This window comes from Phragmites australis, chromosome 1, assembly GCF_958298935.1.
Source record: "Phragmites australis chromosome 1, lpPhrAust1.1, whole genome shotgun sequence".
Lineage (NCBI taxonomy): Eukaryota > Viridiplantae > Streptophyta > Magnoliopsida > Poales > Poaceae > Phragmites > Phragmites australis.
The window spans coordinates 48,762,613-48,823,560 of NC_084921.1; the positions used below are offsets into that span (position 1 = coordinate 48,762,613).

Here is a 60,948-nt window from a genome sequence, read left to right on the forward strand (position 1 = left end):
AATTATTACATCACATTAGAGGAATATTAGTAAATTTTCTCAGATTTTTTGTAAATTTTTATGAGGCTTAAAAATTGCAAGAAGTTACAAAAGTAGTACATTTTGAAGAATTTTAGTTTGAATTCTATACAATATTTTTAGGTGAATACAGTTAAAACGGGTTGATTATGAATTATAGAGCGTGCACAAAAATTGATATATTTTTTGTGACTTTTTTTATTCACGGGTACTGTTCATACTGTTCATGAACAGTGCAGCGGAGGGTAGTATCGGAAGCCGATGGCATATAAGGAACTGAAACATTTATTCGATGGTATAGAAGTAAACAGAATTTATTCGATGGCGAATTGTAGAATCAGTAGTTATTCGATGGCAAATTATAGATTTTCTCTAGCTTCAAAGATTCACAAAATAAAGGTAGTGCATGCAGAAGGGGTAAACAGCGAAAGTTGAACAAAGAAAAGGAATGTGTCATATGGAGTTGTTTGCAAGCGGACAGAAAAGATCACTTAAAAGCTAGTGTTCCATGTTCCAATTAGGAATTGATATTTCACCTTAGCATAATGTCTTGTCCGAAATGATTAATTAACCCCTCCATCCGGAGCCATGAAACTATGCTTCATTGTTGAAAAGTGAGTCAGAAATAATAGTTCTAAACCTTGACTCGCTATTAGAGAAATCATTTGTATAGACGGTTTGGAAATTTCGTGCGAGACGTTTTTTTAACCGTTTGTGGAAAAAAGTCTGTATACATCAGATTTGTACAGATGGCTCCAATAATGAACCGTTTGTGGAAAAGAGTCTGTGAAACATTACTGATGGCTCCAATAATGAGCCATCTGTATTATGGGACTGTATAGATGGCTCCAGTTGTGAGCCATCTGTGAACTAGGAACATAAGCCATCTGTTATGCATTTGTACAGATGATTATAGATCTAGAATCATCTATATATTCATATATACAGTACTGAATTTATATATTACTAAATGTAAACTGACATAATCATATACACAACAGTAAAATGTCATACACAACATACCATTTGCATTCAAACAACAACATATTTATCATTTGCATTCAAAATCCATACACACAGTAGATCATACACACAGTAGATCGAACATCTTCATTCAATATCACAAAGTCACACATATCATATAAAGTCATACACATAAACAAAAGTAAAATGTCAATATTACAAAGCCTCACAACATTTGCAAAGCATTCTTCATTCTTCATTCTCGAGTCAACCCCGTGCCTGACAATATATAAACCAACAAATTAGCACACTGATTAGAGGGAAGTAATGAGTTTATTTGCTTTATTTTCTATATCATTAACCATAAAGTTATAATACATCAAAAGATTGTAAGATACAAGCATTTTCAATATATTGAATTGACCAGCTTCTGTTGAGATTACAAACATTGGCTCCTAAAGTTGTCGCGATCATGAAATTCACTGCTCTCCTTTATGATCTCCGCATATATAACATAGATGAGTCATTTTTAATATACATGAGATTGTCCTTCTTGAGAGTATTTGTAGGAAATTTATATATCTGTAGAAGAAAATTAAAATAGTTAGGCACAATGATGAAAACTGCATTTTAATATACTATAATTATACTAACCGATGGATATACTGGTGGACTAGAGATAACGATTTGCATCATATATTGGGCAACATAGTACCCACAGAAGTTGGTGCTTGTGGCTGCTTGTGACACTGCAGAAATTTGTGCACTGTAAATTTAGTTATGTGGAATGCATATTATATTGGTGAATTGATGTGCGATGAAGGAATTATTACTGGGAACTTATGTTGGTGGCTCGCCGAGGGTTTATCTCTCCTTACAAGCCCGTACATCAAAACATACTTCATGGACACCCTTGTCAGCAAGTCTGTCAGATCTGAATACCTCTCTGCGTTGTAGTTCCTGGGGTCCAAGTATATATAGTGTTGATTATGTGTATAGATACAAACTAGCACCCAATTGTCTTTGTAGTTGTACGGTAGAAGAATAAGGTCATTCGTTCCACAGAGAACGAGCATGGCCTCCGTGACGTATGTCTCGACCTCCACTGGACACCAAGTGATCGTTGACCCACATATGACTTATGGGTCAAGGAATCCAACTCTCGAACTCTCTCTCATGGCTTCTTGAATCATATGTCTACACATAAGAGTAATGTAGATGAATGAGCATATCAATAAGTTATGCGGTTCATTAAGCATAGACCACAATTAATAACACTTATAGTGTCCAACATCTTATTAGGCCGATGTCCAGCATGTCACGACGGTAGAGGAGGAAGAATACATCCTTGAAGGTCACGCGGAAGGTTTCAACTGGTTTCAGGAAATGTTGCCGCTAGTACTTGGTGCTGAAACCATGAGAAGAAAGATGTTTCTCCTCATGGATCCTCTTCATGTATAGCTCGTGTAGAATCATACTTGCCCAGCCCAATTGCTCTAACGCTTTCTGGCTCAGTAACGGTTGGTCTGCCACATAGGTGTTTGACAGAGGTTTTTCTTCTACCTTCTTGCTCTTGATCACTTGTTTGCTGGCTCTACGCTTTCCGAGAGGTGCCATTTTGGTGGACTATTGGCTAGATTTGCTAGATAATTGTTGTTGCTCATGTAGTGCAGAAGGAGATCTGACCTTTGATGGAGCACGACAAAAAGAGAAGTCGCTGCCATCACGTACTGGAGACAGCGACCGTTGAGGTTGTGGAGGTGGTGGAGGACAACCAGTGTTATGAATTTCTTGGCCATTGGATGAAGGAGTGGATGGCCTCCCCAAGTGTCCTGACATCATCCTCTGGGGGAATAGAAAGTGGGAGGGATGTGCAATTCCCGTATACCATGTCCACTGACACCCTAGCGTAATTAGGCTGTAGCGGGACTTCATAAATAGTTTGTTCTCCGCCGCATGGGAACGCGAAGCCCGTGCCAACCTCAATAATGTTGTTGGAGCCAACAGTGGTGGGCACTATGAGCTTGCACTTGGTGGCAGCCTCTATATCATCGACATGGTATCTCTCGCTAGGGACCTCTTTTGGAATGACATCGACCGGGGGTGGGGGAGGGTACCCCTACGAAGAATCTAAGTAATTCCCATGACGGGTCAGGGTGATACTGTGGTGGAGGACTGACGATGGACAATGCTGGGTGGAGGAAGACAAAGCTTTGATGGGTTAGCGTGGTGAGGACGGGTCGCTTCATTTCAGGGTCATCAGGGAATCCCAACTTTCATAGAATAGAAACACCTACACCACGCGTATGACTCGGGTGCTCTTTGTTTCCTAGAGTCGATGTTAGTATATCTTTTTTCTGATATGGTTGGAATGATCATTGAGTAGATTCTTCTGAAAGTAGCAGGATCCTTTGAGCCACTTGCTTAGTTTATGGCTTTCAAAAGTCGACAGAACCATCGGACGAGCATACATCACTTCCTCGGAACCAGTTCGAGGCCCGTCTATCTAGGATATAGGAAAATAGCGTGGAGCGGTTCGCCTGAGCTGCCTGCTCATCCTCGTTGTCCCAGTCTAACTCTTTGCACGCGTACCTGTAACACCCGGTTTTAAAAGGACAAAATTCAGCACAACACATGTATGCCAGGATCAAATTTCATACATGTGCTTACATCATAAGTGTTATCATCACGGTGCCATTATTACAACGTTATTTAGCTTATTACAAAAGGACCCGAGGGTCAAAAAGAAAACACAGCGGAAACTAAAGGGGTCTTCAGCGCCAGCGGGGATCCATCTTCCATAGGCGTCGACCGGGGGCACCACAGCCTAGAACAACAGCTCCGGGTCGAAGTCGTCGTCTTCGAAGGCTCCAGCTTCATCGGCGGCTTCTGAACGGCGGTAGAAAGGGGACAACAAGTGTGAGTACAAAGATTGTACTCTGCAAGAGTAGAGAAAAACAAAATATGCGGCTTAAGTCAAGGAAAGGCTTGACACTGGCTAACAGCACTAAGCACTATGACCTGTCTATGACTCCAACAACAGGCATCCTAATTACTAAGTATGAAGACACTACTGTGACCAACGGGATATGACACACCGGATTCCATCCGACTACCAAGACTCACCAGGTAATTCCATTACCTAGCTACCCCAACTAATCCTGAAGAAGTCCAAGCTTGCTCTTGTCCGTGAGCACGGCTGATCGACCAGATTGATACTGTGCAGAGTTTGCACTGCTTTCCCCACGAGTCGTGATTCCCGTGTTGCTCCACACTTCTGGGGTGTGGAGTCGGGGTCTCACTACAAGACCTTTACAGAGCTCCCTCTAACCTGCAGGCACCCACTGAGTTTTCACCGCTAACAGACAATTACATTGCTGCAGAAGCCCCCTCTTATGCCTCTTATACCGACCTATGGTGCCCACAAAGCTATAAGGCGACTAATTAGTTGGCCAAATCATACCCATATAGGCCTCGTGGTTGTGCGGATATAACTTGGTTACATGTCCAAAAACCGGTCCTTAGGACTCCACACAGATACAAACACAAACATGCCATAGGCTCCGCCTCAAACCATCCATTATTTTGGGGATTCCTATACTATGTTGCTACAAAAAGAATTACCATCTCCCATCATTATTGCATAGTTCATTAGTCAATATTAAGATTTCCCAACCAAGACTGCGCTAGCATAAACTACTAAACTACTCATTTTCATAACATAATGAACAACGGCGACAAGGAGAAATTCATTCAAAACTAGTAAACCCTAATCATGGGACATCATATTTGACAGCATGCATATTGAAGGATAAAAACTACACCTGCAAATCCTAAAACAAGATAAATATGCTCAAGGACACTTGCCTTCGACAAGGTGCTGCTCAACGCCCTCGAAAGCTTGGTCTTGGAGGTTACCGAACTGCTTAGCTCCTAATCGACAAACCGGAAAAGGACACACAAAATAAACTTCTAAGAACAGTACACCAGACAGTACAGAATCTAAGCAAAAACCCTATAAAAAGATTCTAAACGTCACTATGAACATTTGGACGCGAAAATCGCCCAAAACAAAGCTACGAGCAAAAAGTAATAAGCATTTGAAGTTATAGGGGCTATTCTGCAAATTTTACTTTATTTTCCAGAGAAAATCCGAATTGTTTTTATACTAGAAATTTGGAAATATGACGCAATAAAACAATTCCCGATTTGTTTTTCTACTGAAAAAGCAATGGAAATGGTCTACGGGCCGTGTGGACCACGGCCATTTGGCCGGTCCATGGGTCCACGGTGGACCGGGGCCGAAAGGGTATGGCCGGTCTAATCCGGGCCGTCAGATTAGATCGGGCGGCCGGGATTGAAACAACGCGGCGGCGGGCGGCGCTGGACGAGCGGACGGCGGCGGAGCTCACCGGAGTAGCGCGAAAACGCACTACCGGCCTCGGTTGTCGACGGCGAGTGGCGCCAAAGATAGAGGGGGAGAAGGGGAGTCTCACCGCGGGCTCGACGGCGGCAGAGGAGTTCCGGAGACAGCCGACGACGGAGAAGAAGGGGCGGCGGGGACGGCGTTCAGCGACGCGAAGAGCTCCAAAAAGCGATGGGGGACATTGACCGAGACCCTGCGACACCGATTGAGCGAAGAACAAGATCAATTGAGGCTCGGCCATGGAGAAAAAGGGCGGCAGCTGAGCTTCTTACCGGCGACGAAGGCGGAGAGCTCAAATCCATGCGCAGTTCAAGGGGAAAATGGGTGGTTCGGGTGGGGAACGAAGCAAGGAAGCTGAAGGAGGGCTTAAATAGCCGAGGGAGGGAGGGAGATCACTGGATTCAAGAACATTGGCTGGCGGCATGCAAGGGGATAAAAGTGACGGTTTCATGCAAATAAGAGCGGATTCAAGGGGGAAACAGTCGAATTGGGGGTAAAGGAAAGAGGGGAACACGGCCATGCACTTTGATTGCCGAATCAATGCGCGGGGAGGCGGTGATTTGAAGCGGATACGGGATTTGGGAGCTCGGGGGTCCTGCGGCGGGAGGAGGGAGAAGGGGAGCCGACCGGGCTGCGGCTCAGCTCACGGCTCAGGCGGAGGCCGGCTCGGCTGGCGGGCCCACCTGACGGTGAGAGAGAGGGGGAAAAAGGCCGGCTCAGCGGGCTGGGTAGGCTGGCTGGCCTCGGGTCGGTGCAGGGAAGGCAGGGCACGGCCCAATCGGGAGAAGGGAGGGGAGTGGAGATGAGCCGAGGGAGAGGGAAATCTGCCCGAGAGCGATTTTCTTTTTAGGAATTCCTTTTCCAATTTGATTTTTAACAATTTTCAAAAGGGGTTTGAACGAGCGATTTCTAACGAGTTTTAGCAAACTTTTTCCACACAATAAAATCTTAATGCATCTACAACGGTATGAATGCAACAAACATTTAACCTAGGCGAAATTAAATTTATAAATTAATTTTTCTATTGAACAAAATTGCAACCACCTAATTAATTTGTAGCAAAATTTTAAATTATTGCAAAATTGAAATTTAGGGTGTTACAGTACCCACCGGTGCCGAGCCTGTGGGGGTGTGTGTTGCATGACTAGCGTGCCTTGTTAGCCTAACTCTGCTGCTAATTTTTCTCATACTGACACCTCCCCACAAACTCTGTCTATTGATCTGCTAAGTACCCATAAATAATATTATTGAGGACAAGATCCTGCTTCACATATGTATTATGCAGCTTGCTCTTGAAGGTCTTCCACGCCTTGCCCATCTTAGCTATTGCCTATCTTTCCACGGCCTCCAAGGAGCATCCTTCAGGGAAGTCAAATTGGGCTTTAATTGATTCCTATAAGAAGTTTTTGTCGCTCTGTGGCACAACCTTCCAGTTTAGGTAGGTTATCCTGACCATTTCCTTCCAAGTGAAGTGCATGCTCTACGGAATGCCATCTGAGCTTGCTGAGACTGTGTTGGCACACCTTCCTCATTGACGTGAGTTATGGTGTAGTGACCCATGGGTATTTGGTTTTTGCCTCGGTCACCTCGCTTTCGCTTCTATGCCTGAGTTTATTTTGTTTGCTCCTGAGAAGTGGCCTCCTCATCTGATTGAGCAGTGACCTCTTAATGTTGAGGAGAAGAGGTACGAGGCGGTTCACATTCATTTCCAGACGCCATCTTCAAAATAGTAAAAGTCATATGCTTATTAGGAGAAGAGATATGAATACTATATATGTAAACTTACAATTTTAAATTTTGCGCTAGACATTGCAGTTTTCCTTATGTCATTGTAGTTTATTTGATTATTAAGTGACATGAATTGCATGATCCCTATTTCAATACTATATTGATCCATATTTTGGGCATAAATTCTGGTCAAAACCAGAGTTGAAACATGGGGACCGCAAGGCATTCTACTTTTTTTGGGTTTTCAGACAGTTCAGATTTCATATTTCAGGGAAGAGGACTAAGAAGCATATTTTAGATTTGGTTCAGATTTTAGACATTTCAGATTTTTGACTATATGCAGGAAACAATGCAAGTATTGTACCCAAAAAAAAACTATAAACATCCATAGCGATGCATCGATACAAGTCCTTCCCAAGAAATGGTGAGAAGAAGGCATAGATCGCTATACAAAGCAAGAAGAACACTATTATAGCTACCACCTGAAAAAAATATAGTAATGAGGCAGTATAGTTAAGAACCAAGAGGTAAGGATGGATCATTAGTAATGAGGCAGTATGAAAGGAAGTATGAATGCAATGAAGATGGCAAAAATTCAGCAGAAATAGATGGTCATCTTGAAATGTAAGCTTCTGAACAGAAACAAAAGATTACTAAGATATTTTTCTAAAACATGAGCTTATGAGCATGTCAAGTGCTTACACTGTCAAATTTACAAGTACAAACTTAATTTTTTTTATAATCATTTCCAAGAGAACTTAAACACTTATACAAGGCAATCAAAGTAGCACAAACTTTCAAACTTCTAAAATATATTCATGAAGTCATAGTGTAGCTCAGAGTTCATAGCCTTTCCCTCTTTGCTTGATCTTCATAACCGAATCTGAACTTTAATGGAGAAGGGCGGATAAAGGTAAGCATTAAAAATTGGTCTACACACGAACCTGAGCTATACGCACTACAGGCCTACTTATATATAATTACGAACAATACCATCCATTGTGCAAAATACATCTCTAGGCCCCACATGTGAATTTTCCTTAAGACAATATCACTTATGACAAGTAGTCCATGAACCATTCTTATATTTAAAAAGCATATGGAGTATTAACTAACTTCCAAATGTACCCAAATTAATTTGGCTGAACATATAATACTACAAAAGTATTTTAATTAAAAAGAACGCGAAACCTAGTTACTATATCCCCAATTACGCATTGATGCATACATCATACTAGCTTCCAAGATTTGTGCATTTGCTAGACTTTTCGAATCTAGGGGCTCCTCTATCACGCAAATGAATACAATATTATTTATTCTTCTTTCAAAAGTATATATGATTACGCTATTATTACTTCCCCCAATATCATTAGCATTCTATGTTCCGTCTGCAACTAATGTTATGTTTTTCTTCCCCCAATATCATTAGCATTCTATGTTCCGTCTGCAACTAATGTTATGTTTTTCTTTTCAAGTGGTGAACAATGGTGCATGGTTACACCAAATCATAGCTACACAACTAGAATGACAAGCACAACATCAATGCATAAACACGACATCATTGACTTTGTTACTCGAAAGCCAAGTCCACAATATATTTAGTAAGTAGCAAAGCTAGAAACAATTTATCTGCACACAATAACAATTTACATTTGTGTTTTCTATTTTCGTGATAAAATTTGTTTCCACATAAAAATATACAAAGATTGAGAACGACAGCACGATGGTCAGGCATCACACAGAGAGGAGAGGACCACGGCTCAGCCAGAGCACCGGCTACGATGGCTCGGCTGGGATGGGGATGGCTACTCACCACGGGATCTGAGGTTGGGGCAACGGTGGACAGCGTCAGGGCGGCAGGATCCGAGGTCGGGGCGGCAGTGGATGGCATCGGGGCGACGGTGGACGGTGTTGGGGCGGCGCAATCCGAGGTCAGGGCGACGGTGGACGGGGTCGGGGCGACGGTGGGCGGCATCAGGTCGGTAGGATCCGAGGTTGGGGCGCCGGTGGACGGCGTCGGGGTGGCGGGATCCGAGGTCGAGGAGGAGCGTTGTCACCCGGGAGGTCATTACGGAGAGAGGAGGTGACTAAGGTTTATGAAAGAACTTGGTGGTGGTACGGGTTGGACGAAACAGTATTTATACTCGCCTTACTACAGACGGGTCATAATTTCGAGCTGGCTGTAATAATATTAGTACAAACAATTATATTTAACGAGCCGTTTGTACTAATATTAGTATAAACAATTATATGTAACAAGCCATCTGTACTAATGTTATTTGTACAGACGGCTTGTTATACATATCTGTCGGTACAAATATTCTTACAGACGATCGAAAATAATAACCCATATGTACTATTGAATTTTCAGATAAATCATTAAAACTTGCAAAATTCATAAATAATTCATACAAACTCCAAATGAAATGAATTTTTTATGAAAATTTATGGTTTAATGTGTACTATCAAATAGTGTAGATCGTATTTATGTAATTAATGTAACCCTAAATTAATTCATACAAACTCTAAATTAATGAGATCAAATATTTAAGTAAATTCATAACTAATTCATTTTAACATATTACATTGTAATACATAAATACATAACAATCGAGTAACATCATACAGCTTTCATAATCAGCCCTTCTTGATGATCGACGCGCAGATAGCAAGCAGCCCCAGTCGGAAGTTGTTCTTCGCTAAGGGCGATGCCATCTCTAATGGGGTACTCATCAAATTAATTGTACTATTCTTCGTCCACGACATTCTCAACTCCGACAATCCTTCTTTTTCCCTAAAGGACTACATGAAGCTTTGGACTTGTCGGGTCTTGCACATAAAAGACCTGGACACCTTACTTGGCGAGTACAAATGGTTCGTCTTTGTATGCGGCACGTTCGAGATCGACAATAGTCATTCTATACTTGTCAACCTTAACACGTGAGAGTGCGACCCAATGACACCGAAAGAGGGGGATCTTGAAATGTACATAGTCAAGTTCCTGAATCTCCTCTCTGTACCCATAGTATGCACAGATCCTTCGTTTGTCCTAGAAGGCATCTATCTACACACCGTTGTTCTGTACTGTGCTATTACTATCTCGTGCTCTAATATAAAAGGTGTATTCATTTATGTCGTGTGCTTCAAATGTCACGACTATGTAACTTAGCCATCTTGTCAACTAGCCATATTGTCCTTTGTTGAACTATTATTATTGAATCGTGCTGCCAACCAGTTGTTGAAGTTGCGGTTATGCTATTTTGTGATCCAAGCCTCCGTACGGCCTGGATTCTCTCTACATAGCACATCCTTATGCATGTCGATATACGAGGATACCTCAGTCATATGTTACAAGACCGTGAAATGTGCTTTAGATAACTTTGCAAAGTTAGTAATGATTGATGTCCTACCTATGGTCCTCTTCCCATCCAGTCTCCCCTCGTGGCGAGACATGGGCACTCCTATTGGTTTGAGCTACTCCATGTAATTGATGTAGAACTCGACTACCTCTTCGGTCATGTAACCTCAGACGATGCTGCCCTCCGAAAGAGATCGATTCCATATATACTTCTTGAGAATTCCTATGTACCTCTCAAACAGGTACATATGATATAGGAATACTAGGCCATATATATTTATCTCTCTCACGAGGTGAACGATAACATGTACCATGATATCAAAAAATGACAGAGGAAAGTACATCTCATGATGATATAGTGTCTTCACCACATCAGCCTGTAAAACATCAAGTATTTTAGGATCGATGACCTTCTGAGAAATTGTGTTGAAGAAGTCATAGCTTGGTGATTGTGTCTCGGAGATAGGTCGGCTGGATATTTCGGATTGCAACAGAAAGCATCTGTGTCATTAACACATGGAAATCATGGGACTTCGTGCCAACTAATTTTAAATCTTACATCCAAACAAGTTTGAGATGTTGGCAGAGTAAGCAGACGAAACTTTCACGCCATGCAAGCACCGGCATAGTTCGGTTCTCTCGGTCTTTTTCAGATTATAGTAGGCAGGAAGAAGCCTCGTTCTACCTTTCTCGGAGGGCTCAGGTGCCAACCTGGGCCTGATCTTCATATCAGCCAAGTCAAGCCTTGTGTTGAGGCCATTCTTCGTCTTGCCTAGAATATTAAGTAAAAGACCAATCGAGCTTTCACACAGGTTCTTCTCTACATGCATGTTGTTGATGCATTGATGAACTTCAAGGTGCTTAAAATACGGTAGCTCTCACAATATCGATCTCTTCTTCCAGATGCCACCGATACCCTTAGATTTTTTACTCCCCTTTCCAAACACAACATTGAGATCTTTAACCATATTGTGCACCTCTTGACCACTGTAATGCCTTAGACATAAATCTCTCTTCCTCGTTCTGTCTAATTGTTCCTTCATATTACGGTACGGGTGATACCTGTTAAGGAACCTACGGTGGTGCATGAACACCATTTTACGCGAGTGGGGTAGCCACATACTCGTGGTACCATCTAAGAAATGTAGGCATTCCATGTGTACTTGTTTACTCTGACCTGAAAGGTTACGTAGTGCAGAAAATCATTGATCATACAGAACAACAAGGCACGTAACGTGCAATTCTCTCTTTTGTACACATCCCATATTTGCATCCCTTCGTTCCACAATGTTTTTAGATTTTCCACCAATTATCTTAGATATACATCAATATCGTTCTCAGGTTGTTCAGGCCTTGGATAAGCAGCGACATCATCAAGTACTTCCGCTTCATAGACAACCAAGGAGGTAGGTTATAAATAGTAAGAACAACTGGTCAAGTGTTGTGCCTGCTGCTCATATTCTCAAAAAGATTCATCTTGTCCGTGCTCAAAGTAAACCTTATATTCCTCGATTCTGCACCAAAGTCATCAAAGATCGTGTCAATGTTTCTCCACTGGGGAGAATTGACAGGGTGTCTTAGCTTTCCATCTTGCTTGCGTCCCTCCGAGTGCCAGCACAATAATTTGGCCTATTTTCGATTCTCAAACAAACGCTTAAGACGCATAATTATAGGCAGATACCACATCGCCTTAGCAGGAATTCCTTTCTTGACCTCACCATTGTCTGATTGACTCTTATGCTTGTATCAAAATGCTTCGCATATTTGACATGAATGCAAGTCTAATAGATCTTTACGGTACATGATAAAGTCGTTCGGACATGCATGTATCATTTCTACATCCATCCCCAATGGAAAAAAAACATGTCGTTCGTACATGCATGTATCCTTTCTACATCCATCCCCAATGGACAAAAAACCTGCTTTGCTTCGTATGTGTTTTTGGGTGGCCCGTTTCCATCTAGAAGCATGTCCGATAAGAGTTCTAATAGCGCCGTAAAACTCTTATTCAATCAACCATCGCTTGCTTTCAATTTAAGCAGTTCAAGCACAAATGACAACTTTGTGTATTCCAGTTTGCATCCAGGGAACAACGGTTTCTCCGAGTCCTCAATCAAGCACATGAATTTGTTAAAGTTTCTCTGAGTACTCAAGTTCACGTTTGCATCGTACAACATCTAATCCAACCTATCATCATCGTCTACACCACCACAATCATCATCATCTGCACCAAATTTCTAGTCATCTTCTCTTCTTACGTCGACTCCGGGTTCTTCAACGATGCCAATGTCTTCATATAACACATTATACTCTTCACCATGTTTGGTCCAACACGTGTAGTTAGGTTTGAATCCCTTGATAATCAAGTGCGCTTGGATCTGTATGGTTGTGTTCTGTCTAAGAAAGGATCTTTCTTTTCTACAATCACAACAAGAACAATATATAAATTCAACACCATTCTCCAAACGATCCTCCTCAGCAGCTGCCAGAAAAGCAGTCACACCATCAAGGTACCCTTGGTTCGTACGATAACCTTACATCCAACCATGATCCGTCTACAATGTAATGAAGTAAATTAATGCCAAATCAACCTAATAAAAAGAGAGCAACCAAGCTTTTCGTCGAAAAAATAGAGCTACTATGCATGCATGCATGAATGAACCATACAAATGACAATTAATTCAAAAATAATTATATATATGAATACCTAAAAATAAGGGTAAATATTAATTCAAAACTTATCGCTAAATACTATATGATTATTGATAATTTTATATTTGTATACCAAAAATTCAAAATTTACCTAGAACACTAGAGTAAAGCTAGCCATTTATAGTAACACATAATTAAACTTTTATCTATAATTTGAGCTTCATATATACCTAGAATAACTAATATATTGTAGATCATCATGAAAAAAATCTAAGTCTAGATATAGATATAGTTGACCTCTCAAGACTAAATTAGAACATAAATCTATATCATCTAATGAATAGAACAAAACTATGTCATCATGAAAAAAATCTAGATCTAAATATGGATATAGCTAGCTCTTCAAACCAAATCTAAACCAAATTAGAACATAATGGTTACCTTGGAGTAACAAATGCCAATAAATCTTCAACTATCCACTGAAATCTAACAATTTTTTTGTGAAAATAGTCAGTCTCTTCCTCCAAAAGCTGCGCACTATTCTTCACTGTTTGACAGATACTGTTCTGCTTTGATATGGATGTAGGAGATGATGTATAGTTCTAATATTTCAGACGGCTTCATGTTTGGAGCTGTCTGTACTAAAGTGTCACACCTTCCTCTGGCCATTTTCTCAGATGGCTCGTGTTTGGAGTCGTCTACACTAATTTTACGGATGGGTCCTGTTTGGTACCGTCTAAGAAATTCGTTTTTTTATCATAGATGGTTCCAAATATGAGCTGTATGTATTAATGTTACGGACGGTTCCTGTTTGGAGCCGTCTGTGATATCCGTTTTATTACAGACGGCTCCAAATATGAGTCATATGTATTAATATTATAAATGATTTCAAATGAGAACCATCTGTACTAAAAATGTTCTATCACTTCCAGTCGCGTCTCGTCATTATCACAAACAGTTCTTGTTTAGAGCTATCTATGATAATCTTTGCACAGACGACTCTACAGTAACCATCTGTATAGAGATGTCCTACTAAATCATTTCTGTTGTAGTGACTCTACATATCTGTAGAAAGTTCATTTTACCTGTTGCTGATTAAATGCCATAATATAATCACCAAAACCGATCTTTAGTTGCATGGATATAGAATTTGAGAAATGAAGCGGCTTCATTCTAACAAAGCCACGCCTGCCATACAGGGCCTGAGGCGGAGCTAAAGGAGCAACGAGTGGCACCAGGGGCAGAGCCACATATGGCTTGGGCGGTGTACAGTAGGAGTGGCAACAGAGTCAAGTCGGGTGGAGTAAGAACGTATTTGATCTAAAACTCGAAACATAAGACCTAATCTGGACCCGAATATCAAAACGGGTGCAAATCCACCTGACCCTGGCCCCAGTGGGAACCTGAGACTTGATAGGGAGACCCAAAACCTGGCAACAGAGATCTTAGATTTGAGAGATAGAGACATAGAGAGAGCTGTGCCAGTGCCCTCGCCGCACCCTCCCGTGCCAACGCCTACTCCGCCTTGCCGCACGTCGCCGCGCGCCACATGACCGCAATCGCATACTATGCACAGGGGAGGCTGAGAGCCCAAGAGAGGGGGGGGGGGAGTCGCCTTCAGCCGCGAGCCACCCGTCGAGGAACTGCTGGGAACCACAATGCAACCACCACACACTCGCATGAGTTGCACAAAAGTAGCCACCTGTGAGAATAGGATCGCGATCCGTGGACTACTGCCTATTGGGCTAGGCTTTCCTTAATTCGGGGCCCGTGGGGTACTCGTGAGAGGAAATGAAGACCCGACTCCGAACCTGATTCGGGTTGGAGCACTAACCTGATGGCCCTATGGGGCGAATTCTGGACCCGAAACCGTCTCCATCGGGTCTGAAACCTGCGGGGCCTCTACTTGACTTGATTTGTTGCCACCCCTAGTGCACAAGCAGACCCATAAAGCAAAATTATAGTGGAAGCTGGTCCGTTTTGAATATATGTGCACCACCTCTTAAACTTAAAATTATGGCGTGAAAAAGTTATTTGTATATGTTGTTATATGTATAGTAAATAGTGCACCCACCATTTTGCTATAGCTCCACCCCTAAGTGGCCCAATGTCAAGTTTTTCTATTTGCTTCCACCAACTCGGCCAACCACTACCGCGCTGTGACCTCCTACCATGCAGGCCACGAACCCGGTCATCATAGCGCCTATATAGACCCAGCACTCGTTCGCTAGCTAGCAAAGTGCACCACTTCACTTGCTTCAAAGCGCAAACACACAAAGGAAAGTTGCAGCGGCCGGCCGTGTCAGAAATGGTTGCTCTTCACTATCTCCGGCGACATGCCGCCTCCTCTGCATGTCCCTTCCTCTCCGTCGTCGTCATCCTCGCCTTGCCAGGACTCACCGCCGGCGCGACCCGCCACTACACCTTCAATGTACAACTAACTCACACGCGAGCACTTGAGCTGACACTTTGAAACTAAGATACATATGCATGGTCGTCCTTATCGGCGTGCCGCTGATGTCTGACGGTCTCTGCAGGTGCAAATGACGAACGTGACACGGCTGTGCGTGACCAAGAGCATCCCGACGGTGAACGGGCAGTTCCCGGGGCCGAAGCTGGTCGTGAGGGAAGGCGACCGCCTCGTCGTCAAGGTCCACAACCGCATGAACTACAATGTCTCCTTCCACTGGTAAGATCTGTGCAGGCATGTACGCACATTGTATTAATATAATTCCCTGGCATTGTCACGCACGTCAGTGCATGTGTGTATGCAGTATGCACATGCACGCGGCCGCGGCTCACCTGCGTCGAACACATGCAGGCACGGCGTCCGGCAGCTGCGAAACGGGTGGGCGGACGGGCCGTCGTACATCACGCAATGCCCGATCCAGGGCGGGCAGAGCTATGTGTACGACTTCACCATCACCGGGCAGCGCGGCACGCTGTGGTGGCACGCCCACTTCTCCTGGCTGCGCGTGCACCTCTACGGCCCGCTCGTCATCCTCCCCAAGCGCGGCGAGGGATACCCGTTCCCGCGCCCGTACAAGGAGGTGCCCATCATGTTCGGTACGTAGTGTCCGCTGATCTGCGTCGATTTGGGCCGTTAGGCAATGTAATCACTCGTGCATGGACTGACTGGCAGGTGAGTGGTTCAATGCGGACACGGAGACCGTGATCAACCAGGCCCTGCAGACTGGCGCTGGCCCAAATGTCTCCGATGCCTACACCTTCAATGGGCTTCCGGGTCCAACATATAACTGCTCGTCAAAAGGTACATCTTCTCATGGATAAATAAGCGCGGTACTTTACTCTAAAAAAGGGAATTAATCCTGGATTTGTGCTGGATGAAAATGATTGCAACTAATTACTTCACGTGGCAGACACGTACAAGTTGAAGGTGGAGCCCGGGAGAACATACATGCTCCGGCTGATCAACTCGGCGCTCAACGACGATCTCTTCTTCGGCATCGCCAACCACAAGCTCACCGTCGTGGAGGCAGACGCCAACTATGTCAAGCCCTTCACCGTAAAGACACTCGTCATCTCGCCGGGACAGACCATGAACGTGCTCCTCACGACACCCCCCAACCCTGCCGCCCCGGCGTACGCCATGGCCATCGCGCCCTACACCAACACCCAGGGCACGTTCGACAACACCACCGCCGCGGCCGTCCTCGAGTACGCTCCGACGCGGCCCATCGCCACTAGGAACCTCCCCTTGCCGGCGCTGCCGCTGTACAACGACACAGGCGCGGTGACCAACTTCTCGAAGAACTTCCGCAGCCTTGCGAGCGTGCAGTACCCCGCACGCGTGCCGCTGGCGGTCGACCGCCACCTGCTCTTCACGGTCGGCCTCGGTACGGACCCGTGCCCGTCCAACCAGACGTGCCAGGGCCCGAACGGCACCAAGTTCGCCGCGTCCATCAACAACAACTCCTTCTTCCGCCCCAGGACCGCGCTCCTCGAGGCGCACTACCAGCGTCGCTACGCGGGCGTGCTGCTGGCGAACTTCCCCACGACCCCGCCGCACCCGTTCAACTACACCGGCACGCCGCCGAACAACACGTTCGTGGCCCACGGCACGAGGGTGGTGCCGCTCAAGTTCAACACCTCGGTGGAGCTGGTGATGCAGGGAACGAGCATCCAGGGCGCCGAGAGCCACCCCCTGCACCTGCACGGCTACAACTTCTTCGTGGTCGGGCAGGGGTTCGGCAACTTCGACCCGGTGAACGACCCGGCCAGGTACAACCTCGTCGACCCCGTCGAGCGGAACACCATCGGCGTGCCCACCGCCGGCTGGGTCGCTGTCCGGTTCTTCGGCGACAACCCGGGTAATTAACTAATCTTTACGCCCATCGACGATCCGACATGCATGCATGCTCGATTTGGCTTGACTTTTGTTGACTACGCTGTGACTAACGTCGACTCCTGTGCATGTGGCAGGTGTGTGGCTCATGCATTGCCACTTCGACGTGCACTTGAGCTGGGGCCTGTCCATGGCGTGGCTTGTCAACGACGGGCCGCTGCCGAATCAGAAGATGTTGCCCCCGCCGTCCGATCTCCCAAAATGCTGATGACTGATCACCCGAAATGTTTTTTTCTGCATGTCTGCATATTTTGTTGTGTTTGAAACTATTTGGTTTGGAGTTTGGACTATTTACTCGGTTTGCCGATTTTGTGGCAAGTGCTTGGGATTCTACTATCCGCTTAATCCCTCTTTTGAAACAGAATAAGATGTAACAAGGTTGCTTCTGTTGTTAATCTTTCTTTCCCCTTTCTGAACATTCGATGTTGGTGTGTGTACATGGTCCAATGGAACGGTGCCAGTATGTAACACGCAATGAATGTTTATGTTATTACCTTCTGGTGTCATTGTTTCTTCCTGTCCGTGTTTACTGTACAGTACTGAATCCTTTGGCACACAATCGTTTCATGCATGTATTATAGTATTAGTCACCTACCACAATGGAACTAACCGAGCAATTGGAGTACACGTGCATCATGATCCATGCAACGGAAATAGTAGTAAATTGCCAATGCTAGTCTGGTAGTAGTTGTATAATAGCGCGACAAACTGTAGCATGGGACCTAGAGTTTAGAATTATTCTACACGAATTACTGTAATTGGCTCATAGTGGTCATCGTAAGTAGTTATTATTGAAATTTTATTCAAAAATTTATTGTGGTGTTGCTGCACCTAGGGTGTTAAAAAAACTGTTTGCATATAGAGCCCCTATGCCATATTCATATTTCGGCAAACAGCTAACATGTTAGTTTTGAACTTAATGAAGTTTATCATCAGTCCCACTCCTTCACTGAATAAGAAAACCTAGCCTAATTTGTAGGGTAATTGATGGACAAACATAACACCGTGCTAGTGAAAGCCTACTACTAGTAGGAGCACAAATTATTCAGCAGAGGGATCAGATGCTTTCCAATGGAAATCAGGAGCAAATTAACAAGCGGCGGTCTGCCTCCTCTTGACATTGTCCTGCCCTGTTTCTGAGCTGGAACATTGAGTTTGAAGGAATTTTACATCAAATGGTTTAATTTCCGTAGAATCGGGAAATTTTCCTATGTTCCAAGCGGCACTGTTGCAGAGAGGTATATCAGTATCGGTTAAAAACACCATCAGTACCGGTTTTTGAACAACACTAATTACTCGGCACTGATAATATTGGACTTCAGTGCTGGGTCTGGAACCGACACAAAAAATACTTTTCACTGTCAGTTCCAACCGGCAGTGAAAAGGTTCCGGGAGCCAAAAAAATAAATGAGCTAGCTCGCGGTTGCCGCTACTGTCGTCACAGTGCTCCCGCCGCCACCACCGCCGCATGCTCAAATCGAACACATCCCATCCATACAATACAATCTTACAATCAAATTCAATACAACAACACAAGAATCGAATAGCCATACTTTGCAGATCCTCATGCAAACAAGACATGCAGATTAACATCCTCAAATCACTCTCACAGTTCCTTCCTGAATACCAAGAATAGCTCGCTATCTGATACAATACTAGCTAGCTAGCAATGATCTCCATTAAAATGAAAGACCTAAAAGAGAAGACATGAACGTTGCACCACGCACGTGCACTGGAGAGAGCTCCTAGATGGACAGGTCCGGTCACCCTATGCTCCAGATCAGGCCCTCTAGCAACAGCTGGGAGATTGGCGGCTGCGACGGCGGCGGACCACCAGCACGAGCCCGTACACCAGGAACCCGTCGAAGAAGTGGTCGTCTGGCGCGAAAGAGACAGATTCGGTTCCTGCACAGAAGCAAATCACAACATAATCATAAGATTTCTCGCGGAGCATCGGCAGCACTCGGGCTGGAGCCCTCGGCAGCACGCCTCCCCATCTCCGGTGGATCCCTCGATAGCACTCGGGCCGGAAAAGAGATAGTAGCGGTTATGGATAGCACTCGGGCATAACTCAGCAGCACTCGGCAGCAACCGGCGATGGGGAGGAGGGAGGTGGGGGAAAGAGATAAGGTTGGACTTTTGACACCCGACGGTGGGGGGCCCAAAATATCTGACCGAGCTGGACTTGACGTTGAGCCGAAATCATATCACACAAAAAATTCGGGTTCACTCATACCTTCAATGCCGGTTGGTTTTAGAATCGGCACTAAAAACCGACTATCAATGCCGGTTCTAGCCACGAACCAACATTGATACATCTTCAGTCATAATTTTTTAACAGCCGACACTGATAAGACGTTACTTATTACCTGTTCTGTAGTAGTGCGGATACGACCATTACACAATTTCATAGTGAAAACAGCCAAGATGCATGTGTGCCGACTGTGGCAAGAACTTGTGTTCGAGCAAAGATATCAATGAACACAAGACGGCCAGACGTTTACTTTTCGTGAGTCCGCTACGGTTCGGTTAATATATAGCGCATGCAATATTTTCTCCTAGAAATGATGATGATACATACAGTAGAGCGCCAAGATAATAACAACGGGGCTACTGCTTTGCAGGCGTGATCGAATAAAGCTACGATTCGATCGAATGGTTTTACCTAAGTACTTGTAATACAGGTCAAAGCAGGAATATAAACCAACCAAACTAAAGTTAGCGAATTTAATCTTGACTTGTATTCTACGGGATCTTTGGCGCGTATGAGCGTATCTTTCAGACTTCACTCACGCATGGAAGCAACATGGCGGACAGACTTCACTCACGCATGGAAGCAACATGGCGGACAGAGAATTTGTTTCCCGTCACTTTCGCCAATATTCTAAGGCACGAGTACGGCTCGTTTGGCAAAGCTGCTCGCTTTCGAAGTGCGGGTGCTTAACTCGCAGCTGTTCTAGACATGAGTCCCGGGATAGGGTCTATACAAACGTACATTACTTCGCATGATCGCATACGTGTAACTGTTTGTTGCACACATTACTTTTTGTTATAAATAGATAGTTTTAGATATAACTATATGATCAATTATTAAGAGTTGTATTTATTGAAAAGATAAGTCTTTTTAATAGATATGTCTTCTTACCATGTCTTTTCACCGTATATAAAAATATAAATACTATGATCAATAAATATAAGAGTTTCACTCTACTCGACTTTCTATTATCTACAATTACTTACAATATGTTATCAGTACGATCTCGCTCTACCGAGACTAATAGGCCATGTTGAACACCACTCTTGGTTTTCCACCGGGTAGAAGCCACAACACAAAAAAGAAGCACAGAAGCCTTCAGCCTCGATCATCCAGGAAAAATAGAAGAGAGGCAAATTGATCTTGACACCACAAAGATGTTGTTCTAGTTGCAATAGTAACGCTCTCAACCACTCCATAGCATCTCACATTGGTGACATTCTCACAACTTTGATGGCACTCGAATATGTCATCCTTCGTTTCTCTTCCTCGATCGAAACAACCACTGCATCATCGTCTTCAAGTCGGTGGCCCTTGGCGGCGTATCTGGCTCGTATCACATATGGACATTGGCTCATTGGAATCACAACCGCCCTAAGTGGCAACTAACGACGTTTTCAACCGCCATGAGGAGGTGTCACCGACAGCGTTCGACCGCGCGACGCACTGCGATTGCGTCCCTCTGATGATGTGCACACACAGATCGATTCGGCGATGCCCGCTCTTTGGTGGCACCTGGTGACCACCCAACCACCCGTCGCCTGACTACAAACGGTCGGCAGCGGGCTACCTCCAAATGCGACGGATCCAGGTTAGCTTTACAGTGGTTGTCGGCGACTGCTCCATCTTCACCATGCGACGGTCAGCGGGGCTCCCGTATGGCTCAGACGAGGCAAACAACGGCTCCTATTCCTCCAATGGAGACCGGCCGCTCCATCAACGTCCTCATGCGGTGCCCAGTCTTGCCACCACATCGGCCCGCATCTCTTCCAGTGTCTCCCCTCGCCTTTTGGTGGCGGACCGCTGGCTGCGCCCAGATGGCGGTGCATCAGCGCCATAGCGGCGGAGCCCTATCTAGCGACAACCCTCGTAAGGTCGGACGCTCTCAGTCGGTAGCACACCCGCAGATCCGACCCACCCTCATGTGCGGTTCACAGCTAATCGACGATGACCATCGGGCAACGCCTATGCCTCATCGCGCGGCAGTCGTGACCATCATGGCTGGCCCAAGTCACGCTTCGTCTTCTTAGGCGAAGGCGGGCTCGAGCGGATCAACCGACGTTGGCCCTCCATGGCCACACCAAACCTGCTCGCACCATCACCTTGCACCGGCTAGCCCAGGGACGCCGGTGACTCCCTTCGTTCGACGCCCAGCAGCGGTGGTGGCGGCCCGACTGAAGTAGCGTTTTGGTGGCGCCGCCGCAAGATGGGTGCGAGAGAGAAGGGGTGGGGTTAGAAATCCTAGTCACTGCCCCCTTTCCTTTTTATACGGCGTGGGGAGGGGTGCGCCTAGCTGGGCCTTAGGCCCAAAGGCCTCTAAGGCTGTGGCCAAGTTAGCTTAGCCACAACGTGGGTGGGTATTTATAGTCTTAAACCCGTCAAGTAGTCGTTAACCTAACGACTTAGAAAAGCTGTTAATATCGGATTATCCGGTGACAACAGTAGTACAATCACTGGATAATCCGGTGCGTACACCAAGAAACTAGCCGTTGGATTCCACTCAAAGTCATCCTGAATACCGGACACTCCGGTGTATACATTATTTTTATCACCGGACTATACGATGAGTACATTTGAGCTATCTGAGACTCTACAGTCTCTCTGTGTAAATTACTTCGGTGTAAACATTCGGTGTATACAGCACCTATCACCGGACCATTCAATGAGGTATTCTTCAATCTTCAACTTTTAGAAACGTTTCTGCAGGAAATACTCCGATATGAAGTATCCGGTGTGCACAACATATGTACCGGACCTTCTAGTGAGTTGATCTTCATTCTTCTGTGTTTGAATTCTCCTCTGCAAGAATTAGTCTGGTGTGATCACCGGACCATCCCGTGAATCCATCTGCATTCTCTCCTTTATCAACAATGCTCCGCTGCTTCTTATTTGACACTGGACCATCCGATGAGGTAAAACTGCCTCTGGACACAAAGCTCTGATGCGTGTAATTTTTCTAACACCGGACTATCCGGTGAGTATATTTTTTCTACTACTTCTCTAATTCAACCAAACTTTATCCTGGCTACGTGACTTCTTGATGTATTTCATTCATAAAACCTACTAATATATATTCTTGATAAATATGTTAGTCATAATAATTATATTATCATTAATCACTAAAATCATAATCATAGTCTAATAGAATTATTTTCGCTATAGCAACATGACTTAATTATGTGATTAAGGTTGTCACTAGGGTTAATTGATAATTGCATAATTGGTAGGGGCAGCCCTAAACTCATGATTAACCACGTCATTAACTTACAGTTTGCAACTTCCCCCTAATAAACCTTCTCCAAATCCAATCCGAATGCACTAAGCTGGTCTGAAGGCTGCTCCACATCGTCTGGGATCTCTGCGGATTGTGACGAACATCTTTATCGACCGGAAGGGGATAGCTTCGCCATCGGGAAATAATTTTCCAGCATAACCAATGTCTGTTCGCATTTCAATCTCTAATTCCGCATTAATTAGCGTTGTTTTTCATGAGACCAGTGAATATCCCGCACCTAAGATCAGTTTGAATCTAACATACCTATGCTGATGCACAGTGGCATTGTAAGCATCAAGTGTAGCACAGCACGCCACTGCTGCATGTTCGAACAGATGCATACTACGTGCCAGCACTCTTCACCTCTCACTATTCTGGCGCAGGCAACATGCAGACATGGCGGTACTGGTGGCACAAGACGCACTGCGCCCATGCCCCGGTCTTTTCGCGTGCACGTACGCGCGCGTAGCCTCCTGGTATTTTTTCCATATCGGAGGTCTGATCAATCGATCATCCATGTATGCATCGTCATGGATGTGAACTTGCGAAGCGAGATAGGGCAGGCGAAGGACAGGGATGATGCATCGCACAGTGTGTCCGTACGGGAGCAGTTGGTCAGAGAGCCACCTCCACAAATGGCGCTGCGACTCTGATCAGAGACAAACACGTCAGAGAGGCCATCTCTAGCCAAAAAAAAAAAAAAACTCAAAAGCGTGCATGCGAATCGCTACAGAGAAAAAAACTAATCAACCCATAGTCCCGTGCTACTGTATCAGCTATTCAGCTTGCTTCCCTCTGAAAAAAAGATGTCGACGGGGCACGGGTCATGTTCCATCTTTGACCGTTCCACTCAGCAAATCATCATATCCATTTGGCCCAATCTGGCTTCAATCATTGATCATTTGGCAAATGCCTCCGAACCTCGTCGGCCATCACATGGCAGACAATAGCTGTGTCATGCGGCTCTCGATCTCTTCCTCTTGGACCGAGGGGCAAAAGGCTGATGGGACTAGTAGCGTGCGTACCCCGTGGAGCTGCCATTTTGGACAAACCGAAGGCAGGACGAGTCCACAACTTGGCGCGCATGCACGGCGCTGGGCGCGGCGCAAGCGATCCGGGAGCGCGCGCGGGGGCCGGCGGGCGGTCGGTGCATCAGCCAGTGCGGTACGCTGTTGTTTTTTACCCGGACGACGGCACCATATGGCGCGAGGGCCCATCCCGTCTGGGCCGCGGGCTGCGCTGTGGCCAGGGTGGCCGACCGCCCGTCCATCGCCACCTTCCCAAGGCGGAGGACGACGACTGCGCCTGCGCCCGCTGCGCGCCTCTGTCGCTGCTGCCTCCGCCTGTAGCCGCGCGAGCGCGGCAGCTGGGAGCCCCCCCCCGCCCCGCTCCCGGTCCACCACCGCGGCAGTCTGCCTCGCTGCCGTGCCAGCTCGGTTCGCGCGCTACAGTGTAAAGCCGACGCTGCTGCTGACCACACCATCTGTATATCTCTTTTTTTTTATCCCTGCCCCTGCGCTACTGTGATAAAAAAAAGAGATATACAGAGCGGACAAGACATTCAAGCTCTCGCTGACGCTGACTTCCTGCCTCTCGCGCTTCGCCGCTGTTTGCCAACCGAAACCGAGCTTAGCGCAGCCACGAATTCGAAGGGTAGCATTTATTTCAGAGCAGCGAAATTAGAGGATCAGCGTCCAACTCATCGCCAGTACTTGGCCGATCTACGGAACGGGAGGGGAAGCTTGATCCTGATCGTATCATTTTTGGACACCAGTGCATTACATCACACACACAGCACACCCCACCCCATGCATCACACACACAGAGCACACCCCACCCCACTGCGTCATCTCTCTGCCCCCGCTGCATGCAAACCCCACCAATCTTTCGCGCCCCCGCTGCACGTACGGCCGCGAGTTCTAGCCTCCGTCACAGAGAGCTGTGAGTTACGGCCGTAACGGCGAAGGGAGGAGAGAATTCGCTACGATGCTGTGCACGGGCACTGGGAACTGGTGGATCCGTGCGTGCGTGCGCGCTGCGCTACATGGCTTTAACTAGTTCGAGCTAAAGTTTTCGGGCTACTCAAGCTCTTTTGACCTCACGCACGGGCCACGGCGGCCCACGGGGGAGGGGCACCAGCATTCTCTGCAGTTCTGCACTGCCCGTGCGTCTCCGTGTGCATGTGGGGATGGCTGTCTGAAAATTTTAATACTAAATATGCATGCATGAGCAAGAGCAAGGCATGTGTTTGTGGCTTCAGTAGTCAAATCTTCTGTTCGTCTTCTGCTACGGCTGAAAAAAATCTTGATTGGATGGTTCTTGGTTAGAAAATGTTGGTTGTGAGAGTTACCTAATTCTGCAGCCGGCTCAAGTCTTGTTTATTTCTCGAACACAGTTTGCTCCCACACAAGCCTCAGGTCCAAATATTTGGGGGGGGGGGGGGGGGGCACGTACGAAATGAGAAAAAAAATGTCCCTACCGCTGACACGCCCTTGTTCTTGCACGGGGGCTAGAACAAAATAAAGCGCAGAGCGATCGATGTTAGGTTCACAAGGCAGCAGATAAAAAATTAAAAACGAGTGTGAACTTCGAACAGCAATAACCCTGCATACACATAGAAAAACTTCAAGTGGGTCCGTTTTTTTGGACGTTATGGCCCTACAAGCTACAAGCACACACCCAGCTCCACTATATAACGAGCTATGTGCTTCTTCCCCAAGAGCTTCTCAAATCTCAGCTCAGTCACTAGTCTCACTCCGCTAAATATTTTCTTCCTCCCATCATCCTCTTCGCCTGACAAGAAGAAAAGCGCACGGAGGCAACCGGCCAGTGTCCATGGAGCTCTTTGCAGCAGAGAAGTCGTGCAGGCTGTCGTTCAAGAAGAGGAGCGGCAAGGGGGCGATGGGCGTGCGCGCCGACGGCAACGGCAAGAGCAGGTCGTTCTCCGGCCGGTGCGCGCGGCTCGTCAAGGAGCAGCGCGCGCGGTTCTACATTATGCGCCGATGCGTCACGATGCTGGTGTGCTGGCGCGAGTACGCCTGATGAGGCGCCGCATGCAGCTGGAGGCGGAGCAGGTCAAGAAGCTCGATCGATCACCTCCGTTAGGAACTAGGGACCTTGTGTAAAGAGAAGATATTTTTTTCCTGCTTTCCTCTTGTGTTTTTTATTCGCTTTTTTTTTCTTTGGAGCAGAGAGCTATGTAGGGTTGATGATCGCTGCGCTGCGCATTTTTGTTGAGTTTTCGGTGTAATGTGAGCGTCTAATATAGAGGAACTTAACTATCAAATGCAGGAGCACTTGGCTTGTTGCTGGTGCTCTGCGTCTGCTCCCAAGTGTCAACCCTTGTTTGGCTCCTCGATGCGGTCATTCCTCGTCGGAGTGCGGAGAGATAGTACAACTGGGCTATTGCCCTGCCCTTTCTTTACATTTTTCTGTAATCCACCATCCTGAAAAGGAGCCAGAACATTACTCCTCACCGGCAAATGTGTCTGATCACCATTTCACAGCTGAATCTGCAAAATGGTTGGGACTGCCGGAGTCTTTAACCCGCAGGATGCATATGCATACTTGATCGGGGTGACCTGTAGGGTTTTCCCGGTAACTTTTGAGTTACCATAGTGTAGAGTAATTTGCAGCGGCAACGGAACTGAAGATTGCAGTAGCAGCCAAAGGAAGAGGGGAACCGTTACTACTACGACCATTCGGACCCGGGAAGCGGATGCTGCTGGCGGACTGCCGAGGCCGAGTGTGCTGACGCAGTGCATTATTTACTCCCAAAACGACGCCTCCGTATCTGAGCGCCCCCGTGCCCGCTGTGGATTGCACGCCACCACTAGGAAAAATCCCCTCCCCACACTTGGACCGATTGGGAGCGCAGTGTACTTGCCAGCCTCTCAGTCCTCAGTCGCGTATCCATCTACTGCGCCTAGTTACGAGAAGGCTACTACCACCTCTACTCTACAGTGTCCACTACAAGCATCCCAAGGGATCCAGTGTTCATCCAGGCGCAGTATTAACTGAAGTAAACATCATCCTGTTTATGATTGCTATATATGAGCTATGTCAGTTGAAACGGGGAATGCATTTTTTCCTACTTGTGCTTGTGATCTATACATATACTTCCTCCGTATACATATACTTCCTCTGTTCAGAAACATGTATACTCCTACCGTTTAAAAATATTAAACGTATTTCTTCTGACTCGGTCTTTAAAGTTAAACTTTGATTAAGATTTTCTCATAAAATATATCATTTATAGCTACAAAATATATATATTGTGAAATCATTTTGAATTGTAAATCTAATTATATAATTTTTATACACTAAAAATTCGTATGTTTTATTAAACGTTAGTTAAAGTATAAGAAATTTTATTTTTTTTAAAAAAAAATACGTCTACCATTTCTAAATGAAATGAGTAATTTACATTCCTGTCATATTCCCTGCCCATGCTTCCTCTTAGTTTACATTCCTATCATATTTCCTGCCCATGCTTCCTCTTGTTCTTTTGCTCTTCCTTAACATGCTGCTCCTCTTACGTAGGAGTGGTTTCATTTCACGCCCAGCATCGATGCTGAAGATGCCAGGGACCCATGCTTGCTTACTGCTGCCATGCCATGCTACGAACGTTTGCAGGATCAGCACTGGCGCGGCAGTGGTCCTACGATCGATCCTATTGAGTTAGTCCTCGCTCCCGAGTCCTTTTGCAGGTAACCGGGTGCAAAGCCAACAGAGCATGCACTACGCAGGACCCCCCACACACGCACCTCGCGCACTGCCTCGATCCAAGTCCGCAGAGCTCAGCGCGGCCGGCCGCATACCGGCATACGGCTTCTGGACGCCTCTGTAGTCTGTACCACAAAGCCGAGCCTTTAGGGGTTCATCCCTATCCGACATGTACTATTCGGGTGCAAGTGTGTTTAAAACTCTCAAGGAGGACATCTATTGCGGATCATCATCTTATGCATGTATGTAAATATTTTGGTTTAGGTCATCACTACTGTTTTGGTTTACGTATGCCAAAAATCTTACTCCCTCCGTTTGAAATATAAGGCATATTTCATTTCGAAAAAATCAAACTTCATATATTTCGAAATGAAATATAGTCGAAGTGTATGGGTAGCTCCTTTAATTTTCATTCCCCTTGTCAACGCAAAGCTAGCTTCTGATAAAAACTCTGAAATGTTAGTAAATCAGCCTTGAATATATCATCACAAGACACTGTTGTCGCTTGATGGAATACTGAAATGCTACTAAGTCAGCAGTTCATGAACCTAACAATTTATTCTGCTAAATTTTGTGCAGTTCATTACAAAGGTACCCTTGCTGAGAATGGTGAGGTTTTCGACACTACTCATGAAGATAACTCTGTTTTCTCATTTGAAATTGGAGAGGGAACTGTCATTAAGGCATGGGATATAGCTGTCAGAACTATGAAGGTCAATGGATGTTCTGGTCACTTGTTCCTAATGAAGCATTGATCGTTTCTTGAGTATTTTTATGATAATAGTATCGTTGCAATGGACTGTTCAAGGTTTTTTTTTGGGTGGGGGGGGGGGGGTGTTGCAAAAATCACATGTAAGCCAGAATATGCATTTGGAGCTGAGGGTTCACCTCCAGAGATACCACCCGAGTAGGCTTGTCATTAAACTTGTCTGCACTAAAATTAGGTCGATAGTCCGAACCGAAGATAGCCTAATGCCATCTCCAATGGAAGCTGCAAAATCTAGAAATCCAGCGTTACAGTGATTTGCGGACTGCTGTAGCACATGTTTTCATCTCAAACAGAAACGGCATCTGCAAAATCTAGAAATCCAACGCTACATAGCGCTATAGTGATTTGCGGATAACTGTAGCACATGTTTTTATCTCCAACAGAAACGGCATCAGTCCCAACAGGGATACGGCCAGACCAGCACAGGGAAACGGGAGAAGCAAATTTGCAGAATACTGTAGCGATCCTCAACACTGTTTACTGAGTATGCGGTCTGAGGGGAGAAGGAGAGTAAGATAAGGTAGAAAATAGGGTAACTGTTAGAGATATAAAAAATTAAAGAATGTTGTAATAGTGTTAGAGGATACTATAGTAATATTATAGATGATAAATTTTTAAAATATCTGTTCGAGATGGCCAATCATCTTTGCCCTTGCAGTGCAACTCTCATTTTTTAGGTGGAGTTAGTGGCATGTAAGCCGAGGAAAGGTTTGAGTAGTGTATCTGAAGAGAAAGCTAGGCTAGAGTAAGACATCTGAATAACTTTGTCATGCTTTCACAACAAGTTTGGATTGCATTTTGTGAAACTGCAGAACATATGTAACATTGTGCGTATATTCACGTTTGCAAGTGCTAATATTGTACGGATACTAGGAGTTAGTGATGACACTTGCTAGAGTAGAAATAATAGAATTTACACTGAAGGACTTACTTGAGCAGGGAGTTGAAGAAGCAGAGGGCGGTAGCTGCAGCAGCCAAAGATGAAGAGCAGAGGAAAAGGGAGGAAACAAAAGCAGCGGCAGCCGCCCGTGTGCAAGCAAAGCTAGAGGCCAGAAGGCCAAGGGGAAGAAGACCAAATAGACAGACTGCTGTTTATCACTTACAACCGTAGCCTAAAGAATACTGAGTATGGAGTAGAAGTCTTGGAATGTAATACGAAGAACAATAAAAACATGCAGAGATACTACATTGCATTTTAGACGAATCTTTCGAAATATCTTCCCTGCTGCTTTATAAATTCTCTAACCATTGTTTGCATCTTTCGCATCATTTACGGACGAGTTTACCATAATATTTTAACTGTTGAAATTTCTGAACGGTCTAAGTGCAAATTTATGCGTGTCTACTGTAAAAGCCATACACTGCGGTAAACTGAAGCACTGCTTTATGGTCTGCGCCAAGTACTTCTGCAGACTACTCTGGCTCTGCCGTAGGATTCAGCCAATGCAAGAGTGATATGCCAGTTCACTCCATTGACCAAATGCTTTGCCAAGACAGCGGCAGACTTAGAACAAAAATGACGGGATATCTACTTATTAGACTAGAAGTTTAAATGTCTCACTTGTTAGACTAAAAGATGTTCTATGAGTTTGATACATATAATTGATCACTGAAAAATGAAAAATTACCTGGTGTTCTGTGCACTCCTAGCCTTGAACATGGGTCCACCCCTAGTGCCAGACGATTACTCTGCAGGGTCATTCCCAAAGTTTTTAGTTAGATGAGTTATGGAACTAAGTAATAAAAAACATGCAATAATCCAGGCCAGCCAGCATAGCTACGGGTTTATTTGGTTGGACCAAGGCTTTTTGGTTTTTAGCTGAAAAACTACTTTTCTAACTTCTACCTGTTGGCTTTTTACTATTAGCTTTTGCAGCAAATTTTTAACTTCTCATCACATCAAAAGCTAGAAAAGCTTCTCTTAACTAACTTTTCAGCTTTTAATTTATTTCCTTATAAACCAGCTTTTTAGCTTTTTAAAAATCAACACAACAGTTATGTTGTTTGGTTCGACTTCTGACTTCAGAGAAGCAGAAGCTAAAATAAGCCGAACCAAACAGTCCCTAAGAAGTTAAAGACTAGTGCAGTGTGCTTGTACAGTTAACATAGTAGCTTCAAGCGAAAACAGAAAATCCGAAGTTACGAATGATGTACAGCGCCCAAAGCAGACTGAGTCTATAAGCAATTGGGTGCACAACATATAGTATGCACGTATAAGCAAACAGAAATATCGACATATATTGCTGAACAACTTAATACAAATGATCTTAGTTGATTGGTCAGTATGATCTGACAAAGCAATACATGAACTTCAGAAAACAACAGTTTGGGCATAAACTTTACAACAGAACAGCCTTGAGTTCAGACTCTTTTTTTTGGGTATTAGTACAGCTCACTCTAGATTTCTACTCAGGCAATGGTGACTTCTCTGATCAAGTATGTCCAAGAAAAAGAGAGGAAACGTTAAGTAAATCAGCATTCCTAAATCCTAGTTAATGATAGATCCCAGGAGGCTTTGGGAAATGATCCTGAAGCTCTTTTTTCCGTATCCTGCAGTATCCTAAACACATTGGATTCCATGTAGCACACTCTTATGCAAAAGTTTCAAGCATTGGCAAATGCTCTCTTTTTCAATGATAACAAATGCTCCTGTTAATGCTAAAACCAAAACTGTCAAGAATAACACATTTGGCAATTGTGTGGGCACCTGAGTTTCTTTTACAGATTAGCAGATATCAAACATGGTTGTAGTGCTATCTAGTGTGCATCACATTGGTGGTGTCAGATAGCGGAATATCATATGATGTGCGGAAACGAACACCGTTTCCTATGTTCCTTGATATTGGGCAGAGCCAGCACAATATGTTAGGACCTAGTACCTGTTTAAGAAAAATAACAAAATGTCGGAAGGTGAGTGATAAATGACATTGCCTATCTCCAGTAATTAAGCAATGAACCGACAATTCAAGAGAATATATTTGTAACATGATCTTTATACGAAAATCCCACTGATGAAAAGGTTAATATGAAAAAAAAACATAAACCACATCAAAGATATATGCATTGATAGCGATTATCGGGAAAATGGTCTGGACTTTTGATAGCCCTTTGAATAGGCAAATAGAAAAACCCAGGCCATGGGCACGGAGAAGACAACACTAACGTTATTTCTGTGTACCATCTTCAAACCAAAAGGATATTTTATGCCATTATATTTCTTAAAGTTTAAAATAGAAGTAGTGATAATGGTTCTTACCGAAACAAGGTTCTCATAGACTCCAAGATCATAAGGATGATGATAGAGATTTCCAGCCTTTTCAGCCAACCACATTGCCCTAACTCCTTCGTGGTACTGCAATAACTACCATTACACAACATCTACAAACAATAATATTTCCAAAGACAACGCGATCCTATTTTTCAAACCTCGATAGTAGTTTTATTTTGTATGATGAGGTAAACATGCCAACCCAAGAGGACCATCAATGCCAAAGCTAATGGAGACAGAAGAATGCCACAAATAATCTGTACAATTTAAAACATATATGTGTTACTTATTTAAATGGAACTCCAGATGAAGATTTCAGATAGTATTTGATATGCTGGTAGCTGAAACACCCTTCTGGAGGTACTTACAATAGATGTTCTAGAAGAATCACTGCCGGGCTGTTCATCCTTAGGCAAACTATGCACGGCACCCCCTATAATCAGAACCTGATGTAGACATAAATAATTTTATGCTGAATCATTGAGAAGACTCGGTTGCTCAAGTAGATCAGGGATAATAGAGTACCATAGAATAGAGGCTTGCAATTACAGCATACAGAACGAAGACTAGGAAAATTTTGTAGTTCTCATGCCCAACACAGTTATTAATCCATATACAGTGGTGGTCCTGCAAAGGAAAAAAATTATTAAATTCAAATTGGAATCAAGAATAGAAAAGGCATGGAGTTGTACCATTAGTAGTAGTCACTACCATTCTTAGAACGCATCTTTTGCAGACACGGCAATGGTGCGCACGAGGAGGCTTATAATGGGAACATTTCTGGCAGTATCTCAAATCACCACCCTGCAATGATAACATTAAAATTATAAGGGGATATAGCAGACAAAGAAATGTATGTTACAGTGTAAATTAGCACACAGCCAATGGCTTTCCCTGTATTGTTTGAAGATAACCCAGCGTTCCAACTGATCTATTTAAATCACAAAGATTCTTCCCTTTTTCACATTCCTGACAAAAAAGTTACACCACGAAAATGCATGTGATTCTGATACGAATGCACTGTTGATTATCTTTTGTATTTCGGATATATTGCAACGCAAAAAAACAAACAAAGCAAGATATTGCGCCAAAATCTGGTGTTTAATCAAACTCAAGGGCAATCACAGTCCACAAATTCCCTGACCAGACTACACCTTGTCCGTTCATTAAAGTTAAGTAGCACAATATTTATAGCCACTGAAACCATCATAGAAAGCACAAGAAAATGACAAACAGTGCACTCTATTATCTTCTCATGAGCATCCAATTCAAAATGTGACAGTGATTATTCAACGGATAAGCTCTTGTGCCAGGCCTAATAGGCACTCATGGTATGAATTCCTAAAAGTCCAGGAACAATTTAGTGTTTCCAGATTCTGAACTGACCATTATTTTAGGTTTTTCTGGTCAGTATGATAATTTTTTTTTAAAATCAATTGCAAAATATGCCATTTTTCCTTGTGAAATACATAACAGTTGGAACAATGCATTAATAACGTCAATTTAAATCTTCCGATTCTTCCTACATTCTGTATACAGGATTGTATCTAGCGTTCATGCTTAGATCTAGACTTTGTAATTTATAGCACCAAAGATATGCAGCTGATCAAGGGAAGGTCCACACTTTTGTACGCTCTCCATAGACGATGGCACTCTATTTGCTCGAACCAAATACTGATGATGGGCCGAGAGTGCAAGGATCCAGAGCAAAAACTTGAACGCACATCTATGCACAGTTCCTCACTCCCTCACCCAAATATCCAAACAATGAAGAGCTCCAAGTGGCGAAGAAGGACCGTTCCGCTCCAAGAATCTAAATCCCACGCACGGGACCACCAACTCGCCGGATCTTGCTTGCAGGCAATGTTCGAAATCTAAGCACAAGATCTCAACTTTGACACTGAAATCTCTGATTCTGCAGCATGCAACTACCATTCCACTCAAAGATCTAAACTTTACAGCGCGCCACGGCGGCGGCCACGAGATCTGGAGTGTTCCATGGTCCAGACGGAGGAGGGAGGCAGGGGGCAAGTACCTTGCGCTTGATCTCGTAGATGGGGCTCTCGACGTCCTCGAAGTCGGGCACGAACGCCGCCGGCACGCGGCCCGGGTCGCGCGAGACGGCGACGGCGTAGGTGGCAACGCAGGCGGCGGCCAGCAAGGTGAAGGCCGCGGTGTTGGTGATCCCGGCCGCCGTGGCTAGCCCCAGCCAGGCGGGGATCGCCAGGAACACCGTGGTGTAGTAGACGTACCCGATCGCAGCGAGCACGGAGAGTATCGGCACCGTCACGTACCCCGGCCGCCCCATCCGAGCCGCCGCCGCGGCCTAGTGCCCCTCCTCCGTCCGGCTGCGGGGGGAGGGCATTCCAGGGAAAGGAAGCCCGCGCGGCGTCGGGAGAAGAGGTCGCCCGTCTCGCGGGAAGCGGACGGCGGGAGGGAGGGGAGGAAGCCGCGCAGCGAGCGAATGTGTTTACTTCGGAGCTAGCTCGCAGGTGTTTGACGGGGGGAAAGAGCGCGTGGGTAGTGATCGCCGTGGCAGCGACGGGTTGAGTTGGGGTTGGTAGCGCGTGGACGTCCGGAGCGTGGTGCCGTGCGTCGTCACTGCGGTTGCGGCAGGGACGTCTGAACTTGCGTAGAGGGCTGCGACCTTGCAGGCTGCAGCTGCAGGTCTGCCGGAGGAGGTTGAGTTGATTTCTTCATGTTAGTACTTGTCTCACGCTTAAGCGCTTTTCTGACGGTCAGGAGGAGTACCAATTGTTGGATTCGAAAGATGTAGGATGTGTCCTCATCTCTGACCAAACATGCGGTCTGTTTTTTCCCCCCTTTGATCTCTGTCTAACACCAGTATTTTCTTGCGTCCACCTCTCCCTCCCCTTCTAATAAAAACCGACAAATTTATACACTCAAATAATTGTGAACTGTCCATCTTACTGGATCGTAACAGCCAGAATTAAAGATGATGACCTATTAACCTTCTAGATCGCAATGACTAAAATTAAAGAAGGTCACATATTATCTCAGGAGATAATAGATTACACACAATTATTATATTTATTTTTATGTTTTGGACAAATTTATTATCCTCGATAGGCTGCCAGGGATCAGGTCCAGGCCCATTTGATAGGCAGGCGGACCTGCTCGGACTGCATGGGGGCTTCCTCCACAACGAAGAACAAGACGAGGATGACATCATCAAAGGATTGATGAAAAGATATTTTACAAATAATAAGATTATTAAAAATGCATTATTAAATAGACTATTTAAAAGGAACAAGTAGCACATGGTCAAGTTAATCACCAAAATTCACAACTATTGAAGTGACAATATCATGATATACTCCTATGCAATTATTATCACCTAAGAACTCGCCGATGATAACACCGCCATCAGCTGAAAGGGAATTACTGGTGCCACTAAATAAAGTGCTACTAGTAAATATAAATTCTCTATTTATCTAAGACCACACGAGACAGTCTGAACTTTCGAGACAGTAAAAAATTTGAAAGAAAACATCTTAAAAAAATTGAAAGAAAAGAGGAAGGGGGATGAGGATGAGATGAATGAGGAGATCGAAGGAGGGGGGTCAAGGGAAACCAACAAGAAATTACTTTCAGTTCGATGGATGCATGCCAAAATTAATCAACAGAAGCTTTACGAGCAAAAACACATGACAAGAACTCAGGAAAGGGTTAATTGAATCCTTATTTGTTTCTGCGACAGAACCCCCAGGACGGTGAGCAGCAGGAGCAGCCAATCACAGCTTCAGGGAGAGGTCGATCTCGTCGGTGAGGTCCCGACCGGCCTCTGCTGGCGACACCCTGATCTGGTGCGAGGATCTTGCCGCCGAGACCCAGGCAGCCATGCCCAGTTCTTCCTTCCCCCTTCTCGCCTCCTCGTCGGCAAGCGAGCGGGCGCGCTTGGCGATGCTGCGCTCGCGGGATGAAGGAGAAGGGACGCGAGGAAGAAGGCCACAGCGGGAAAAAGCGGCGGCGGGAGGGGAAGGCGGCAGCGGCCGCGCCCGTATTGTGCGGGAGAAGAGGGAGGGCGCAGTGGAGGCGGCGGCGTCGAGAGGCCGGCGGAGTCGAGCGCCGCAGAGCCGTGGGTCTTCCAGAACGCACGGGAGAGGATGACGCCACGACGAGCGCCCGACCCCGATTGGACGGCCCTCGATTTCTGCCGACGTGGCCCAACCAGCGATGGCCTTTGTGACGCGCTTTAGGTCTGCGTACTGGTCTAAGCGCAGTCGACGGGTCGACAAACATGCGGGCATGTGGCGTACACCTGGCTGCGCCCGCCCGCGACGCGCGTGTTTCTTCCGTGCGCTCCTGAGCCCTGCCTGATTCATCTACCGACAGTGGACACCCTAGACCCTACAGCTTCGGCCTTTCGATAGACAGAGGCGAAGGAGGCGACGCGAGGAAGAAGACTGCTGCCCCAGCGGGGGATACTGGGATGTGGTGTGGTGGGCAGCACGGGGATGGAAGAGACAGAGGGCAAGCGGGCCGCGTGAGACGCTGCAGGCAGCAGGCGCGCGAAGAAACGAGGCGGGACGGCTAGCAAGAGGACACTGGACGCTCGACGTTCCTCACCTCAGCCGCTGGCCGCGCGCTCACCGCCACCTCCTCCGCACTAACCTCCTGGAGGCCGACGCCGTCGTCACGAACTCCCTCTTGATGCTGTCCAGATATGGCGCCATGGCTGCTGCTCGCAACGTGTTCGACAAAATGACCACTGTCTGTTTAGCAAGATGTTGCACACAGAGGTCCAGCCCAGTTCATGGTAAACACATCTTCATTCTTATTTTCATTTGTGACATGGTATTCTAAAGGACGATTGCAGCGACCCTGGACAACAGTGAGACACGCTCGATATGCGCGTGCAGCGCTCCTTGCAACATTGCGTGCCGTCGAGCGCCGTCTCTTGCTGATCATGGACACTTTCGCAGGGCGTTGCTGGTGCTCCAGGATCCACAGTGGCCATCCTCTCCCAGAAGCAGGTTACTCCTTCTCTTGCTCCTAACCTTTACCTCTTGATTGATTCTTGAATTTAAATACAAGTTCAACGTACTATATATGTACCAAGACAAATCATAAATGGGTTCGATTCTTCCCATCAATCTTGGTCAGATATGGTCCAACCATTCTTTACTGCCAGGAAGGCCATTCAAATAGCGTTGTCATTCTTTTGATAATAACAGAGTTTTGTCAGTGTTATAGATAAGGGTGCCCCTTAGGGTGTGCCTCACATCGCTAGATGGCAACCGGTTGTAGAAATTTTTAAGATCTCACAGCGCAATCAGGGTTAGACTCATGCGACCAGCCCCTGATCACAATAGGAGACCCTACGACCAGTTTTTGCTGGTCGTCGGGCAGGTACTCACCTAGCTGGCCAAGTCTTATTTAATGTTGATCACTCAAGTATTTTCTTTTGCACTCCCTTTCGGTGAGCATGGTCGTGGAATGACGTGGTGTAGCAGTGACACATCCCGCAACATTTAATGTTGTGGGATGGCCTGACGAGTGGCATGATGGCGTTCGGTGATGGTACAGGTCGTGCAGGAACACAAGAGCAGGGTGGCGCGCATACCCACCGTCATGATGAGCTAGGAATAGCTAGGTTGTATTGGGTATAGGTCTATCACCTGTTTTGGCACGATCCGTTTGTATATAAAGGGAGGGAGACCGGGATAGTAGAGGGAGGACTGTAACCATTTTCATACTCGATAGGAAAATACACAGAACGTAGAGCTATTATCGAACGGGAGATCTGAACCTGGATAAATCATTGTGTTCTTGAGTCCCTTTGGCACACACACATCTCAGCCAGAAACGTAGATCAACTCGTCCATTGTCCGGTATACCCCGGATACATTGTCAGGAATCAACCATCGACAAGTTTATTGAAGCACCATCACAAAAAACGATTGGTGCAGCAACACTTCATTTAGATCTTGTAGAGATGCATTTCATAGTTGTGGAAGAACTGAAGCAGCTGTAAATGAAATAGCACTCGCTACCTATTTTTGTAGATCTCCAAGCATGTAGCTTCCTAGGCAATTTAGTGATATAGCTTGGTCAGAGTTCAGATTCATAATAAAAGACAGTGAGCACTCAGTGCCCTCATTTTGTAACCTGTGCAGGCTTAAAACTTGTAAATGTACATTTTTTAACCACCATTTCTGTCAAATTTGGGCAGATCTTGAAATGCATTATAAGTGTAGCATGTAAATCCTGTAAGAAGCCAAAGCATGACTTCTAAATGACAGATCTGATCTGACATTTTACTTTATGTGGCACATGGTCAAAGTCTATTTACTACTCTAGAGCAGCTATTGAGTCATAGTGATTACCTATGCTTCAAGTTCTGAATGTTATTTCAGTTATTATTCTTTGCTCTCGTGTTCCAAGTGGTATATAGATATGCACTGAATTGAATTGAACGTGACTGAGCTTCTAGGTCTATTTAATTCGATGCCATTCCAGATTTGTTCGATGAAGGATGAGGATGTTAAATTATGCATATCTTTAGATGATTGAAAAGCTTCAAAGTTACAACCATTGAAATAGCTCTCAGGTAAATTGACAATTTTTATTTATTTGTTTGCTATGTTGATGTAGTATGGGATAAGATACTTAGATGGATGATATTGGAAGAGGGTAGTAACGAATCAATTAATTGGTAATACTTTACTGGAGGGAAGAAAGCATGTGATAGGGGATGATTATGTTCTGCCACCCTCTTTGCAGACACCGCATCATGGTGGTTGATCCATGGGCTCACTCCAATCTCCATGCTATTCTCATATATAAAAAAAAAAACTCACTTCCTTTTCTATTTCAGAATTCACACTCCTTTTGTTTTCTTTGCAGTGTTGCACACAACTATGTGACCACTAAGACTAGAAAACTGATCGAGATATAAAAAATTGCTCCTTTCAAAGCTCAAGAGTCTAGGACCAGTCCAGTGTTCATGGAAAAGCTATCAGGCAGAGACAGATCAAACTGGTTAATTACTCTTAGCATCACACACGTTGTCTGCTGATTTTGAGCTGGTCAAGTTGAACAGTGGGTGACTACTGGGTGTTTGATCAAATGCCTGCTTGAGTTTAGTTGCGTGTAGGTAAGAGAGAGTTGTTTGGGTTGAATTGCTCATCGACAAATGAAAATTTTATTTAAGCACTTATTTTGCTACTACTGGTACCATTCTCTTAACTCTTAGTTGTGCTATCTGACTCCAAGAAACTTTTGCTACAACTTGCAGGGGACTGTGAACAATGAGTATGAGACCCTTGGCTACTTTATTAAAGGGTCTACCTTCTCTTGACACAGCTTGGGATTGACAAAGATCGCCTACGCTTCCGACAGCATCTGCCAAATGAAATGGCTCACTATGCTGCTGATTGTTAAGATGCAGAAATTAAATGCTCTTACGGGTGGATCGGGTGGATTGAGTGTTTTGGAATTGCTGATAGGTCTGCATATGACTTGCGTGCTCACTCAGTATCTATCATCATAGAATGCTTACAGTCTTGGTATTGCTGGGATAACAAAATAAGTAGTTCAGTATATAATAAAGAATTCCAAATCAGTTTTTCTTTGGTTGAAGCAAATGATCAAGGTTGACAATCAAGCGTTCACATATAATGCCACTCAGATAACATTGTTGAGTTTCAGGTTATATTATTTAAGGTGTTAGCAGGTATTGAATCTCCTATGTGTGTTTTTGTTGCTGCTAGGGCTGTCAACAAGCCGAGCTCGAGCGACCCTGACATGGCAAGCTTGAGCTCGGTAGAAACTCAAGCTTAGCTCAAGCAAGTTTGGGTTGCCGACTGAGTTTAGAGACAAAATTGAGTTTTGCTCAACCGAAGCTCGACTTAAGTAAGCTTGTTAACATAAAAAAAATTACAAATTTTCTTCTTTATTCCTTAATCAAACGTATAAATTGTGGAAGTTCTTGAATAAAAAAAAGGAAATTGGGACACGCGTATGACCTCACAGCTGACATAAACAAACGAGCTTACTCGATATGGATGGCAACGGGACCAATCCCCGTCGGGGGATGCTTCCCTATTTTCGCTCCCATTTAGCTATTAGGGGGAAGATTTCTCCCATCTCTATCTCCGTAGGAAATTTTGCGGGGATCGGGTCTACAATAGGGATATAAAATTGAATGATATTTGATTATTTTTATATATTAACAATGTGTACGTTGTATAAATAAGTAATTTATTGATGCATACAGGGTATTTAATACAAGATTGGTTAAATATTGTAGGTTAGACAAAAAAAGAATAAAAGTAATTTATTATTTACTCTACGTAATGTAATGTTTGTATATTTATATACTAAGAAAAACGTGAATATACGTGATATCAGGGATATAGCGAGGAGCGGGGACGGAGAGCGCTTTCCCGTCCCCGTTCTCATATGAGTTCGCGGGGAACTAAATCTCCCCATCCCCTCCCACTAATAAGGGAATTCCTCGCAGGGAATCGGGGATCGAGTCTCCATTGACATCCCTATTACTCGAGTAGTACACAGTACCATAAAATTATATGTATACTAGGATGCAATGCAGCATATGGGTCCACCACTCCATCATCATCCAATCCCCGCCATCTCCGTGTCTTCTTGTACTCTCTCCTATCTCTCCGCCCTGCCTCACCCCCCAGACGGCTCCGCTGGAACGGCGTTGTCAAGGAGGTCTGTGGCATTGCTGTGGATGCGGTTAGGAATCGAATGGGATTGCAAAGGAATTCCTCCGCCGCTCCGGCCTAGAAGCGGCCGGTGGAAGGGCAGGTACTCATCGTAGCCTGTGGAAGGAGTGGACGCCGAGTAGCAAGATTACAGCGCACGGCTAGTCATGTAGTCACACGACTACCTGTATTGGCATACGAGTAAGTGTGTTATTATAGGTAACATTTGTACCTTAGGTGATCCATGTTAATAAATTATAAATATTTATGTTACGTACAGGAAGAGGACACAAGGGGGCGGAGGCATGCGGGACTGGGCATCCGTGAATGCCGAGCACTTACAGAGGTGGACAGAGTCAATCGCGGTGGATATTGTCGTTCCTGCTGGACAATACGGTAACACCACGTACTGAGAGTACCTTTCGTGATACCGTCTATGCATGTGTGCCTCCTTACTCAGTGGACTTGTAAAGCCAACACTCAGACCCTTCCTCGAGAATTGTACCCGTCTTCTTCATGTTGTGGGAAGTGATGCGATACTTATAACAATTTTTATTGATTAAATCTCTATATTACTAACATGGCCATCGTCTTATACTGACCGAAGAGATGTATAAGATGCATATGTAGGCAGAACAAGCTTGTGGGGAAGCAAGCGGGTCATCAACGCGGAAGGATCAGAACCCTCTCTGGGACTACATGAGGACGAGATGGTCTCACTTTCTGTCCGCTATACGTGGTCTAGGAGGTTGTACCCCGTATTAAAGGGAGTATAACCTACTAGCCATAGATCCATCATGTGCCTTCCACAGCAGGCGCTCGTCCAATACCCAAGACGAACTCATTCGGGCACAGTCGCAAGAGGCACCTTTGGCTTCATAGTATCATGTGTCATGTTCTGGTGCTGAGGATAAGGAGTGCACACAGGATCTTACGCCCAAGAAGTGTACATTAGGTTCACAGGCCCTGCAGTGGACACAGCCTCCTCAGACTACACTGACACCTTCGCCTGCAGCACCGACTTGTCACGAGGAGTCGTTGACTGCACGCAGCAGACACCTGACTGGAGCGACACGCATCATTTTGGCTGGGTTGCTGCAATGCAGGCGCATAGTACGCCCAATATCCTAATACACATGGGAGTTCATAGTAGTACCAGCAGGGCGAGCCTTCGGCATACCGAACTTCGTCGGAGCACATTCTAGGGGCATCCACATTGTCGCATGATGATCATTCTTCTTGGTACATGCAGGGCAGAGTTAGCGAGGTGGAATACACGTTCGGTGGGGTCCCACAGGGCATGACGATGATAATGACGAGTAAGGAAACACGTGGCAGGGGCCAGCGCAAGCCGCCGGGATAAGGGTCATACACCCACCAGATGCGTACACTCTTGGGGATTACATGCGACGTTGTCGTCGTTGAGTTGACAATGCAGTTATTTGGTGTAGTTGTACTTGTTAATGACACATGTATTATTGACTTTATTGTCGTAGCCATTCTTATTATATATTCTTCACTGTATTGTTAATTTAATTATTTTTAATTTATGTAATATTTATCAAATAATTTTGGCACATAACTTTATTTGTTAATTATTTATTTAGCTTTGTTACATATTAATTATGATATTTAATACTTGCTTAATGTTTCTTAAATAATCATGGATTCGTACTTTGGTGCAGAACCATAACATTACAATGAAGGATCAATAAATCTATGGTGAGATCTTCAAGTATAGTCTTTCTATAGACATCTACAACGATACATATAGCACTTAATACCTTCTTGTAGGTTGTGCGTAAAAGGAAGGATGATCCATTCAAAGAGAACAACTAATACAAGTCGTGATCAAATTGCATGCAAGACCCTTTTATTCTGCATTAACCGCTCTGCTTCAACATAAAACCACCGAGGACCTTAGGGCCCTCTTGCATGAACAGCGTCAAACGTATCTCAGGGTGTGCAAGCTGGCTGACCATTCTTCTGTTCTAGGTTTCTCTAGGAGGCAAAAAAACGATAGTGATGGTGTCCAATCAGTATGCATCTCACATTTAGGTTCATAATTTTCTATGTGATCACCCTACTTATCTTTTTTCCATTGATTTGAATGCTCATCTTTTGAGTTAGGCGTTATCGGAAGACACACATTGATCAACAAAGACATCACAATTTGTTTTGTGATGTATATGCTCTTTGACGAGGGTGTCATGCCGAGTTCGTGTAGAAGACGACGACGGTAAGGAAAACTAAGGGGTATAGGGGCACCCTCTACTACTCATCCAGAAAATGACGAGGATGATGAGGATGATGATTTCATGCCCAAAATACCTCAATGTTCTAGTAGCAATACAGGAGAACGTTCAAGAAACATGCAAGAGGACGTTCACGCACCACATCAAGATGGCGTACAACCGATCAGGAAATAGGACATGCGACTACTATGATAGCTCAAGATACCGACGATGATGACGATTTCATGCCACAACGACTCCTCCCTCCGAGGCCTTCATTTCTGGAGGACATTGATGACCCTGAAAATGATGATGAATTTGCTGGTACCCATCCTTACAACTTCTCTTTAACACATCAGAGATGACAATCATCTTACTCAGATAGCATTGACTATCATAGTTGGCATTCTTCTGCTAATTTGTGTCACTAATTTCCTCCGCCATCTTGAGATGATCTAGATATTCAACATCAATGCACTATGAACTATGCAAATACTAGACAAGATTATTTATTTTGTTTAACTTTCTATTTCATTAGTTCAATTCGATGAGTATATGGTTAGTGTCTTATGTTAACATACTATGTTACTAACTATTTATGAACTTTATGTCTAATCAATATGATGATAAGTTTATTATATTAACGTACTATCAAAACAATTCATTTCAACATATAAAAATCATTACTTACAAAGCACTACAACGTTGTCGCACTACAAGATTTTTCATTGTCGCTGCAATTACGCCCGTTAATGAGCTTATCAGAGTATCCGTTGTCCATCATCAATATAAGGCACTACAACATTAGCTTGTGCACAGGTTTTTCCTTGCCACAACACCTCAATCCTAACTCGGACTTTAGACATGTCAATGCTTATGCTAGTGTCCTCTTATGACTAATGTTGTAGCACAAACACCTTGGAAACTGTCATAGATTAGAGTTATATCACCAGCACCTCAAGGACTAACATTAATTGTAACTCTACCATCAACCATGTAATTGTATGAACCGTTTAACACACAAGATTTGCTTGCTTTAGGATGCATGCTTAAAGCAGACTTTGACTTTGGATTAAGATCAAAAGGATGTATGTTATTTCTACACCCACTCAAAATCAATAGCTTTCATATGGAATATTTTCATAGGATTCTATGCCTCCATGCATAGGTAACAATAACTCATTAATGAACTTTTGCAGAATGAAATGACTACGCCAAGCAGCAGCTTTCACAAGGAATCTCTATCAAGCATCAATGCCGCAATTTTTCTAGCTTTCGCAGAAAATCCTATGCTTCAGCCCCCAGCCAAGCCCATACACTCAGTCCATGCACCAACCCTCAACCACCATATATAACCTCACCCTCATACATGGATGGACCACTTTTTCCTCAGCTCTCTCAACTGCAATATCTTCATCAATTCCACCAAGCTCACCCAAGAATATTGGGTGATTTTCATCCCATAGGGGGTCGAACCGCCGATGTGCTTCTGTGACGATCCTTGTAGGCTTCGTGAGTCCCAGGACATCTCCTACACCTATGGACTACGCTTTTTCTTATGTGCTAACTACCAGTACGATAAGCCTCGATATGGACCGTACGAGTACCCACCAGTATAGCGACGTATATCACTTATGTAACACTTTTCGTACAATTTCATGCAATATCTTACTAATCTCCCTTCTTGTTTTATTTATCCAGTCTCTTTCAATCTGTGACTTCATGGAATGGCTGGGGTGGAGCAAAATGAGCACTAGAAGCGGTGGATCGACATAAGCATGCAGTGGAGGAGTGAAACGTATGAACGTCAGGAGTATGAGTAATAGTAGGAGGAACTACGACTTAAGCGTCAGGAGGAGGAGTGTTTGAGGAAGACAACGAAGGAGCGCGCTGCGGCTAAGGCACATGAAGTAGAGAGGGAAAGGAAGCGGGAGAGGGCATATCGCGCTAAAGCAGAGGGCTCTGATGCCCTACGAAAGAGCAAATATCCTAGATGCACTCAATAGAGAGCATTTATTGTAACCCAGTCTATTTTCATTCCCTCAGGCATGTTATGTTTAGCAGCAACGTACTATTAAGTTAGTTTTTAGGCGTACCACACATATCTTTATGGTAAGGATCCATTCGCGCAGCGACAAAAAACCCCATATTCCATGTAATGTTTATCAGCTTATATAACCTATATGCCGGGTTATGTGATAATCGTACTTCACAACTATTATTGTTCGACAAATTAGAATTTGTATCCTCCCAGCGTTACTTCACTAAAATGTTACCCACACAAATACATTAAATGAATAATAAACTGTCGATAAAATTACATTGAAACAAATTTGCACACACTCACTCATGCAGTTCCTTTATTTATTTATTTTCTCGTACCCTAATAAAATAAAATTGTGCTACTGCATTCTATTCAGACCTACTATCACCAGTAGGTACTGCACTCTATGCAGAAAGATGACACAAAATGACACACACTCACTCATCAAGTTCCTTTCTTTATTATTTGCTCGTGACTTAATAAAACAAAGTTGTGCTATTATACTTTATTCATCTCCACTATCACCAATAGGTACTATACTAAATGCAGAGAGATGACACGAACTGACACAAGATAAAACGCGACGTGAGCAACGAAAGCAACACATGGCAGAGCCGGCTTGTATTTGGCACATGAGGAGCCAAATACAGGGCATTCTCAGCACCTCAGGTGCTGAATATAGGCGGGCTCATCGTTTTTTGGTGCCTCGCATACCGAAATCGGGTTTTCGGTGTTTGAGGTGCCGAATACATGTGCTAAATTTGTAAATACACCGCTATATTATCTATTTTAGCAAATACGATGATGTATGTTGCCTATTTTTTGATTTTTGCTAGGATTCTGCTTCCTATCGCAGAGGGAATTCTCTGTTGCCCCCTATGGCATTGCATGGTTCATTGTGCTAAACTTACAGCTCACTGCTCATATTCCTTTGCTAGCATACAGCTCTTAATATTACCAGTACTCCTAAATTTTAGTCGCTGAAAACAAGCGATGGGTTAGTGAAGAGGGGTTTTCGGGTTTAGAAGGATTTTATGGATTCCGGGTTTAAAAAAAGCTCCAAAGAAGGCAGTCAAGCTCAACGGAAGAGGCGGGCACAAGGGTGGGACAACGAGGTAGCAGGGACGCCGTCGATCGCGGATGGCGGAGGATAGCCGGTGGATAGTGCCGGTGGCGAGGAGGTAAGGATGCGGCCGGACGAAGCTGGATTAGTGCAGTGAGGACAACAGGGGCGGGGAGTCTCGCGCTTGGAGAGAGAAAGAGAGAGAGAGGTGGGAGGTTGAAGAAAAGGGTCTCAAGGTTGAAGAAATGCTGTGAGTCACAACTGTTGTCTAAAATAAAAGGAAAAAAATAAGTGTTTGTTAAATAGTTAAATAGCAACGCCCTAATATTATAGCATGACACAAAGCATTCTAGTTTGTTACGCTCGATGCAGCTTTTTCTGAATTTCAATTCAAACATGGCAAAGAGGCAGAAAGGGGAAACCATGGTATGCCTCACTCTTTAATCATAAACAAAACTGCACAGTAGATACTAATACAAGTAGATTAGTAGAGTTTTCTTGTATTATAATCACGACGACAAACCCGTGTCGGTCGCCTTCTTTATCACCTTGTGTCGGGAACAGAACACACGTTCTCCTGAGCATTCTCTTCTTTCTTGTCTACTGTTTGGTTTTCCTGGACCAAAAAGCGTTTTGAAATTCTCGAGCACAAACAACACAAGGAGGTGTCATCGTCACATGCTCGGATTGCCTCGGACATTTCGTGTCTCTTAAACGACATTAATGCAAACTCGAAAGTAGCTAATAGCAACCCTAATCGGCTTCTTATTCGACTCCCCATCATCAGAAATAGCGAATCCGCCAAACAAAATCATCTCCAACTAACTCCCTATCCCCTCGCTAATTTTTGGGCTCGCTATTTTCTCTCCAGACTCGCTACTTTTGTGGAACGAAAAAGGAGCTTGCCTTCTCCTTCGTGTGCTCGCCCGACATAGCCACCGCCGCTTGCCCGACGCAGCCTCAGCCATTCATCTTATGCTCGCGCACGACAGAACGGACCAAGGAAGGAGATTGTGAACAGTACTCAAGTTCTCTAATTTTTCTCTCTCATTTTCTCTGTTCAAAATAATAATCTTTTGTTTCTTCAAAAATCCTAAATTTTTTTATGTGTCTATTATCCATAATCAATCCAAAAATTCTAAAACTTTTTGGATATGTTCCATTATTCATAATCAATGTATAATCTATTTTAATTGGATTGATATAAAAAGTCGTGTAGATTAAACTAAAATTCTTCAAAAATAATATTTTTATAACTTCTAGCAATTGTTCGGGTCTCGAATAAATTCCAAAAATCTAGAAATTATACTAACATTCTTCTTATGTGATGGACTAATTTTAAAATTATTTATAGTCCTAAGTTATATGGTGAAAAAATGAGTTCCTTTGTAATGTTCTATTTTTATACATTTTTATCATTTCATGTGATATTCTTCTTTTAATTCAATTTAAATTCAAACAAAATTCAAATATATACACAATTTATTCGTTGGAAATATAGTCGTTGCAACTTTTTATTTATTTATAAAATAATAATAAAATATAGATGAATGAAATTTAAGGAGCTTAAATTTAGAGATTCGGTTTGAGCACATGTAGAAATACAGAGTTAATCTTTTAGAGATGCACAGTAGCAGTCTACAAGTCGTTGTGTTACTTATAACGACCGATGATTTAGAAGAATTATCCGATGCTGCATCAGTCATTCAGAACTAATCAAATAATTAAGTGAAGAATGTCATTATATATATATATATATATTATATATATATATATATATATATTGTAATTATAAGCATGACTAACCAAAATTGAATGAAATAGAGTTGGCACAGTTCTGTCAAAGTCTAAGAAAAATTGCACTTACCGGATGGTTCGGTGTGTAGAAATTTATATAGACCGGATAATTCGGTGAGCACTTAGAGATAGGACTGGAACATTTAATAGAGATGAAGGTTTTAAATGCTAGTGCTATTCTACACACTGGATAGTCCAGTGATCAGAGGTAGTGCACATCAGAGTGTTCCTTCTTTGACGGCAAAATTTGAATGTTGCACTGGATGATCTGATGTTAAGAGGATGTGAACACCTGACAGTTTTCAAAAGAAGTATGTTTCTTGTGCCAAATAGAAGATGCACACTGGACAGTCCGATAATGAGTTGTGTGAGCACCAGAGGCTTCACCGTACCATTTAATAGAGATATTGCAAAATGAGGTCTGATGCAGTTGTATTCACTGGATGATCTGATGATGGACTTTTAACTCACTAGAAGGTTTCCAAGAGGTTTCTAGAGAATGAACGATTGTACACACCGAATGGTCTAGTGTTTAGAGGTTGTACACACCAGAACATCCAGTATTCACATTTTTCTTTGGACTATTTTTCAACAATGATTTGATATGAACTAACTTGTGATAAATTTACATGGTGTTTTGGAGATACATGACTACTTGTCTCATGATGTGTAGGTGATGGATGCAACTTGACGATCGACGGCAGGATGATCAGGGTCAAGCGGGGTGCTTGGTGCCAGACGATTGAGGAGGCCGGACGAAGTCAAAGGTGATCCTAACTGTACACATGGAGATCAATCAAAGCTTAAAAGAAAGGATGAAGATGGCGTATTGACAAAATCAAGCGAACGGGATGCCGGTGTAAGTGACAAGACAGTCCAAGAGATCGGGAGCGGGAGAGACTTGCTGACGGTCAAGATTGCAAGACGGAGTACACACGTCAACATCGAAATCCTTACTTGAGGTCAAAGTAAGCAGTTGCGAGTTATGCTTTGAGAAGCGTGCGAGACGGTTTTGTGGTTTGGTCCCAAAACCGTGTAGGGGTGAAATGCACATGGCATCATCGCAGAGCTAGCGTCGAGGTGAAGCTAAGTCATAAATGTGTCACAACCGTTCAATAGATAGAGCGCAAGATGGACCCAAAATACCTTGATGGTAGGTAGGAGGCTATTATAAGCGAATGCTATTTTGAGAATAAGTAAACTTAAGGGCTAAGCTACCTCCCTATACCTATAAATAGAGGGGTAATGCTATAGAGATGTAGTGAGTCAGTCATGTATGCTTGAAAACTATGATTTTAGAGAAGAGGAGAGGATAAGTTTAGCCTAGAAGAAATACTTTGTAATTTATCTAAACAGGGCTGACCTTTTATTGAAATGAAGTGCAAGTTTTCTCGTGTATTCGAATTCATCTCCTTCTAATATTCTTCTATTAGCTCCGTGTTTTGTTGCAAGTTTTTTCTATGTAATTTTCGTTTTGATTTTTAGACTGAAATTTCAGCAACTTGTGAAGTATTCTATTTGTTGTTAGAGACATCAAATTCGCACATATACGTGTACAAGTGGGTATTAAATTATGTTACCTCTATTCTATCAAATTAGAGGATTTTCTTCTCTAGGTAGCTCGTGTTGATTTAAAATTATAAGCTTTTGTATACTAAGATACATGAAATAGTCTTGAATTAAAACTATATGTCATATATCATCTGTAGAGTCAAGTTATCTCTAAACTTCTCTTCTTAAATAGTCTCTCTATTGTTTTTATTTTTATTAAGGTTTTGAAATGCTTTGAATGATCGATAGAAGAAAACAATCGATTTCGAAAGAAATTTATTAAAACACATATTCACCCTTAATTGCCTATCTCGGTGCTACACATAATGTACATGTCGATCTTTACATTCAAAACCCTACTCGCTCAGTCAAAGAAAGAGAGAAGACATGACACACTCAGCTTCGAGTTTCCACTACAAACTGTACATGCCAGTATGCCACACGCACCAGGCACCACCAGTGCGCAGTGGTGATACAAGTTCCAAACCCAGAAGCGTTTGGCTGGTTAAGGTTATAGGCGGCGGTTCCTCCCGGCCCTAGAGGAACCAACCCCGGCCTAGGAGCGGTTACGGTGGGCCAAAGCGGCGTCACAGCATCAGGCCGAGGCGCTGGCTGGCGACGTCGCACTTGACGGGCGCGAGCCCGACGCGGCCGCGCTCCAAGTCGTACTCCACCCACACGTTCATCTGGTGGTGGTGCCCAATCACGTACGCCGTGAGGGGAACCATGTCCGCATTCCCGAACGTCAGGCACCACACGCCGTCGCCCCCGCGCCGCTCGCCGGGGACCTTGTACAGCAGCCTGTCCCCCGCCACCACCATCTCCGCGCCCTTGAACTGCAGCGTCACGGCCGGGAGCCTCGCCGACGGCGCGGACTGCCCCCCGGGCACGCGGAAGCAGGTGTCGAACGCTTCCTGGAATGCGAAGTTGGGGTCGTTGAGCGCGGGGAGGATGGGGCGGGTCTGTGTCAAGAATTCGGCTTTCAGGGCGGAGTAGGCGTCCCCTAGGAGGAAGGTGAACTGCGTGCCAGAGTCCACCATCGTCTGCCCGGCGCCAGTGTGGTCCGGCGCGAGCACGGATGCTGGGATGGGCAGGGGTTTACCGCCGACGCGGATTCCGAGGAGCTGGACGGAGTAGGCCACGCGGTCGAAGTAAGGGAGCGGCAGAGTTGGCTGGTACAGGGGCGTGTAGTTGAGCGGCAGGAAGGGGAGGTCGCTGTGGCCGAGCAGCAGCACGCCGGCGTCGTCGCGGTCGGAGATGCAGTACGAGAAGCTGCGTGTGCTCGCCTGCGACACGAAGGAGAGGGCACCCCTGTTCATGCCCAGCAGCCCGGCCGTCGCGACGCCGTCGGAGGAGGAGTCGTACGCGGTGGCCATGCAGCCGAACGCGGACCGCAGCGGCGGCGCGTCGCCGACGCGGAAGACGTCTGTCGCGAGCGTTCCGTCGGAGGTGGACCCGTCCGCGTAGGACTGCGACACGCGGCACTGGCGCGTGGCCCCGTCACAGGACGGCGGCGCCGGCAGGTCCCGGGAGCGACACTGCGCGGAGCCGCAGGGCACGGCGGCGAAGGTGGCCGAGGCTCTCGGGCGGAACGACTCGCCCCTGGCGGCTCCTCCCTGGAGGCCAGGCGCGCAGAGCAGCCAGGAGAGCTCGCTGCCGGTGTCGAGCACCATGGTGACGTTCTGCGGCGGCGTGCCGACGGAGAGGGAGACGGTGAGGCTGACGTTGTGGTGGAACCGCAGCTTGCTCGGGGGCCGCGGTAGCACCCCCGCTGGCACCTGCCGCGCCCGCAGTGGGAACACATGAGGCTTCCCGCCCGGCCTCGACACCTCAGCGGCGACAGACGACGGCCGCGGCACGGCAAGCAAGAAAAGGAGGAGGAGGAGACAAACGAGCGGCGGCGGCATGGTGGTGATTGCGACTTGCTACCGGGGGCCTATGCTCGCATGTGATGCGAGTGTGGTGATGGGTTTTTGTGTTGGATTCGCGAGTGAGGTTTCGGCCGGTTCGTGGTGGATTTTATGGTGGTGGCGCGCGAGGGGGAAGTGTTCCAGTGTTTAGTGCAGTGGGAGTGGTGGATGGTGGTGACGCAGAGAGATGGGAGGGACGCGTCGCTGTCGCAGGGAAGAAGCGGCTGAACCGGGGGGGTTCTTTGTGCCTGTCGTCTTGTAGCTTCGGAACCGGAGAGCGCCAGCTGGGCTAGTCACGGATATTTCGCACTCCGCTACTAGTGCCGTACAGTTTCACTTCTCTATGCGGTAATCTGTGTATGCGCCTGCATTTTTCCTGCTGGTTTTTACTACTCCAAGCTCTACAGCACATACGTGTAATACTGCCTCCGCTTATTAATACTTGTTTTGAAACTTGTACGGTCAATAGCTTATAAAATATTTAGTTTGAAAATATAAAAATCATACGGGTAGATTTATTTTGAAAAATATTTTTATAATACTAAATTTATATTAGAAATTATAACTATATTATAATAAAAAATAATAATAAAAATTGTATGTCGAAGATAATAAAAAATTAAAAACGATAAGTATTTATGATCGGACAGAGTATGTCTTAAGAAAAGTGTAGGTGTGGTATGTCAAAATTAATTGTGTTTGTGCACTAGTTTTCGAGCTTGTTTGCATGCTGTTGGTGAAAGAAAAAGTCTTTTACGAATAAATACGGTGAAAGTCTCTTTTAGAGAGGAGACTCAAGTTTAGTGAAGAAGTGGAGAGTAAGGAGAACTTATGAGTTTTCTATCAAAAGATTGATTCTCCCAGGCCTGATGGTTATGGGTCTATATTTATAGTACCATATCGGGTATAAATATATTAGTATACCTCTTACAGAGATAGTATCACAGGTTATCACTATATCACATAGATCTAGACTGGTTGAATTATATAGTCTAGGTCTAGATAGAATACTTTTACCTCTACCCAAAGATATTATCTACTATGGCAAATACAATGGTGTGAACTGGTCTAAAGAATGGGGCTTGGCCAGTCGTAAATTGTGACATCGCATTGTCCTAGATGTCAGAGTGGCCTCAACTTGCATTAGGATGTCAGGGCAGCCACCACTTGCACCCGTATTAACTACTGATCACTTCGTATCATGCCAATTGCAGTTGGTGTTTTGTTTTTGCAGATATTCCCTCTAGAGTTCAGCAACTTCTCTTGTCTCGAGAGGCGGTGGCCGAAGAGGTCCACAACCTTCGGAAACTTTTAGCTTCTTCAGAGAGTCCAGAGCCTAAAGGTTCCGGATGAGCTCTTTATGGCGTCTACTTAGTGATGTCTATGAGCTGTGGTATTTCTCCCAAGAGTACCCCTCATTTGTTGGCCCCGAGGTGTGGAGGGGTGAGCAGATGCCAAAGAACTAGCTCCAGCCCAACCTCATAGTTAGGATATCCTAATATAACTGTCACACCCCAAACACAGGCCCACGCGACAGCCGCCATATAATTATGGATTAAAAACCTATAATCATGTTAAGGTAAAAATACTCAAATAAAATTTGTGGTTTATAGAGTAACTAGATGAAGCTTTATTTACATGAAAAGTCATAATTTATATGGTTAAGTATCTACTTATACAACTTAGTTTGATGTAAACAAAATATTAAACACTACACTATTGATATGTCCCAAAATTTCCTGCGCATAGCACCCAGTTGTCGATATCTTGATCATGAGCTTGAGATTATGCGTTTAACACCTAAGACAAGTATGAGTATAAAATACTGAGCAAGATGCCGAAGGTTTTTCTTACCTCTCCGACACGGAGGCTATCGCCTTCAAGATGCCGAAGGGTTTTCTTATCTCTCTGGCACAGAGGCTATCGCCTTTAAGGTGCCGGAGGATTTTCTTAAGACATATCCGTGTGGTGGAGGTTTTCAAAAATATCTCCGTGTTGTAGAGGTTTTCAAAACATCCTCGTGTTGCGGAGATCTTCAAGTGTTGTGCACTATTTGAGCAAAGATGTGACTTAAGTTTTACTGTCGACTGATTGAACAGAGATATAACTTAAGTTCTATTGTTTACTATTGAATAGAGATATAGCTTAAGTTTTATTGTCTACTATTGTTACCAACTAGTTATCTGTTGTAAAGGCCCTCAACAGCTAGGCTAACTACTTTCAGAGTACGCTACCCTTTTATCTTGAAAATTTAACCAGCTAGGCAAGTTATTGCTAGGTGGTTATGGACGTACCTTTGCCAAAATAAGGTCTCCTCGGCAAGGTTGGAGGTCCGAAAGTCCTCGTAGCTCCTAGAAAGGGAAAGGGTTGATCTCTTTGACCTGTTTCGTCTACCGAACGGTCTTAGCCTCACTGACCTTCTGGATACCCAGGGTCCTCCTATCGGAGCCCTCATCCTTTGTCATAGCCAACTCCCCTAGTATTGAACCTAGCGTAGGAGGCACTCCGGAGGCCCCAAACTGCTCTAGTGGTGTAGGAGGGACCCCTACGCTGAGGGCCTGCTGGACTCCGTTCTGGCTAGGATTTTGTTGGTGCGACTCAATCCTTATCGCTAGGGTATTGTACCATAGGTGACGGAGTAGGAGGAGGTAGAGTAGGTCGAGGGGGGCTCGGTAAGGTCCGAAGACCTACCCGTGCATCTCGTTCCGGTTTTACGACCCCTGGATTGCCTATCACTGGCTCTTTCCCCTACCAAGCGTCCCGCCTGCCTCTCGAGGTACTCCGTCCGGAAGGCTATAAGGCTTCAGCAATTCTCGGTATTATGGCCATACTCAGCTCCATACAGGATGCACCAGTACCCTTCTTGTGGTACCAGAGCATGTGGTCAGCGTCGGTGTTAGCAGGGTCTGCGCGTATCAGAGCATGTGGTCTCTCCAGAGCCCCCTTCCATCAAGGGATGTAGAGGAGGTTGCCGAACAGCCAGATTCTCAGAAGACGTCGTCTCGACAAATGTGTCATTGGCGCCATCACAAGAGATGCCACGAGGGTGGGCCTAGACATTAGTTTCCCTGGGCTCGAGCACCCAAAACCACTAATGACAGCCTGCACGGGCGCGACCTCGACCGTAACCCCTTGGGGTGCTGCGATGTCCTCACTATGCCATTGTTGGAAAACCTCCGCTCCGGCTGGGACCTCCAGGCCAGTCCGGGCTAGGGCCACCATCGGGTCGGTGGTGGCCAGAGGGTCATCACTCCGTTCGGTGGCGGAACTGGTGGGTGTACATAGCTTGCATAGTTGTGGTGGTTGTGTAGACTACCGTACAGGGGTGGTCAGGGAGTCGACCGCTTGTGTTGTGGCCTTGGTGATATTCTTTTTGGGTGGCATCCTACCACTTTTTGTACTTCTATGTTCGAGTCCCCACGGACGACGTGTTGTTGGTGAAAGAAAAAGCCTTCCACGAACAAGTGCGGTGAAAGTCTCTTCTGGAGATGAGACTCAAGTTTAGAGAAGAAGGGAAGAGAAAGGAGAACCCATAAGTTTTCTACCAAAAGATTGGTCCCCTAGGGCTGATGGCCTCTGTATTTATAGTGTTGTATCGGGTGTAAGTATACTAGTATGCCCCTTACAGAGATAGTGACATATGTTATCACTATATCACAGAGATCTAGACTGGTTGAATCACACATTTTGAGTCGAGTTAGAATACTTTTATCTCTACTCAAAGGTATTATCTACCATAGTAAATACAATAGTGTGAATTGTCTTAAAGAGTAGGGCTTAGTTGGTCGTAAACTGCGACGTCACACTGTGCTAGGTATCATAATGGCCTCCATTTGCATTGAGATGTCAGCGCAGCCATCACTGACACCAACATTAACTGTCGGTCACTTCGTATCAAGCTAATTACAGTTTGTATTCTTCTTTTACAAATATTTCCTCCGAAAACCAGCTACTTCTCTTTTCTCATGAGGCGGGGGACAGAGAGGTCTAAGTCCTTTGAGAACTTTTAGCTTCTTCAATAAGTGCAAAGCATAAGGACTCTAGATAAACTCTTTGATGAAGTCTCCTTGATAATGACTATGAGCTGAGATACTCCCCCACCGATGCACCGGTGGCCATTGATACAGCGCGTTCGTGCGTGCGGACGCAATACAGTGTCCTGACGTCATTGTGAGCTTGACAGGCAAAGAGGCTTTGTACTGCACTGTACATCGGTTGAGTTCGCGAGCACGACCGTTGCACTTCAGATGCATCGTACTCTGTTTAAACCCGACAACTTCGACGCTCCAGTTATCTTTCCGCGCGGCCGGAACTTTGGTCTATACTGCGCCGAAAACAAGCACCTTTTGTGAAAGCACATCGACTATTGTACACCCCATGATTAGTTCGCTACACGTCTTCCATGAAAGATATGCCTTGGCATTTAGCAGCAGCAACACGATCTGAACTGCCTCGACCGCTATTTTCACCGTGAGGTAGAAACTAAATGGAGGGTTAAATCCGACCCAAGCAAGTGTCCAATCATGAGTACCACGTGGATTCCATCGGAGTTATGCTTTCATCTACCGCCGGGACTCGATCGGCAAGGATGGAAGTCCCACGAGCCTACAGCTCCTGGCAGCAAAAGGATACACGCGGTGAATGCGATGCCTGCCTTTCGTTGCAAGCAGGGGAGGCAGCGCATTGAAGCCACGTAACTAGAGCAAGTACCGCAGCTCAAAGGCGGGGGGCCTTTCCCGCCGGCTGCGAAGCATTCGTTATCGATTCATTCATCAGCGCGACGCGGTTTGCCGGTTTTGGCTCGTCGTCTCGCCGGCCGGCCGGCCGGCCGGGCCCGACATTTTACTACTGCTAACAACTCCTACCACTGGGCAACAAGGGGCAGGCAGGACCAGACAGTCTCTCCACCCTTCTTTCCCCTTTGCTACAGTTAAAGAGGGTGACCGAATGGCGATTTGATTTTCGATGTCAGATTTCGTCAGCTCCTTATCGCCTCCGGTAGCAGTTCCGACGCTGAATATGTAGGGGACCTGTGAGATCGACAATCCATGTACATATCCATTACTTTTATCTTAAATTTAGGTAAGTTATGGTTAGGTTTACCTAAGGTGGAGATAGAGGTGTTGTGCGGTAGTTGTTCTCCATCTTCAAGTGTTTGGGTTGGAGATCTATAGCATCCATTTTGGTGGGTTTTTTTACTATGTCGTTGATTATGTCGGTGGTCGTGGTTCCTGCTTCTAGCCATTTGCTTTTGGGTTTTCTGAGGGTGATGGTGGCGGATCAGTGCTGCTGAATCGATTTGGACGTGGTGAATATTGATGGACGTTTAGAAGTTTTAGATACATCCGGGTGTGGCTATGTGGTGTTGGCTTATGCGACAAACAAGGTTAGGGTCCCTTGTCGGCTTCGGTTGCAGGCTTATTTTTGAACTTTGGTGTTCTGATCGATGGTGATGAACAACAACGAGTGCCGGAACGAAAAAAAGATGCCCTGATTGATTTTGAACGTATTTTCTTTTTTCTCTAGAAATTTGTTCTGTAAAATGGGGATTTACTATTCTCCTGGTTTAATATAAATCCAATCCCTTGGGGCAAAAAAAACAACTCCTACCACGGCACGTCTGCACCCGCGCGCGGTACTCGCCAGGCGCCGACGCCGTCCAAACCGGTGTAGGCTTATTTGTTAGCTGCAATGCTCGACCCTTCGCGCTTTGATTGGCAAGGATGGATCCTAGTGTACCTTACTAGGCCTCTCTCCACTCTAATATTGACGGCTCCATTATTCTATGGTTGGTGGTATAGTACGTGTACGTGTTTTTATCAGTGCGGGCTCTGCAACGTGCAGAGCACTCAAGAAGATTTGCTCCGCTGTCTGTCCTGACAAACGTTAATCACCGTAAACAAAAGAGTAAAATTATATAAATTATAAGTATTATGATATTTATAATATAAAACTATAAATATTATACATAATAATACAAAACTATAAATATTATGCACTAATTTCACTCAAAATCTGATTTTAATTAAATTCACAAAAATAATCTTATGTCTCTCAAAAAAATCCTAGAACTTTTTATATGTGTTTCATAATTAATGTGAAACCCATTTTATTTGGATTCACCAAAAAAAGTCTATGTGGAATTTAACCTAAAATTCTTTAAAAAATACTTCTTGTATAACTCTTAACAATTGTTAGTGCATCAAATAAAATTCTAAAAATATAGAAAAAATTACTAATATTCTTATTATATGATAAAATAATTTCTAAAATAATTTCTAGACCCATGTTATATGGTGAAAAAGTGGGTTCCTTTATAAGTACATAAATGGAGCATTACAAAGGAACTCACTTTTTCGCTATATAACCTAGGGATCAAAATAATTTTAGAAATTATTTCATTATATAAGAATAATATTAGTGAATTTTACATATTTTTGAAATTTTATTTGAGGTACTAATAATTGTTAGAAGTTATAAAAGTAGTCTTTTTGGAGAAATTTATTTTAAATTCTACATAAATTTTTTAGGCGAGTCCAATTAAATAGGTTACACACAGATTATGGAATACATACAAAAAGTTTTAATATTTTTGGAGAAACATAAGATTATTTTTGGATAAATCTAATTAAAATTGAGTTTATATAACAAATAATTGTAGTATACAGTAATTATAGTTTTGTATTACTATTTATAATACTTGTAGTTTTATATTACAAATAGTATAATACTCATAGTTTTATATGATTCACTCTTAAAAAAAAGCATACGTGGCACTGCATGCAGGGTCACAACTTACAAGCACGAATGACCTCGGTGGGAACGTGTTCCCCTGCTTATAGTAGTATAAGAAACGCCAATATCATGGGGGAACAGCACAGAAGGGTACGACCGATCCCACTCGTGCCCGTCCGTCGTCAGACCCTAGTTTCGGGTGCAAGGAACATAGTACTCTGTTTAAAAATATAAAACGTATTTGATCATGAAAAATTAAACATTATAAGTTTTGACGACTATTAGTAAAATTATATGCATTTTAGTATATAAATTTTATTTTAATAGATTTGTATTTAAAAATATTTTTAATGTGATATCGATTTTATAGCAATCGACAACATATTATAAGCTTTTGATCGACTATTAGTAAAATTATATGCATGTTTAGTATATAAATTTTGCTTCAATAGATTATATTTAAAAGTACTTTTAATATGATATTAATTTAGCAATTGACAACCTATTATAAGAGAAATTAATAGATAAAATTTAATTTTGATGACTTTTTAAAATAAAATACATCTTATATTTTTAAACTAAGGAGTAATTTTAGCAGCTATGCCCCCTAGTCACTCTATAGTGGTAGTAGGGAGTGTAGGACTAGCACGAGCTGGACGGCAGAGAAGTACAGGCCAGATGCAAAAGGGACTATTATGCATCGGCTCGGCTGCTTTCCTCGGACGCATTCCGTCGTGCGCGCAATGCAACGCTAGTGGGTTGCTTGCTTGTCTAGTCGTCGTCTTTCTACGTGGCGAAGATGATGTATTGATGTTGATCCAGATAAACATGACAAGTAGAGCGTGGTTTGGTAGTAGAGTCCAGCCGTCCAAGTTGCCGGCCGCCCAACACTCCCCCTTGGCTAGCCGCCCATTCCACAGCTTAGCTAGCCGCCCATTCCCCAGCTTAGCTAGCCGCCCATTCCCCGGCTCCACAGCGCCTGTTTGGAGAGCACAGAGCAGCTTGCAGATTAGGGTCGTAGTCGAGCAGGAGAAAGAGACATCGCCTAATCGATCGATCCGCGGTCCCTAAATCACACCTAATCAGTAATCGAATAACTAACTAACGCTTCAAAATGGAATGCCGAACTTGTGCTGACGCTCTATATACGCAGATCAACCCGAGATTCAATCATTCGATGGAGAGAGGCCCATCTCAGCACACGGTACTGGCGAACTATTACAGCTCGCTGAGATGTGACGCATGCGCTGTTCTACTATCCGAGCCCTGGTTGGTCGGTGCAGTAGTGCTGCACACCCTGCACTCCTGCTACTCGACAATGTTGGGCCATCCATGTATGCCATGCCATCGTCCTTGCTCGAGAGCCCACATCAATGGATGTGGATGGGCAGCAGGGCGACGTGCAGTGCGGTGCAGTGCTGGATCAGCTCGATCTAGCTGCACAGTTGAGAGTCGCTCTCGCGAGGCCATGACTGCCGCATAGTGCGCAGTTGCACGTAGCCGCATAGTGCGGCACAGTTGAGAGTCGCTCTCGCGAGGCAACTGCTCGAGCTACCCGGCCCAGAGGATTTCGGTCAGTGACGGAGTGAACGCGCAGCGCAGTTGCACGTAGTTGTCGACGTACGCGGGAAGCAGCTGGTGCCCGGGGCCGGGAGCTGCCTATCTGCCTCCTGCTGCGTGCGCGAGCGAAACATGTCATCTCTGTACCGCACTGCACGGGGCGAGGAGCTTAATTTGCTGCCAGTTGTGGGACCTTTCGCCGTTACGATGGTGCGCCTCGGCCGGAACGGCAGCGATCATTATGATTTGGGCAAGAGGAGTCTGCGTCTGTCTCCCTGGAAAAGATCACATGGCCGGTTGGTTGTACACTTGTGCTAGCCGAATCGTTCCTGATCCCCCACTGGCTAATTGCTTTCGGCTGTCTGTGCATAAACAAGCTGATTTGATGATCGGCATCAGTATAAGATTTGCGACGTCGCACAGTAGAAGTCCCATGAATGGCTCATATCCGTTATTACATAATCCACCGGCTAGTTCATCGTGTCAAGATGGCCGAGTTGGTCTAAGGCGCCAGTTTCAGGTACTGGTCCGAAAGGGCATGGGTTCGAATCCCATTCTTGACATTACTTTTGGTACATTTTATCACAGTTAAGCTTTCTTTGTATAGTTCTCTTTTTGGAGAGGTTGTAGAAAAAGCTACTAGTAAAACTGATACCATTTCGGACTTGGGCAATGCGTTCATCAGCGATTTGGAGTTTTTTGATGGAAAAAAAGAGAGATTTGGAGTTTAGGTTCCTGGCACCTGACATGATGCAGCTTTCGGTTCTTCTAATTCTAATTTCTGGTTCATCTTGAATTCAACTAGAGTTTTATCATAGGACTAATATAATATCCGTACGTTGCAACAATATCTAAATATTTGGAATGCATGTGCTATTATAATAATAGTATATCACTCGAAAAGAGAATATGGTGTGCAAATATATCTTAATCAAAGATAGTATACATCATAGTAATATTCTCAATTATTTTGCCATAAACATGATAGTAAAGTGCCCCCGTACATTTCCATGGTTTCCAAATCTTAGCCTCAATATTTATTTTGTTCCTCACATTGCGAACAAAATATGGTGTTGTTGAAGATAATAAATAAGTTCAGCTAAAAATAATAAATAAATAAATTGAGAAGACAATATACAAAAATTAAAAAATAAAGAATGTATTGTCTAAAATGTAAAACTACCCATACTTATCCAATACCACCTATTGGACTCACCACAACATCCTTTCCTAGATCGATAGACTCATGTCTCACACGGTAGCTCACATTCCCATCCCCTATTTCACCTCTCCCCTTCATATCACCATTTTTGACATGACGCTATAAAATTGTGAGACTTTCGACCCGAATGAGAGCAAAGACGAATGCAATCGGCTCATGCATTCTAGGGTGTCATTGATCTACTTCACTGCGACCGAGATAAGAAACGACAGGAAACATTGAAATTGTAATTGGAACAAATATCTTGAGCCTGCAGTAATTAGTGAAAATTCTATTAATGCAGAGACATTGGAAGAAATGAATAGTGACCATAAAGGATGTTAAGCACACATAGA

At 44.5% G+C, this 60,948-nt stretch overlaps 3 protein-coding genes, 1 long non-coding RNA gene and 1 other non-coding gene across 7 annotated transcripts; 3 read left to right on the forward strand and 2 right to left on the reverse strand.

Annotated features, from left to right (window-relative positions):
* Positions 1 to 15,393: 15,393 nt before the first annotated feature.
* On the forward strand, positions 15,394 to 18,004 carry LOC133924323 (putative laccase-5). The gene is made up of 6 exons (XM_062369807.1): positions 15,394 to 15,576; positions 15,683 to 15,834; positions 15,967 to 16,211; positions 16,288 to 16,416; positions 16,526 to 17,476; positions 17,589 to 18,004. The coding sequence occupies exons 1-6, from the start codon at positions 15,454 to 15,456 to the stop codon at positions 17,717 to 17,719; spliced, it is 1,731 nt and encodes a 576-aa protein (XP_062225791.1). The 5' UTR covers positions 15,394 to 15,453; the 3' UTR covers positions 17,720 to 18,004.
* A 10,630-nt stretch (positions 18,005 to 28,634) lies between these two features.
* LOC133924332 (probable protein S-acyltransferase 16) lies at positions 28,635 to 35,084 on the reverse strand. 3 transcript variants are annotated; one of them, XR_009910796.1, is made up of 9 exons: positions 33,837 to 35,084; positions 32,513 to 32,605; positions 32,327 to 32,428; positions 32,170 to 32,247; positions 31,960 to 32,058; positions 31,790 to 31,885; positions 31,241 to 31,412; positions 30,162 to 30,222; positions 28,635 to 29,026 (listed from the first exon to the last, which is right to left on the reverse strand). XR_009910796.1 is itself a non-coding variant. In XM_062369828.1 (8 exons), exons 1-7 carry the CDS (start codon positions 34,107 to 34,109, stop codon positions 31,287 to 31,289), a joined length of 867 nt encoding a protein of 288 aa, XP_062225812.1. In that variant the 5' UTR covers positions 34,110 to 35,084; the 3' UTR covers positions 29,652 to 30,222; positions 31,241 to 31,286. The 3 variants fall into 3 exon arrangements, 2 of the variants coding, with proteins under 2 accessions (XP_062225812.1, XP_062225804.1); XM_062369828.1 differs by lacking the exon at positions 28,635 to 29,026 and having other exon boundaries at positions 29,652 to 30,222; XM_062369820.1 differs by lacking the exons at positions 28,635 to 29,026; positions 30,162 to 30,222 and having other exon boundaries at positions 30,786 to 31,412.
* Positions 35,085 to 36,805: 1,721 nt separating this feature from the next.
* On the forward strand, positions 36,806 to 39,802 carry LOC133924348 (uncharacterized). Its single transcript, XR_009910797.1, has 3 exons — positions 36,806 to 38,375; positions 38,672 to 38,921; positions 39,063 to 39,802. It is a non-coding gene; the product is annotated as an uncharacterized LOC133924348 (long non-coding RNA).
* Positions 39,803 to 49,449: 9,647 nt separating this feature from the next.
* Positions 49,450 to 51,344, reverse strand: LOC133924356 (aspartic proteinase PCS1-like). Its single transcript, XM_062369851.1, has one exon. It carries the CDS (start codon positions 51,091 to 51,093, stop codon positions 49,774 to 49,776), a length of 1,320 nt encoding a protein of 439 aa, XP_062225835.1. The 5' UTR covers positions 51,094 to 51,344; the 3' UTR covers positions 49,450 to 49,773.
* Positions 51,345 to 59,873: 8,529 nt separating this feature from the next.
* Positions 59,874 to 59,954, forward strand: TRNAL-CAG (transfer RNA leucine (anticodon CAG)). Its single transcript has one exon. It is a non-coding gene; the product is annotated as a tRNA-Leu (tRNA).
* The last annotated feature ends 994 nt before the right edge of the window (positions 59,955 to 60,948 follow it).

Coding starts and splice junctions, on each gene's coding strand:
- LOC133924323 (XM_062369807.1), top strand. CDS start 15,454: ATGGTTGCTCTTCACTATCTCCGGCGACATGCCGCCTCCTCTGCATGT. Junction 16,212..16,287: donor GGAGGTGCCCATCATGTTCG/GTACGTAGTGTC, acceptor ACTGACTGGCAG/GTGAGTGGTTCAATGCGGAC. Junction 16,417..16,525: donor ATATAACTGCTCGTCAAAAG/GTACATCTTCTC, acceptor TTCACGTGGCAG/ACACGTACAAGTTGAAGGTG.
- LOC133924332 (XM_062369828.1), bottom strand. CDS start 34,109: ATGGGGCGGCCGGGGTACGTGACGGTGCCGATACTCTCCGTGCTCGCT. Junction 32,248..32,326: donor TTGCAAGCCTCTATTCTATG/GTACTCTATTAT, acceptor TGTCTACATCAG/GTTCTGATTATAGGGGGTGC. Junction 31,413..31,789: donor TCTATGAGAACCTTGTTTCG/GTAAGAACCATT, acceptor TTTCTTAAACAG/GTACTAGGTCCTAACATATT.
- LOC133924356 (XM_062369851.1), bottom strand. CDS start 51,093: ATGCCGCCGCCGCTCGTTTGTCTCCTCCTCCTCCTTTTCTTGCTTGCC.